The sequence below is a fragment of the Musca domestica genome, unplaced genomic scaffold (genome assembly GCF_030504385.1).
Source record: "Musca domestica strain aabys unplaced genomic scaffold, Musca_domestica.polishedcontigs.V.1.1 13, whole genome shotgun sequence".
In the NCBI taxonomy this organism is placed as follows: Eukaryota; Metazoa; Arthropoda; class Insecta; order Diptera; family Muscidae; genus Musca; species Musca domestica.
In genome coordinates, this window is record NW_026712172.1 from 6,653,279 (window position 1) to 6,721,518 (window position 68,240).

Below are 68,240 nucleotides of genomic sequence, written 5' to 3' on the forward strand. Positions count from 1 at the left end.
GCTACCCCCATACATGGAATGTATGGGGGTAGCACTAGAGACTAGCTCAAGCGAGATAGGTCTGTACTGAACAGAATGGTGTAACAGGAACGCTAATCCCCCACCTCCACTTCTGGTGCGATCCTTCCTTAGTACGTTGTAACCATAACAACGTTGTAGGCTGCAATTTTCATTCAGATTGGTTTACTGCACCGCTGCGATCTTAATATTCCTCCGACTCATAAATTCCACTATCTCATCTATTTTGCCTCGAAGTCCGTTGCAATTGAATTGCAAGAATGATGCACAATCCGGAGTTGGAACAGCAACATGTGGCGTTAGGTGCTGCGGTGTTGGTTGCTGTTCTGGAGACTGCGGTGGAGTGCCATACTCCGACGACGTCTCTGATGCGGACGACGAAGAAGTGGACTCGCTGGGGACTACGTTACTGCAGCAAGTCGCAACATAATCCCTTTCGCTGTAGTCTCGCAAACGCCTTAGTCCGGAACAATTCTTGAAGTGCACCAATTCTCTGCATCCATTACATCGCACCGAAACAGATCTGTGGTGGATCACGTTCTGACAAACCGCGCAGAACCAAGGTCCGGGATTTTCCTGAATCCCGGCACGGACCAATTAAATCCGGAGCAAGCATTCCGGGATATGCTGCTCCCAATGCAGAAAAATAAACAAACACAAACATGTACAAACTGGGTTGGCAGCCGCTGGCCGAAACTGGGATCTTGTTGTTTCGGGTCAATCCGGTATCGTAGAACCCGCTGCCGTGGGATTGTACGTTTGCGGTGATCTCAGTCGTTGATGAGACTTCAACCATAGACAAATGAAAATATAGACAACGAAAAGTTAGTTTTGTCTTTTTATCCAGATGGCGCTCATCATGTTTTGCATAGTCAACATGCTTATTTGCGCGTTCAAGCCACTCGACTTCGAAAACACATTTTATCGGTTTTCAAGAATTTTACTTGATTATTCCTGAATTTTTCGATGTCATCACGTACTTTTCACATTTCTTTTATTATGAGACAATTATCAACTGACAAATATCCTACAGTTTTTGTTATTTTTAACATTTTACAATTGAGTGACTTCAAAATTCCCACTCAAACCCCTGAAACGACATATACGACATCTGCTGACCCGATTTTTTTCGAAGATGAACGGTGAGAGCATTTCGTTGTCTATATTTTCATTTGTCTATGCTTCAACGAATATACGTGTGGGATGCACGCATTGTTACTCCGCTAACATTTATAAAAAAATAATAGGTAGCTTTTGTTGAAAAAATATAAATATATTAAGCTAATATTTAATGTTTTTTAATAATTTTGCTAACATAAAGTATGTTTCTTGTAAGAAAACGACCACAAGAAAGAAGAGAGATATTTTTTACGTGCTTTTTAGTTTCTCTCACACACACAAGCGCAATTTACATTTTGTGCATTTATAAAACAAACCAACACGAACCATAGACAAATGAAAATATAGACAACGAAATGCTCTCACCGTTCATCTTCGAAAAAAATCGGGTTCTTTTGTCTATGCACGAACCATAGACAAATGAAAATATAGACAACGAAATGCTCTCACCGTTCATCTTCGAAAAAAATCGGGTCAGCAGATGTCGTATATGTCGTTTCAGGGGTTTGAGTGGGAATTTTGAAGTCACTCAATTGTAAAATGTTAAAAATAACAAAAACTGTAGGATATTTGTCAGTTGATAATTGTCTCATAATAAAAGAAATGTGAAAAGTACGTGATGACATCGAAAAATTCAGGAATAATCAAGTAAAATTCTTGAAAACCGATAAAATGTGTTTTCGAAGTCGAGTGGCTTGAACGCGCAAATAAGCATGTTGACTATGCAAAACATGATGAGCGCCATCTGGATAAAAAGACAAAACTAACTTTTCGTTGTCTATATTTTCATTTGTCTATGCACGAACTCGCAATGAGAATAAAAATCAGTCGTCGATGAGACACCGACGAATGAATACGCGTTTGGCTCTATATAGTATAAACTTTAAACTGTGTATAAACTTTAAACTCTATATCTAGTATAAACTTTATACTTTTTCGTGCGAGGCTGCCCATAGCTGCTCTAGAGTCTAGAATTGCATTTTTGTTTGTGTTTTCATTTCTGATTTTTACTCTCTGTTTTCTTATTCAATTTTAACATAAGGCGCATTAATTCTTGAATATTAATAAAAGCATTATTTGTTTGTTGAGTTTAAAACAAAAGCAAAAATAATATTAAAGGCACCAAAGACAACTTGTATCACTTTAAAGGGTCGAAATGAGTTCAAGCTTGGTTCGCAAGCGGCGGATTTCCGGCGGTGGTGTAAATGATTCCCAAACAGCACCTACCAAACGACGATTAACGCAAAACAATTCTGTGAGATGAACAAATCTATTCATAAAAGAACAAGATTAAAGAAATTTATCCAAAATATTCTAGACACAATCTCAAGGAGCCAACACTAGTATAATCCAGGATAAGCGATGTGGAAAGATATTGTTGATGCATCTAACAAACTTTATGTGTCACTCTAATCTAACCGTTGAATTTCATTCTCGAGTAAATTTTTTGGTGGGAAGCAATGGAAGTGGCAAAAGTGCTATACTTGCTGCTTTGGTGTTGGGATTGGGTGGAAGTGCCAGAACGACCAACAGGTCTCGAAGTGCAAAAGGTTTGTTTAAAAAAGATAATCCACCAGTTATTACTTACCACCTCTTCAATCACCAGCTTTTATAAAGAATGGGGAAACCAGCGCAAAAATTGAAATAGTTTTGGCGAATGATGGTGCCCAGCCGTATGAGCCCGACGTATATGGTGACAAAATTATCATAGTAAGAACTATTTCATTATCCTCCGGCTCGTATGTAATAAAGAGTGAATCTGGACAAGTTGTCAGTAAGAAAGTCGATGATTTGCACAGAATTCTTATGTATCATAATGTGCAAGTGGATAATCCGGTGTTTTTACTAAACCAGGACAGCGCTAGAGAATTTTTAAAGGAGTATGTTTCAAATTGATTTCATTTAAAAGTAATTTAATTGGGGTATCGTATATTTCAGATTGGAACCTTCAAAAAATTATCAGCTTTTTCTAAAAGCGACACAAATTGATGTCGTTCATAAAAAACTAACCGATTCCCTTCATTTACACAAAGATCACATGGAAGAATTAAAAAATTATGAAATTGTAAGTACATTCCCCATTGACTACTATAATTTATTAAACAAATATAAACTAGGCAAAAATTAGATATCATGTTTGGGGGTAAAATCCAAACTCAACTCGAAATCTACTACTTAAAGTTTTATTCGAATAGAATAGGTGTGTCTGGTTACTTTTCCTGCAGGAATTGTCCAGCAACTTCTTTCTGAGAGAGTAAGGAAGTTTTATTCTCTTTTGCAAGAAAACTGTGAAAAGTAAACAGACGAAATCCCTGCAAAAACTTGCAAGCAATCAGCTGATTTGTCAAAACAAACCAATTTGTCCCCCATCAAAAGAATTGAAAGAAAGAAAGCACCACCAATTTTATAAGTTTTAGAAATAAAAAAGGAAATTAGCAATAAAATAATAACATGAGCAATAAAAGAAAGATAGATTTGAAGGGTTCCCCGGAAACTTTAAACGTGTTGCTAATGGCGTTTGTCTAAAAATGTTGGAAATAGTCTTTTATTTTCTTATTACATACTAATACTTAAGTTTTTCTCATTTTGTAAAGTTGTTCTCCAAAAATAAATTAGTCTTGCTAATTCCAAAAAAATATTTTCAAATTGAAAGCACAAAAAATGTAAACAAACATTAGAAAACATCTGATTGAATTCCGTTGCAAGTGATTGTAAGAAGAAATTTGTCCAGCAAGAATTTGCAAACTCTCACTGAAAGAACTGTCAAAATTTCTCTCTCCGACCGCTCTCTTTTGCAGAACTTTCGGGTTAACAGACGACTTCCAGTAACAATTTGTTAGAATTGTTACAAATTTTAGGGTAACCAGACACACCTAATATTACATTATTTTAAAGGGATTTTCGTGAATTTTCATTGATTTTAAGTATGCTTTAAATTTAACACATTACAATATGGTTACCGATTTTCTTATTAAGGTAGTTTAACAAAGAGTCCTATTTATATATTCTATCCTTTCAGAGATTAAAAAAAGAAAAGGAAGATATAGCCGAACATGAAAATAAACTGAAGGTATTTAAAGAAATAGGGCATTTTTGTGTTCAATAAGTAGAAAAAAATTTCTATTTAAGGATGTTCTTAAACGCTTGGAAATCGAGCTTGCATGGCGAAAAGTTCAGCAATTTGAGAATCAACTTCAAGAAATAAGCGATAAACTTGCAAAATACGACGAAAAGGAGCGTGAACTTAAAAATCTAATACAGAACAAAGATGAAGTTTACCAAATATTAAGTCAAGAAATCAGGTAAATAATAACTTGCAATTAATTGACGATAATAAATACTTGATTGGAGACTTAATTGATATTATAGAAAAGATGAAGAAGGAATGACATTGAAAAACAGTAATTATGATAAAGTCAACAGGGAGTACAGGGAGTTAAAGAATAAATATGATGAGATAAACAAGCTAACATCCGAATTTAAAAACTCCCTAGACATACTAAAAAAGAAAAAATCTCGGTTGGAGCATCAGATTGAAGAAATTAAGAAATATATCGATGAAAAATCTCAAGGGTAAGTTACATAACATAACCGCTGAAGCGAGTTCATATAAAAGATATGTCTCATAATTTTTTAGCAATCAAGATGATGTAGAAACTTTACGTGCTCAAAACCAAAATGAAACTTTAAAACTTCGTCAGCAATGTGAAAGTCAAGTAATTCCAATGATTGAAAATATTAAGCGCGAACTTAAACGCCATATTGATAGCAAGGCACAAAAAGAACAAATAGTAAATGAAATTAAACGCCGACAAAGGAAGTACTTAGACGAAATACGTAAGTCGCCAAAAAAAATTTGAAACTACGATTTGCCTTAACCTTTGTTCCCATTTCAGGTCTTCGAAGTGGACAGATAGCCAATGTAAAAGCCAGTGCCAAAAACAAGATATTAATATACGGAAAGCATATGCCTGAGCTTTTGACAGATATTCGAAAAGCACATTCACAAGGCCTTTTGTCTAAGTTACCAAGGGGACCTATTGGCAGTTATGTAGATGTGGCCAACAGCCAATACCGAGATGTTATTGAAAACTCCATCGGCCGTGGATTGCTGGGAGCATTTCTAGTAAACAATGCAAAAGATAGGCAAATCTTGGAAAACATTTTTACTAAATATGAAAATTGTCGTCCTATTATAATAACTGTAGCATTTTCCGACAAGGTAAGAAACTTTGGTATTGCAATTTTTCCATCAAAGTTTACCGGCTTGTTTCTTGAAAGGTCTATGATGTTAGTGGTGGGTGTGTAAACCCACCGAAAGACACGCATTTGCTTCTTCACGAAATCAGATGTTCTGATGCAACTGTAATGAACTGCCTTATTGACCGTCTTGGCATTGAATCTATTTTGCTTACAAATAGTAAAGAAATTGCCGAAACAATTACTTCGCATATTGAAAATGTTCCCAAAAATCTATCGAGGGTCTTGGTTCTCAAAGAAGGCAACAGTTGTATGGAATATTATCCTATGCCGAAGTATCGAATGTATTCAAATAAAGTTAGACCAGCCAATTACATACAAATTAATATCGAAGAACGTATTAGGTAAGTCGTTTTTTTTATTTAATTGAAAAATACAAATAATGTTGGTTATAGGCACTTGGAAAATGAAAAACAATCACTAGAGCTAAAGAATAAATCATATGAAACCGATCTGAGTCAAATGATCAATCAAATATCTCAAGTTATTAAGCTTATACAAGAGCAACGGGAACTTTTAATAAAACAACAAAATGCCAGCCAAGAGATTATGGAAAAAATAGCGGAACTGGACAATATAGAATATGCTGATTATAGTAACGAAATTCAGTTGTTGGTAAGAATAAAAAGGATTAGCATAAATAAACTTTTTAATGGCATGTTTGTTTAAAAAAAAGGAAAAAGAAATGGGTGATTATAAAACTCGCCTAGCAGAAATTGAACAAAAAATAAGTGAAACGAGAGGTCAATTATCGGATGTTGACAATGAAAAAATTCAAATTGGAGGGGAGCTGCAATTCAAAGAAATTGAACTTCAGGAAATAAAAAATGACATAGAGGCTTTCAAGGTTTGTTAACTTTCTAACAACATTAACTACATTTATTTTGAAAACATATTAATATAAGAAGCAATCGTTAGTTATAAACAAATGTTCAGTCTACTGTAGATCGAAAGAAAATGAAACTCCGTAGTGTTAACAACAACGATTCTTCATATCGCGTCAAATTGTCGGAGGTGCAAGACGTCATAAATAAATTGAAAGCTGAGCATATGGAAATGTCAAGAAAAGTTGATGCTTGTACAAAATCTGCTGCAGAAAAAGGTGAACGAATTGAAAGCGATCTAAGTGGAAATCAACTCCAAGACGAGATATCAAAAAAGGCAAAAAATAAACATGGTAAGCCAGTGAGTTTTGACCCACAGTCCATGCGACAGCTAATTATGACAAAGAAAGAGGCATTACTGGCCAATGAAGGCAAATATGAGGACATAAAGCACTCCATTTATACGGTAAGTGACTAATAACCGTTTAATTTACACTGGGTTTAAAATATCTACTCTTCACACAGCTAAGACAATCTTTAAGATTCAGTTTCGAATTTTTGAAGAAACTGAGGGAACACATGTCATTGCTTTTACAAATATCGTTTAACGTAATTATCATCCAAATTAGAGCAATGACTTGGAAATTTTAATACGTTTTCTCTTATTATTAGATGATTCTGCGATTGCGCAACTTTGAAGGTTCATTGGATGTTAATCACCAGCAGAAAACATTGAAGCTTTCGGTTAAACCACGCTGTCATAATAAAAATGCAGTTTCCGATACGAAATCTTTGTCTGGAGGAGAACGGTCTTTTACCACTGCAGCTTTTCTCTTATCTTTATGGTCATGTGTTGATCATCCTTTTTATTTTTTGGATGACAACGATGTTTTTACGGTGAGCATAAAGGCATCCGATCTCATATTTTTGTTTCTAAATACAATCGTTTATATTAGGATGAAGTGAACCGAGAGTACATGACACGTCTGCTCATCGATGAAGGACGTAGACGTCCACTTCGACAGTATTCTTTCTTAACGCCTCAAGATATGGCATTGATGTCCGAAGACTTTATAAAGATATTACGGTAAGTATTTTTTTGCATTTGTAAATAAAAACTGCAAGTAATTGAGATTTTCATCTTAACAGATTGGAAGAACCAGAACGCGTTTAATGTATTATTTAAATTTGTTGGTTATTTTATAACAGCAACTGGAATTGCAAACATTTTATTACACTAAATATAATATGCATATGTACCTTTTTATTACTTTTTATACCAAATATTTTGTATTGGTATAATTTTGAATATGTTTTTATGTGTCATTGAAAAGACACGAAGTCCAATAAAATGCTTTTTCATAAATGCCGGGTGTAAATGGGTCAAATTACAATAAATAGTTGCTGTAGCAACTAAAATATGTCAAAGACATGTAATTCGTGGCCTATAACGATAATTCAACAAATACAACAAAGTCAAACGCCATAATTTTTACATTCTTTTTTAAATTTAATTTAATGAAAGCAAAAAATGTCGGAAATAGCATCAAAAGTTAGAATAAGTTTAGATTTGTTCGAATTGGTCACCTTTGGCACGAACTATGGCCTTCAAACGCCAATGGTGCTCTGCGGTATTTTGACCAATTCGCGACAAAGCACTTACTTGAGGTGATCGACACTTTGGTATTTTTAGTGCCAACCTTGCTTTCCAAAATACTCTAGACACAATAGTCCAACGGATTGGTATCGGGATATTTTAATGGCCATTGTGCTCTGGAAATGAAGCGGGGAACCTCATTTTGTAACCATTCTTGGGTGGCGCGTGCTGAGTGCGATTGTGCTTAGTCCTGTTGGAATGTCCAAGATCTGCGGCCAAAATGTTTGCGTGCCCAAGATTTTAATACACCCTCCAAAATATTTTCGCGATAATATTCGGCATTTATTCTGATGCCGACCCATTAGATTAATACGAGCGAAGAGCGACCTTCGGCTGTTATGGCGGCCCACACCATCACCCGGCGATTGATACGCTTGTAAACAATATATATATATATATATATATATATATATATATATATATATATATATATATATAAAGCCGATAATGTTCGGCATTTATTCTGATGCCACCCATTAGATTAATACGAGCGAATATATAAACAATAGTTTGCGGCAAGAAGAATGTCTTTGACGTCAACATCAGGTCCGCATTTGGGACATTATTATCCGTATTCTTATTAATTAGGTGTTGGTAGTATTGTATGCCCGTATTATTATGTTTTCAAAATTTAATCATAATTTCCATGAAAAGATTATTTTATGATCATTCAAATTCATGATGGTGATTGATTTATGCCAAAACGAGTCGACATTGTTTCATCAAAATTCCGTTAAAACGAACAATTTTTCATTAGGATTGTAGCAATCTATTGTCAAAAGAACGTAGAAGCCAAGAATATAATATAAAATTTTCCACGTTGGTGAAAATAAAGAAAAAAATAAATCATTTTGATGTTTCATCTACTATGTGGCACATTGTAAAATTGAAATCTCTTTAGCCTTAAATGTGAACATAGTCAACCTGCCGAGTATGTAATAAAAGCAGACCGGCCGAGCTCTTTCACATTTAAAGAAATAAAAATATTAGTTTTTCTATATTATATGGACAAATAACACAATAACAATGCCGAATCAGTTTGCTTAATTAAAAAAGTAAAAGGAGGCTTTAGTATTAAGTATGAATTAAATAAATAAATATATCGATGTTCCTTTACCAAAACAAAAACGATCTGCCGACCACAGCACCATGACATACCGACATTTGGAAAGCAGTGGCAAAAATCATTATTTTACACAATTTTAAGTTTTCACCAAATTTGAATAAAATCACAACTCTAATTTCGTTACTATCAAATTCTTTTAATGCACAAAAATATCGACTATTTAATAACACCATCATGTACATTATAATGACACCGCCGCCAAGGGATCTGGTTTTGTGCGCTTCGGTAGCGTTGCCGCTCTTAAATACGGATTGTCAATATTGGGATTTTCTAAAATGGCTTTATTTGTTGTTGAGTTGGGCTTTATATCATTTTCTGGCTTTACTTCCTTTTCCGGTTTTTCTGATTTTTTCTCCGGTTCGTCAGTAACGCCACCACTACCGCTACCGCCTCCATTATCATTGCTTCCGCCTTCTTCATCATTTCCGCTTTCATTTTCATCATCGTCTAAGAAATTAAAGAATATGCAAAAAACCGATATTGCTGCAAATCTCATTTAAAATACCTTTGCAATCTTCTGTTCTATTGGCCACCAAATAGTGATATTCCAATTCCTCAAAATCAAACACTTGGTCTGTGGGATTTAAAGCGGCTAGATAAGTTGGAAACGCTGGCTTGCAAGCAATCACTATAAAATAAAAAAGGCCTTAAATTGCGTGTTCTTTTAAAAATTATATTAATATTGCTTACGAGGAAACATATTATCTTCAGTGTCAAAGAGACTGTGAGTCTCCGATGTTTTTGCCAAAAATTTTGTTAGAGCCTTTTCGATGTCTCTTTTTTGAGTAGCTGCTTTTTCTCTAATTGCTTCGTATTCTGTTACGGGTTGTTTGTGGGTCTACAACATGACATGTGAAATTATTTGCAAATCAAATTTTAACAGACCAACACATCTTACCGGTGTTCGGACATAGGCATGAGGATCTGGGAAGAGTGGCAGATACGGTAAAATATGTGGAGGATGCTGGGATTTTGTACCAGCTTGTAATAACGGTAATTGTTTGTTAGATTGCTGTTGTGGCGGCATTGATATGATTTGTCGACCTTCTCGCTTGGCAAATGCCTCAATGCCCTGCAAAGAAACTCCCATATTTACCAGAGCAACAACCACATCACCAACTACTGGGATAGTACGTCCTGATAGTTCACAGTAGCTTCTGGCAGATTGTCCTACTTCAACGAGTACTAAAGGAATAAGGAAAAAGCATAATGTATATTTTTTTAATTATTATTTCAGTAAAGATTTCCCACTCACAACTTTGTAACATCTCCGTCAGTGTTTCCAGGCATTCCTTGTCAGCGCTGTCGAATCCCTTTTCCATAAGAATTTGCGAAACAGCTAGACTTAATATTTTACGTCTAGCATTACCGGTGATCTGAGTACTTTCAGTTTTTTCCATTTTTAAACAAACTTACAAAGTTTATGTTTATAAACAATCTGCAATGGAACTCACAAAAGTAGGTCTCTCCAGATCGAAAACGGGTGGAATTAACGAAGAAAATGAAACACATGCTCTGTTCCAGTATCTGCAGTTTTGCAATTTTCTGCGATATCATAAAGGGAAAATCAGTTATCGTAGTAAAAACTAAAGCTGGCCATAGACGAATGATAAATTCGAGCAATTTGTTGGGTTTGTGGTCGCGTTTTTACGTCTGTGGAGTAGTTTGCGAACAAATTGCAAGTTTTTGAAAATTTTCAAAAACTTGCAATTTGTTGGCAAACAAATCATGCGTGTGTGGGCTGCTGCGCAAATTTTAAGCCATTTTGCCATTTCAGTTGCTCTTCAACCATTGTAACGAAAGGTCGTGTAGTGCACACAAAAAATGGCAAGCAAAGACTTTATGATAGAATTTTTTGATGTGTTAAAAAATGAAAATGCCATTTGGCAAACAAAAAGTGAAAAATATAAAGACAAATTAGAAAAACAAAAATCATGGGAAAAACTCGTAACAAAATGGAAAGAGGTTGACAAAAATACTTCGGTGGACGTAGTAAAAAAAAAATATAATTGCCTACGAACAACGTACAGAAGGGAGCTGCAGAAGATGCGCAAAAGCGAAAGGTCAGGTGCAGGTGCTGAGGATATATCGCTGTGGTATTTTGACCATCTTAATTTTTTGCTCGACCAAGAGACACAGTTGGAAGGCATTTCTACGTTAAATTGTGCTTGTGTAATAGAATATTTATTTCTGTATGTAATTTATTATTTTCAGTCTCTAAATGCATAATATTTTCCATGTCGAAAGATGTATATATAATTAAAAGCGCAGCTGCATCAGCCGCTGCATCGTCGCACATGTTTTTTTAAGTTTCCTATCAACAGAAAAAACCAATTGTTAAATAAAAAATTTTCAGCCACAAAATTCAAACAGAAGCACAAACCGAAGTTCAAACACAAAATGAACATCATCCGCTTCGTAGCATATGCTTACTCTTCAACGTCGGCCGAATTATGATTTGTTCGAGCGTGTGTGGAGAAACGATATGCAATAAATCGCAGCAATAAATTTGCAAATCACACCAACAAATCGTTCGTCTATGGCCAGCTTAAGGCTGAAAATACATAAAGCGCATATTTGGCTGGCTTAAGTCATCGGCTGGCTTCTTCGTAGATGAACAAAGGAGTTTTAGGTTGACCTAGTTCGATTTTGGCCCTAGGCTCCTTTGTTCATTTCCGAAGAAGCCAGCCGATGACTTAAGCCAGCCAAATAAGCGCTTTATGTATTCCCAGCTTAACATTCTTGCAGCTCTGGAACAGACCAATATTTAATCCTTTTTCCTTGTTGCTGTTAATCCCTTTTTGTAGACTAGAAGAAGTGGAAATATATATTTCCTTCCCCTTTCTACACAAAGAATTGTTGTTGGGAATGACAATGAAGGAGTGAAAAATATATATCCTCCTCCTTCCTTGGGTTTTGGTCGTTTGAAAATTTCACTGAACCGTCTTCTTAGTTCTAGGCTTACAAAAATAGCCATTTTGAGTTATTATATGAAGCTGAGAAAGATATAATTTAAAAATCAACCCAATAAACATGGAAGAATTATGTTTGCCTTAGTGGACGTGGCAGAGGAAAATCTTTTGGCTTAATTCATGGCTCAATAAGAAAGGTTGCTCAACTTATAATAAACTAGAAAAATGTAACTCTGTAATGCTAGGAACACAATTGGAGCGAACGACGTATTTTTTCGCGGCGTATGTTCGTCGTCAAAAATAAAACACATATGTGTATATGGAAGTGCACACAATCACGGCACCGGCGAAAATTTCGTCGGTCGCCGCGAACTCAATTAGCTTTATTTCTATTTCATACGCCGGCGACCGGCGAACAAAACAGTACAAGGTGGCCATACTTGTACGAATTTTATGTGTTTTAGTAAATAAAGTTACTTTTTACTTTAAAATTTGTTATGGTCACTCTACTATCTGTTACTCGTATAAAAAACACATAATTAATTTGTTTATTTATTTGTGTACTTGCGCATGAGTGAAGATGGATATCAGTGAATTTATAATAGAGAAGATGGACATAAGTGAAATTATAATAGAGAACGGAAAGAATTATGTGTTCTTGTATAATTCATTGTAGTCAACAAATGAGCAAAAAGTAAACAACTTCATCAGCTGTTTTATAATTTCGTCGGTATTGTGTTCCATACGACGAATTTTCGCGGCTCATTTTGTCGCCGCGTAGGGCGAAATTCGTCGTTCGCTCCAATTGTGTTCCTAGCATAATGGAGTCTTATGCAAGCCACACACTTTACAACTGGTTGTACAACTGGAAGAGGTTGTATTCAAGATTGTATCGTTTGTGGCCCGGTTGTACGAAGTTGTTTCTCGGTTGTATGAAAAATCAAATTTTTTTGATATTTTGCATGTTGTACCAACCGATTGTAATGTTTGTGGGCATGTCGCATACAATTTCATTTTGTTTTTATTTTTGAAGAGGCAACACCATTGTTTCGCACATCGAAACAATACGAAATCCAATCAAATGTGTGATTTTAATGTATATATAAAAAGGAATTTCAATTTATAAAATTGAATTTCAAAAATTAATTATAAATAAAAGCTATTGAGTCAATTATAGAACATGAATTTTTTTCCGGTGTCATCTTAACTCAAATAAGCTCTGCGAAAAGTGAAGTTGTACACTAAGTTGTACCGTTTGTGACAAAAACACATAATTTGAGTACTCTCCAAGTTGTACAACCAGTTGTATCGTTTGTGGCTTGCATTATAGTGTCAAATAGACTTTTTAATATGCAACAGTAGGCTTTGTTTAATTTTAATTTTTTTTTTTACAAAATTCTTATATTAAGGAAAACCCGCCAAACAAGAATGGAATTTTGGGGTTATTGTACAGAGTTGAATCTAAATTGTAGGATAATACAGTTTTATCACCAAAAGAAAAAAATTATATTTAGGGGGTAGCTTTTTTCTACATTCAGTTATTTTGCCATGGCTTAACTCTAGTAAAAATTCTTCAAGATTTTTGCATCCTTTCTTTTTTTATTTCGCGTAGCCGGCGTTGGACTTACTAAAGTATCATATTTAGAAAACTTTGGTTCGTGTTAACCATTGTGGACATACCCAGAGGAGAACATCTCAAGCCTACTTGCAAAAAATATCAAATTTAGAAAACTTTGGCTCGCGTTAGCCGGTATCAAATTTGATATGACGTTTTGTGAATTAATTCCATTTCTCGATATACAATAGGTACACACTTTTTCTACCATCCACCTTGAAAAGGAGGTTATATTCATGGTACAATGATATCAAGGTAGGGCAATGATACCATATGATTTCAATTTTTTTATTTTCTTGGCTTAATATGTCATCTTTATTTGTTTATGTATGTGTTTTCTTTTCAATAACAAAAAAATTGTTCAGAAAACATTCAAATTCGGATGTTTTCAAAATGTTTATTTCATCGTATGCATCGACAAAATCTAGAGTTTTTGTAGCGAAATAATCCTTTAGAGATATATAGAACCTGGTTTTGAAAAGAAGTGTTGATCTTTCATTCAGTTATCGCGGTTTTCATTTATTTATTCAAAATAAATGCAACAAGTTGTTTGATTTTTTATTGTTTTGATACTAATTCTGACATTACAAGCCAAACAGGTAGACCTCTATACTTGCAATTTTTTCAAAGTTGACCTACCTTCTCTTCATTGTACCATGGTTATATTAACCTCGTCATTCCATTTGTAACATACCTAAATGTTCCTCGTAGACCCCATATAGTAAATCCGTCTGTCTGTCTGTTGAAATCATTATACAGGCCACATTATTTGACGTAGAGCGTAACGTAGTATATTTAGGTCCACGTTTTGGTATAGCTCCTCCTGATATTCAGTATTTTGATAATTTTTGCCACATTTTTTCACGGATTTGTATAAAAATTGGTATTTGCCATAATGGGTTCTAGCTCCGGTGGTGAAACATTGTATGCATAGTTGCACGTTTATATATAGGTCCCAAATAACGGTACCTCCCGATATTCAGTATTTTAATTATTTTTGCCACATTTTTTACGAATTTGTCTAAAAAATGGCGCATTGTATGAATAGGTACACGTTTATGTACCTTCCAATATTCAGTATTTTGATAATTTTTGCCACACATTTCCACAGATTCTAGCTCCAGTGGCGGAACAAAGTAAGTATAATTCCACTTTTTCGAATAGCCACCACATAATAGTACCTCCGAATATTCAGAATTTTGCCACACATTTCCACGGATTTGTCTAAAAATTGGTATTTGTAGTCTATGGCTCTGGCAGCAGAACATTGGATATTTAGGTCCACGTTTTCCTATACCGCACATAAAACGATACCGATATTCCCGTTTTGGTATGGTCCCTTCATGGTTTTTAGAAAGTTTAACAGCATTCTCCAAACGATCTTGCTGGTATTTGTAGATTGAAGTGGGACACGTTAGAATCCAGATACTATATCCAAAAGTGGAGGGTATTAAAAGTTCGGCCCGGCGAACTTAATGTTATGAGATAAAATTTCACTGCAGGGCAATGTGAACGTATTTTTTGTCTAATAACAGAAAAATTCGAAACGCCAATGGCGATGGTGCGGAAACTTTTTTCGTGACACTATATTAGATAAATTGCGCAATCTAGAGTACTTTATGTATGCAGTTTGCTCCAATTTGAGAGGGATCTTGCTTTTTCCACGATTTTCCAGCGATTGCTTGAAGTGTTGAGAGATTTAGACATACAGCATTTTTAATTTAAAAATCTAAATTCCAAAAATGTACAATTTTAAAATAAATTTAATTTATTGAAAATTACTTGTTCTTTTTACTTGTATTACATACAAAAACAAATTTGTATGTGGTTGATATTTAAAACGATTCGGGAGTTACCTCTAAATTATCGATTTTTTGGACTAAACTAGAGTTAAACCCTAAAGGATCTGTTAGGACGCGTAAGAGACTGAAATGGTCGAACATTTTCTCTGTTCAACTCTCTCCGATAACCCAAAAGCGCGAGTAAAGAGAGCAATTTTTGACACTTGCGTTACCTAGAGTTTGAAAAAACTTATTGGAAAGAACGCTAAAAGTTGGAGGGAGAGACAGCTTGTTTGACCATGATATTCACACTAAACCAGTTTTCTCACAAGGGAAGTTAGGCGAATACATCTTTTCATATTCCTCGCATGGAGGAATAAGCCAAGTCCTGGCAGAGCAATAATCCACATAAGTAACGTCTGGAGGATATAGAACCCCGAAAATATGAAGATTAAACAGTGCCACTCTTCGGGGTTTGGATTTCTCGTTAATTATCCAACGTCTCAAACTTAGACGGAGGGTAGTTCTCTTAACTTTCTTAAACTGTGTGAAGTGTTTGTACTGTTATAGATATAACACACCGTAGTACTTTTCGTTTCAACCAGGGCCTTCGGTCACTGTTACGTCGTTAAAGGTGACTGAGTTTCTATCACCACTCTCTAGGACCCAATAGCGACTTACGCGCTACCCACAACTTATACGTTCGTTTTAAATTTATATGCAATTACAGCAATTTTTACCCTTTGCTGTACACGAAATATTTTATATCGAAAGACGTTTTGACCAAAGACCCATATCACGATAACATACGTTTTGGAAGTGATCACTACATTTTCCATACGAAATGTTTGTAATTTGATATTCTATCCTGTAATGTGATATTCTAGGTGTATAGCACATTCTCGCTAAACCAACAAACTTACATGGTAGAACGAAAGCATAAAAGGTGGAGAAAGATGTAAATGTTTATAAGTGCGGTTGTAAGATTTAGAAGATTTTTCAAAAGAATTTTAGTTTTATTTAATTCTTTGGTTCCTCCTCACTTGGATAAAAAACGTTTTTGTCATAGAAGTTATATAACTTCTGGGGGAGAATATACCAGACGAAAAGAACAAGGGAACTGATGAGGATTGGAGGCTCTTTCCAAAACCTAGGTATTCCCTGCTTTACCCCCTGGTAAACATTGCCATCTTTCTCCACTAATAAACAAACGTTGTTTTTATAAAAACAACAATAAAGGTATAAAGCCTAACCATTTTGCAACAACAAAATACTATGATATCCCGAATAAACAAAGCCAACACTGTTCTGAAGACGGAAAATTTAAAAGACAACTGGATTTATATTCAACGAAACGGTAAATTCTAAATTGAATGTATTTAAAAAATTGGTAATTGGCTCTATATCATATTACGTTTCCAAAAAGTAAAGATTTCAATTTAAAAAATAACCTAAGATAAAGCATATTTACACAATTTTATTATTACATACATTTACGAAGCATTCAATGTTTCGTCTTTCAACCTTTTAAATATTTTGTCAGAATTCAATTGAGTACTTTGGAATTCAGAAAATAATTTCGACCACTGTTCAAAATTTCCCTCAGTTCGTTCCTCCTTAAAGAGTTCTATCAGTAGTTTGAGTTCCTCCCTCAAAGCGTTTTCAAATTCTACAACATTTTGGGCAGCAGGCAAATACTGTTTAACATTCCGAATTGTTATGATGTTACACTTAAGCGTAGCTAAATCACTTAAAAATATTTTCATAAAAACTACAGCATTTTCCACAGTGGGGATGTAAAATTTCCAACAAGTTATTGAGTAATCATTTTCATCTTCTTCTATTTCCTTGTAGCGCAAACACACACATCCATACCACTGCGAGCTTCGAAAATGATTGTAGTATATAGTATGATGTAAGGTATCTTCTGTAAAGGATGGTAATTTTACAAACTGAAATTTTTCTTGCAAACAACTTTCAAAAACATCCAAATCATTTTGAAGTTGGAAGGTAATTTCTAAATTCAGTTCAAACGAAGACATAGCTGTAGCTAAGAAGTCTTGATGTAGAGCGCTTTCTTTAAATGATATTTCGTAATCGGTACGATGTCCATAAAGTATGTCGTTGAAGTCCAAAATTCCCAAATATATTTGTAAAGATGTATTGGAGATTGACGATCCATAGTTTTTTGATACGTCATATTGAAGCAGAATTGGACATTGATTAAGGTCAACAATGTCGTACACTTTAAATTTCATAACAAGAATTCCAAACGACTCGGGGGGTAGCTGACAATCTACACTTGAAATCCATGTTTTCTTTTGAAAATCCTCATCCTCAGATTGTAGAAATGTTTCAATGCTATCCAAGTCATAGAATGACAATTTAAGTTGATACAAACGATATTTGATTGACGTTGACGATTCTTCATTACCGGAACCGACATCCAAAAGAGGATATATATTGTGGATTATTGTAAGATTCTGTGCAGAACATTGATTTATTAATGGTACTCCAACTACTAGATCATTCTGCGAAGTAAGTCTTTTCCATATATCGCCACAACGTGCCAATATCTGCTTCTCTTCCAACTTCAAACTTCTCACATGTGGAAGACCATAGGTTAATTTATCTTGTAGTCGATCGAAAGATTGTGCGGTTAAGCTTTCATGTAGCTTCAACTCTGACTTAGCGCTACGAATGCGATCCAACAGCTGCTTCAATTCCGACCGTTGATTCTCAAAATCATTTATTTCTATTTCCTCTTTTTCAAAATCACATTTTAATACAGATCCGCCAACAAACTCCAGCTCCAATACTGTTGAGTACTTCACGGATCCATGCACAATTCGAAAGCCATAAAGATTTTCATGTTCACCAATTATTGTAAATCCACCCTTATTGGGCAAACGCTGCAATATAACACATTTATCCCAACACTTTACTATTACATAGACTTTCAGCACATTCAGAGTGTGGAAAACGTATTTTCCAACGCAAATATTAAACGAGCTTGGCACAGTATTCTCATCATAAGATGAATATTTCGGGCCTTCATACGCCATTATTTGATCCTTTACATTTTGTAGACATGTGTTCGAAAGATTTACGCTGGCCACAAGTGTTTTGCGATAAAATTCAAAGAACTTTAAATTTTTTGTAAATACCCACCAAGTTTTCTGCCTTTGAAGGTCAACGAAACTATCCACAAATGCTAAGTAGTGGCAAACAAATTCAGGTATTTCTCGTTTAATATTAGCGGGAATCATATTCCTTCACCTTTATCGCATCATTCGAATATCCTGTTAAAAATCTAAAATGAAATTATAAAATGTACGGAATAAATCAAATTACGAAATAATTAAATTATTTGTTCTTGAACTGGAAAAGAATAGACAAATGTTTAAAAATTTCGCGCCCCATATGACACCAAAATTGTAATTGTAGAAATAAAATACATTCAAACACTGGGCATTTGGCAGGAATCATAATACTCTGGCGTTTAGATTCTGAAGCCCTACATACTTGTCTAAGCGCTCACAGGTATTTAATAATGGACTCCAGCATGTTCTGAACTTTCAGAACAAAAAGAAACGTGAAGTGTGATGAAATTAAACCGAAATAAAACTGTAGTGTCTTTAACTATTTATTAGCTTTTCGTGGACGTTTTTAATACTTACTTGCTACGAAGTGCCCACGTTAAAATAAGGGATGAGGATGCTGCTTTGTTACTAGTTGCCGGTGTTTTGTTTTGTTACGAATGTCTGGTGAAACCAAAATAAAAAAAACGTCCACGAAGAAACAAAAAGAAGAAAATTAGAGGTTCTCTTGTTTACGAATGAGTGTAATGTATAACTTCGAAGGCAATGCATTCAGTAGTAAAATTCATTAAAACAACCCACTGAACTAGTGTACTAACCAAGTCAGCATTTTTGGAAATTTTTAATCATATTCGAGTCTTTTTTGATCCGGTTGCGCGATTAAAAAGCTGGAATATGAGCGCATTTTCAGATCATAAAAGACTCAGATGTCGGGAGAAAAAAGTGACCTCCCGCGATTCTTCTAAATAAATCACATATGAGTCTTCCTCTAGATTAGTTAAGAGTCTTTTTCGACCATTTCTGATCGTTCTACGAGTCTTTTTCGAGTCGTTTTCTATTCATTTATTGCGCTAAAACGCTTAATTTGTGAATCTTTTTCGAGTCTTTTTTAAGTCATTTTTTGATCATTTATCTACGAATCACGTACGTGATTTCTAAATATTCGGATGTACCGTAAAAAAGAATATGTTTATATAAATATTTATTTAAAATAATAATTCAGCTTTTATGATTATAATTTGTACATTTATTGATAAATGCGATTGTAAAAAATATAGGAAAAAAATATAAAATCAAAAAATAAAAAATCAGGAACTGCAATCGGGCCGTTTTCTATTTGTAACGCGGTCTCTAGCGTGAACAAAATGTTTTTGTGGAATTGTGTTCATATCCTAGTCGTTGCTTGAGTATTTGAGATGACACATATCTGAAATAAAAAATGTGCAAGTCTGTCCATTTTACTACTTCTTTATATACGTGTTAAAAAGACAAACTTACTTTTGATTACTGTAACTTAATAACACTTTTCTGCACTCAGATTTACACTCTCCCCTTCCAGCTGTATTGGCAGGCTAATTTATCTGAAAAAACCTTTCGGTTTTTGCAATAAACTCTTTCTGGAAATAGATTATCAAAAGATTAAGTATTAATAGTTTATCAAGTGGTGAATTAATCAATCTAATATCCAATTTTTTATACTTACAAATCAAGTTCTGTCTCATTTTTCTTCACCAATTCACGTTTCTGGACATTTTCTTAATTTTTCTCATATTCAGTTTTACTTCTTTTTTGCAAAATTCAATTTTCTGCATCTTTTGCCATCGTTTTTATTTTAGCCTTTTCTATTTTTGTAATTTAACTTGCTGACATTTTCTTTATAATATTTATAAATAAACAAAGAGATAAACGAACACTTTTTCATATTTTTTCCCTTTTCAATATTATACATTTTTGCTGTTGACGCCTCCGTGCACTTTTTATAAATGAACAGTAATTCAACTTTTTGATAGTCAGCCCAGAAACAAAATGACCCTTGCATAACAAAATAAGCAGCATTTATGCACTTATCTGTGCAAAATATGATCAAAAAATACATAATTTAGATCACTTTTCAAACAGCTGCAAGATATTTTTAAGACTAATCATATTTCAATCTGTAGATGATCGCAGTACGATAATAAATAATACGATTGCGATTCCCCTACATTTAGTGGTTGTATATTAAATTGATCTCTTTTCACTCATTAGAGAGAGTCATTTTCGAATCGCTTTTCGATCATACAATTCAGTTAATCATTTTTTGGTCACCAAAAGGACTCGAAGAAGACTCACCAAAGTAATTTTTTCAAAAACAATCTTCCAAATGCTAGCTGGGAATGAAATTAGAGGAGAAATACTACTTTGAATCTGCATCATTCCTGGCTTCTGTCTTCTAATTCGTCTTCTTGTCATCTTCGCGGTAGAAAACGATAAAGTACAGACAATTTCTTGCCCTTAAAGGAGAATTGATATGTTATATATTACAGTTAATGACGGAATCATCTGCCAATTTTGTGTATGTATTTGTTGTTTTGAAAAATAAAAACAAAATATTTTCAAAATCAATGATTGGAAGAAACTTAAAATGCGAGGAGCGCATTGAACACTTAGGATCATATTTTTGAGAGAACATCCAGGCATTTCATTCATCTTTCGCGTTATTTGACTCACTCTAGAAATGAACAAAAATATCAAATAAATGAAAACAACTTGTTGCCTATAATTTTGAATAATTCTGACAGGAAGCGGGCATAGCCTCAGGGCTGTATTTCTGCAGTTTTACGAAGCTGTTCTACCTCCTTATTGTACCATGCTTTCTGCCAAGAGTATGGGGACCAAATGTTCTCTTATATTCACGCCTTTTAGCGGGTATAAAAGCCAAGGAAGAATATAATCTAAAACTGACAACGACAATATTAGTCTGAGAAGTCAGTAAGACTTAATTATGGAATGGTTGATATCATGGTATAATTATTACAGGTAACAGCAAGTCCAAACTGATTTGATTCTATAGTAATACTAGTGTCATGCTCGATGTGACGTTTTTTAATTTAATTACATTTCTTGATATACAATAGGTATAACCTTTTTTGATATAAATGTTCACTGCAGGGCAATGTGAACAAAGTGTTTGCCTAATGCCATGTTTACGTTAGAACTTTTAGTAGGGTTAACCTTCTTTGAGAGGATTTACTTGAAGTAAAAGTAATGGATATGACAATTTAAATCCAAATCCAGTGGGTTAACCCTCATATATATAAACGTACTATAAGAATAGAAAAAATTGTCGTTGTACTTAACCAAACGCCAAAAGCGGTTAAGGAACAGCGACACCACGTTCGATAAAATATTCGTATATTTCATGTTTCCTAAAATTGCAAAATGTAGAATACTTTAAGTGTGTATGTAGTGTGGTTTCAATTTGAAAGCAATGATGTTTTTTCTACGATTTACTACCGATTGCTTGAAGTGTTGGAAGACTAGGATCTACTGCACATTCAGGGGAATGATAATAGGGCATTCAAATTAGATAATTGAGGAACTATTCTTCTGCATTTTAAATTTTATAATCTAAATTCCAAAAAAGTATATTTTTGAAATTAAAATAATTTATAGAAAATTAATTTTGTTGTTGCGAAATAGTTAGGTTTAATCCCATTATTGTTGTTTTTATAAAAGTAACGTACGTTTATTAGTGGAGAAATATGATAATGTTTAAAATGGTTAGTATTTGTTTTTGTAAAAAGTCGAGTTCTTCAGAAAATGGTTGTCATATTCAATTTAGCAAATGAGTTTATGTGCCCAGCAACATCATTTTATTATCTATCGAAAAGATGTAATAACCGACCTATCTCTATAGTTTTGTCATGTGTGAACTTATTGCGCATTCATGCTACTGAGGATGAATTCTAAATTAAATTTTAATATCAATGTAATAACAATGGTAAATAAAGCAATTGGTGTTCTAGGTTTTGTTAAATGGTGGGCCAAATAATTTTCTCATCCATATATAACAAAAAAATTATTTAAGTCTCTTGTTAGACCAATATTAGACTACGGTTCTGTTGTATAGGATCCTCAATATGAAATATACTCAGATTAAATAGAATACGTGCAGAAACAATTTCTGCTATTTGCCTTACGAGGTTTAAATTGCAATAGTAATTGTGTTTTGCCTTTTTATACTAAAATTAATTAGATTACCTTGATTCTACCATGACTAGATCTAAACAGAACATTAACTCTAATTGATGTGATTAGGAAATCTGAAATGAGGAAATCAGATTTCCTAATCACATCTATTAGAGTTAATGTTCTGTTTAGATCTAGTCATGGTAGAATCAAGGAGGTAATAAAAAAATTTCCGAAAATGCAGAGATGGGCATGGTACAATAAGGAGGTAGAACAGCTTCGTAAACTGCAGAAATACAGCCCTGAGGCTAAGCCCGCTTCCTGTCACAATTATTCAAAATTATAGGCAACAAGTTGTTTTCATTTATTTGATATTTTTTGTTCATTACTAAAGTGAGTCAAATAACGCGAAAGATGAATGAAATGCCTGGATGTTCTCTCAAAAATATGATCCTAAGTGTTCAATGCGCTCCTCGCATTTTAAGTTTCTTCCAATCATTGATTTTGAAAATATTTTGTTTTTATTTTTCAAAACAACAAATATAACAAATAATTTTACCATGGATTTAGTAGATACTATAAATTATTGTGGACCGATTTTCACCGCACGAATTACTCAATGGGCGAACCTCTTAGTAAAATGTGCGTTGACTTTAATTTTGTGTACTGTAATGTAGAATTTGGTATGAGTTTAGAAGTTATTAAATCTAGAATAATTTTACTTTTGAACAATTAATCATGGTAAAATTAAGGATGTAAAGTCATTTCAAATAAGCATATCCATCTCTGCATTTTCTGTAATTTACCTTGTCGAATTTCACTGCATAAAAAACAGGTTTCCATCTCTGTTTTCTTTTTTACAATAAATATAAATTTTGACATTGAGATGCTGTTAAGTGAATAATTTCGAAAAAAAATGTGAACATATGACTGCATGACTATACCCAATGAATTAGCTTCTGTAGGCGTGGGAACGTTCGAAAAAGAAAAGATTAACCCCTGGATTTAATAGATCCAGTGGGTTAAACATGGGTGTTTAGATACACCCATGGTAGAAGAATACAGGAAGATCCATGGCTCAATAAGAAGAAAGGTTGCTGAACTTCAAAGAAACTAGAAAAATGCAGCTATATGCTTGAGTCTTATAGTGTCAAATAGACTTTTAAATATGCAACAGTTGGTTTTGTTTATTTTTGATGTTTCATCAAAATTATTCTATTGGAAAACCCCGCTAAACAAGAATGGAATTTTTGGGTTATTCCTCAAGATTGATCTAAAATAGTAAGACAATACAGTTTTGTCCCAATATATTACAATGTGTTGCTCATAAACAACGAAAGCATGCATTTATTTTGCAACCGAATTTGAAATAATTTCAAAACATTGTTTTTTTATTCAAAACAATGTTTTGACATAATAAAGACACTAAAAGAAAAAATTTTATTTAGGGGGTAGCTTTGTTCTACTTCTGTAATTGCGCCATGGGTAGATCCATCAACGTTTGGGAACATTGATATGTCAAAATTTTTCAAATGTTTTGTCAAAAATGAGTAGATTTTCTTATGTTTTCTTATACGACGCAAATCGGATGTTATTATGATATGCATTTTTCAAAAATTTTTAAAAATTTCAATAATTTTTCAATCAACATTTTCAATCCAAAATCAGTTTGACATTTCACTGTCCCAGCAGCTGTGTTGTTGCGATTATTCTTCTAGCCACTGGGCTAATTATGCTATGTTCTTATTACACTTTCAATCACGTTGTTCGCTCTCAGAGTTATGTACACGAATTAACCCGTTCATACGGCACGATTCGTAGTTCATAGTAAAATAATTCCTTTTTTCAATAAAATTGTCTCTTGATTTTAATGGGAATTTATAGGAAAATACATCAAATTCTCACTAATATGAATAGAAGAAATTATATTTTTTGTCCCAAAGATTTATAATATCATTAATTTTACAATTTTTATTCACGTTTTCAGCTTTTTGTGTAAATATTGACATTTTGAGAATATTTTTGTATTTTTAAATTCAGCTGGAGAGACATTGTCAAAAATTGTTTCTGCCGATACAAACATTTTGAAAATATCGCCTTTTTTGTTTGCAGTTTTCTGTGGAAATTTCAACTCGTGGACAAAATGCGTACCTCAAATGAGAGAAAACAAAATGTATTTTCGTTTGAATGTACATACGCCATTCAACATTGTAGTTTGCATACATAATTTTCAGTCTTCCCAAAATAATTTAAAATGCGATTAAATATTTCTATTTTTAATTTTTAAATGTCATAATTTATTTTTTAGGTAAATGTTCTCATTTGTTAGGATTGTTTAATGTTTTATCAAAAATAAGTAGATAGGTAGATAAGTTTTTTTTTTTTCAATAATAAGTTAATTTCTTTATAATTATATTTGACATTAATATACCTAGCCATGACTTCAAGCTTCTTATGTACTTACAGCTTAAATCCTGATAATGTGGGTTAATCCGGATACAATATTGTATCTATAAAATTTTACATCGCGTAAATGTGTAAATAGTTTATGTAAAGTACAATAAAAAGGTGTTTCATGGCTACACGTTGATTTATTTTTTTTCCTGAATATGCCCGAATTCAGTTTCTCCTGTTTCTGTATTTGTTATTTGAATAAAAAACAATATTTTCAAAGTTAGTGGTTAAAAAAGTATTTATTTTGTCTGGTACAATAAATTCCAAGGTATTCTTTTTGCGCCTGAACACATTATTTTTATTTTAGCAGTCCTGTAATGTCAAAATACATAAACAGTTTCTGTATGTGTACGTATAATTTTAAATAGTATAATAAATTATTTTGAAAGTGTTTAAATTCTGTCGAAATTTAAATTCACATATATTTTCATTTTTGGGTATATGCAAAAGCATATTAGGAACTCGATATAGTGAGCAAATCGCGGCGTTCCAGGAGAAAAGTGGCAAATAAACAATAGTAAATATGAAATTACCTGATTCTAGCTTCAGGGTTGTGTTTTTCAAAATCAATAAACCTGCTCTTCCTTGTAATGATTGTATTACGTTCCCATTATCTGAGTTAATGGGGCTGCCTGTATTGTTGCACCATGATAGCAACACAGCTATTGTGATTGACGAACAGTGCGGGTAACATTGCGTGACAGAAATGTAAACAATATTCAAAATTGACTTTGACACTTCTTTTAACGAATTAAGCGGGCACTCAATGAATAAAAAGAATTAAAAAGTGATTAAAACGCGATAAAACCATAAAAGTGTGTTGAAGGCAATACCTCATAGAATTAACATTAGGAATCTTTAGTCTTCCCTGGTCAGCCCTTAAGTGAAGAAACATGGAGGAAACAGGTTTGAGAATCTATTTCATTTCCAACTCATAACTAACACTTGCTTTCCGTGATCCTAACAGGTGGTTTTCATTTTCCTACATTAACCAATATCCTAAATGAACTTCAGGCTGAATTTGAGGGATACAAATTTACAGTATACAGATGTGCGGCAAAATTTGTTAAACTGCAGAAAATTGTTTTCAGTGAGTTATATTTTTGATTCCAACTTAAAAATTATTTATTAGTTTTTTTTTTATATTATTTATTCCTCTTAGCCAATAATATTCCGTATAAGTTGGTGCTCGCTGTTATGGATCGTCATGGAATGCATGATGATGTTAATTTAATGGTACCGCCATTTCAATTGACGTCTTTAATACATGATATTTTCTTTGCCTGCGAGAAATTAGGACATTTTACAAAAGTGTCCACATATTCCTTGGAGTCTGCAACTGCAATTCTTTCGAATCTTTTTTGGAATATATTTGACCCGTAAGTATGAACCAGGGTCATAATGATGAAATATCTAATGCATACTCATATTTATTACATACTCTACATTGTGACAGACATAGACGACATTCCATTTCTTTACTTGAAATAAAGATGACATTCCTCTTACTCTGCAAGCTCTATGCCTCCGATCAGATGGTAATGGAGTTTTATAGTCTTTTAAAAAATTATAAAACGAAATGTGTTCCCAAACTTAATTTTGAATATATGTTAAGCATTCTGGCCAAAATATTTGCATATCTTGGAGAAGGAGCTGCGTATGGTGCACAGAATATTGCTTTGATTTTGGATCAGTGTTATTCCAGGGTAAGACACTTTTATCTTTTTTCCGTATCGTTAGTTGTTTCGGATAAAATATTGCTCTAGGAACTCCACTGTTTTTAGTTCTGTTGGACTTTATAATAACATTTTTTTTATTATCAGTGCCACAACCTGTCTGGACTGACGGACTATCAATTCCTTTGTTTGTGGACCACAACACAAACCCGATTCCTTATATATGCTAATCTGATTGCATTAATCAAGCGAATTGAAGATACGGAAAGACTAATTCATCTCAACACCTGTGCATCGTGCTGTTTGGATAAAATTACAGGAATTCGTTTCAAATGCCAGACGTGTAAGGACTTATCACTGTGTCTAAAATGCTTTGCAACTGGTTATACAAATAATAAGCACGGAATCGGTCACCGCATGTATGAAGTTTTTACAGAAGTAAGCGTTTTAATAAAAAATAAAAACTTTAATACTTTAATATTTAAATACTATAATCAAACAGGATATTCCACCAAAAAAATTTTCATACTATTTGTCAAAATTATGTAGCGGAGTATTTTGTGCAGCTAAAAAATCGAGCGAGGAAAGCAAAGGGTTTGCGAATGAAACAATAACACAAAATGACACTGAACTTGTTACGATAGCCACAAACAGATCATCGAATGCATCTACAATTAGCGTTAAGACATCTCATGCTAAACCGATTTCCATTGAGAAACCAGTTATAGCAGCGAAGGACAAGGCAAATATTCAGATAAAACAAAGTCCCAAGTCAGACGTCGATGGTACGAATAATTAAATTTTCAATGATTCATATATTTCTTATATTTTTAATTTGCATTATTTATAGCTTCTATAGCTTGTCTAACAACAACAGCATCGACCGCTGTAAATGTCTCTGAAAAGTTACAAAACATAATTGACAAACTTTTGCATCAGAATGAGTAAGTTTAACCCATAAGCTATTAAAGCTATCTTATCAATCTAAACTTTGAGTAAAAGATAATGATCTTAATTTAATTGCAGAAAACTCGAAGATCAACTTAAATGTATAGATACATCAACAGCAGATGAAATCTCTGTGTTCTTAAGAAAACATCAGCAATTTTTGAATGACATTATAATGGAAATGCGAAATTTTTCGGTGAGAATAACAATAATAACATTAGGAAGAAGTAAATAATGATCCATGTAATTCTTATGTATAGCAGAATTCATCGGCAAGCATTAAAACATTTCCCCCCTCCAGTACACCAAATCGTTGGGGCCATCTTACCACATCTCCTAATATCGACAATGTAAGCGCTGTTGTGAATGTAAAATCGATATGCGGAACGAATCTCCCTATAAGCTACACTACTAAAGATAATTTAACTCATTCAAGTAAGTGATTTCAAATTCTAAAAAAATAATTCATGTTCTTAGACCAAATTCCCTAGTTAATGGAGCCGACCTAAATCGCACTTACTTAGATGCAAACAAATCCGATTACTCAATCAATGATTTGAGTTCTTGGTTTAACCAGAGGCGCTTCTCATCACTTCCACCAATTTCACTGAACTCGAATCAGCAACCTCTATCCGTACTAGCCGAAGTGCCGTCACATCACGAACTCACTTATTACGGTGTTAATCCACGTGAAACAGAAATGGCGAACTTTAAGCTTTTATTAAATAAAGTTAAGGAAATTGTTGATGACTCCCACAGCGACAATACGGATTTATCCGAAGCAACCCAAAACTTAGAGAACGTATTGGACTCAATTATAAACACTGCTGAATGTCGGAGAAAAAGTCTGAATTGAGATGTAATTTGAACAGTATTATTAGGGCAAGAAAATTTACAATGTATTTAATACTCCAAGTTGTATGAAATTAAACGTGCCTTTTAAATTTGTTTTACCTACATGATTGAGAGTATAGCGAACTTCCAGATTTCCAATAGCGATGTTTAGCATAGAAATATTAAAGCTAAAATAATTAGTTAAATAAGGATTGTCTACATATTTTCTAAATAACAGTGTAATGAGTAAAATAAAATCACACGAAGTAGTTAAATGGAAATGTATTTATTTACAGTAAAAACAGTCTTGATCTTTACCAACAAAATCGAAGGAATCGTACCTAATGCAACCAAAAAATCATAATAAAAAACACGGTTCTGGTCAAAATTGGAAATATTCCAAACATTTGGATCTTCTCCCTTTATTAGTTTTTTAGGTCTTTAAAAATCGTTACGATTCTTTGTCTTATATTTCTAGAACTTAGACCGAAAAATAGAGCAATTATAAAATGATCAAATAGTTTCTTAACTAGATTTACCGCAAGTCTATTGTGACCGTTATCATTAAACTGCGAATCTTGTCTGGCCATTTATAAAACTTTATATCTGCCTTTATTGAAGACATGATGTGCTGAGCTCAGTTTCAACAACTCCTCTTTGATAAGGCGGGTTATTTCTCGCTTGGCTTTCTGGACAGCTAATTCGCTGCAGCTTTCTATTGCCAAATACAATTTACGTTCGCCTTCGGGTGGATTCTTGCCTGGCGGAACATACGTTCCACGCACTGTGAGACCAGCTTCGGAATATTCTGATATTTGGGCCAATGCCTCTTTCGACGTTACCTTCCAACGTGCCTGCTGTGGGAAATCGTTGATCTCCAGCTCTTCCTCATACTTTGTGAAGGAGTTAGCTTGATTTGGCAAAAGGCCCGATGCAGCACCTTCCTCGTCATCTTTAGGCTGATAGTTGAGTTTGTTATTGAGTTTGGCAGCCAACTGTTCTACTACGGAACGGGCAGTAATCATTGGCTGTGTAGCACTGGAACCCTTAAGTATGGCTTCGGCTGCAACTTGTGTACATGCCTTACCATCGGCACCCAAATTCTTGTTGGTACTAATTTTGGAAGCCAACCGTTTGGCTAACTCAAGCTTGTCAGAACCAACAGGATTGGCACCTGCTGCAGTATTTCCACCAGCAATGACAGTACTGCCAGACGCAGGAGCAGTGGCTACCATAGTAACGGCTGGCGTTGGCACTGATGTATCTTTCACAGTGCGCTTAGCTGCAAATAGTTGCTCGATTTGTTGATCAATATCATTCTCTATGTCTTCTTCGTCATCGGAATCCGCCAGGCCCAATGCAGCCTTTTGCAGTTTTTTGCTCTCCTTAGCCGCATTGGCTTCTTGCTCGTCAAATTTAAACCCTTTACCGCTAAAACCACCTCCTGTGTGTACTTTCTTTCCTTCGGCCTCCTGGCCAGCTTTGTACTCATTCCAAAGTTTCTGCAGGTCTTCAGGAACCGGAGTTTCTGATAATTCCAAAGCTCTTATGATATCACCAGCATAGCGCCCTTGGTCATATGTCAAAAATGTCCATGCGCTTCCTTTCTTACCCGCTCTACCTGTTCGACCACATCTAAATAATGATAATAATAAAAATCAATATATTTGGTTTCGTTTTAACACGGAATCCTAATGAATATCATATCAATGCCAACATACCTGTGAACATAGTCCTCATAATGATTGGGAACATCATAATTTACAACTAAAATCAAATCCTTGACATCTAAGCCACGCGCTGCTACAGATGTAGCTATTAAAAGACGCACCTTACCAGATTTAAAATCTAATATCGTTGAGTCTCTATCGAATTGATCTATTCCGCCATGTAAACTCATACACGGGTAGGAAGCCTTCATTAGGTCTCTCAAAAGAATATCGGCGTTCTCTTGCTTATCGACAAACACAATAATGCTACCCTTTTCTTGGTAAATGCCCAACAATTCCAACAGCTTGAAGAATTTGGCATCGTCTTCCATTATGGCTACATGTTGTTCCACATCTTTGCAAACGACGGATCGTCCGCCAACAATTACTTCAATTGGCTTCTTGAGAATACGTCTGGCTAAAGCCTCCATTTGTCTTGGAAAGGTTGCACTAAACATAACCGTTTGACGGTCTGGCCTTACATTATCAATGATACGCATTACCTGAGGTTCGAAACCCATGTCGAACATACGATCAGCTTCGTCCAAAACAATGTAGGTGACACGACGTAAATTAGTCACCCGGCCCGAATTGGCTGCCAACATATCTATCATGCGCCCTGGTGTACAGACAATTATTTCGGCTCCACGTTTCAGCTCGGCGATCTGTTCAAACATGCCCGTACCACCATAGACGCAAACGACGCGCAAATTCAAACTTTTGGAGAATTTTCGAATATCCTTGCCGATTTGCATACACAATTCACGGGTCGGAGCCATTATTATCGAAATAGGTCCATCACCATCTTCCAGTTCTGGCTGATCGAGAATGTGCCTAAACATGGGTAAAATGAATGCTAGCGTTTTGCCACTGCCAGTTTTTGCAATACCTATTAAATCTCGCCCAGACATAATTGCCGGAATCGCTTGGCACTGGATGGGTGTGGGCTTGTCGAAGCCTAATTTACGTAAAATGTCCATTTCCTTTTTACTGACGCCACAGTGTGCCCAAGTCTGCATGAAAAAAAAAAAAAAAAAAAAAAAAAAAACAAATAAAAGAATCAATTGAGAAGGCAAATCTCAAAGGAGAAAGTAACAACCATGGATTAACAAAATAAACTACATTCCAAATAGAGCAACTATATTAATCATATTTTTTAAGACTAAAAACAATGTCAAAAACATATTGTTTTAAGTCTACCCTTTAGGTATTAGCATTTAAGGCAATTTCAAGGCAAGATAGTAATAAAATGATTTTAAATGAAATTTAGGCACACAAAAAAAAAAAAAAAAACATTTTGAAAAAAAATCGAAAATTTACGGGCGTATTGACAACAACCTAAAATATACTAATTAGGTAAATTGCGTATAAAAGAAAAACATTACCTTAATGGGTTTGGGACAACCTTTGCCCTTGACCTGTACGCCTTCCAAATCAGCTCGATATTTTTCCACTTCTTGTTGTGTCATACGTGCCAATTCGGGTACCTCAACGTAAAAGTTTTTACGAAATGATGCATATTCAACGCCGGAATGATCTATTTTGGGCAAGTCCTTGCGATGTTTATTTGCCAAGCTAGCAGCAGTATCTTTAATATCTTCCAGTTCTTCTTCACTCGAATACTCCAAGCTGTCCATATTTTGCTCTATTAATTCTCCTTTGTTTTTATTTACCGTGGACTTCTTTTTGGCCATGCCGGTCAAAATAACAACACCCTGCTGTTTTTTGGGTTGCGTAATGATATGATTGACTTGTCTCACTTCTTTGGCCACCTCCTGCATATAAGCATCCAAGGGATCAATCTCGTCGTTTTCTTCGGCCTCAGCCGACAATTTTGCGGCTGCCGCTTCTTTTTTGGAATATTCCTCTTCTTCTCTGACCTTTTTCAACTGCTCAACTTTGAGTTCTTCTTCTTCTCGCAAAGCTTCAATTTTTGCTTTCGCGGCAATAACAATGCTCTTCGATGATTTTAGTCTATCAACTTTTTCATCCTCATCGTCATCCCTAGGTTTCTTTATGCGATGAAATTTTGAAGGTGGTGAGTCGGGCTCTTTACTGAGATCAACTGTGGCAATTGTGTTGTCTTCTTCTTCGGATTCATCTTCAAGACTCCATTTTTTGGAAACAATATTTGTAGTGGGCGGGGGCAACAACGATTTTAGGTCTTTTTTATTGGCTTCCAGTTCTTTAAGCTTTCTCTCAGCACGCCAACGTTCAATGCGTTCACGGCGTTTTATCATTTCCAGCTCCAGTCGTCGTTGTTCTTCTTCTTTATCAATTTCTTCCTCCTCCGGCGATGAGCTGCTTGAATCTTCATTGATGACAATTGTTGCGGGAGGAGCTGGTTTTGTCTGGTTTTCCTCAACAATCTTTTCACGAATAAGTTCCCGTTGACGTTCCCGTTCTTTGTCCCGTTCTCTTTCGCGATCCCTTTCACGTTCTTTCTCTCTTTCCCGATCACGTTCTCTTTCCATTTGACGCCTAAAAGCGAATAATTTCATAAAAATGATTCTGGGTTATTTCTGAAACAATTTGTTGCTTACATCTTTTCCCGTTCGTATTCCTTCAACTTTGATTGGGATGGTGACTCCCTTCTTCGTTTTTCCTCCCGTCTGCGGTCAAAATCGCGATGATCACGCTCGTTTCTATCCCTCTTTCGTTCATCGCGGTTGCGACTGCTGCTACTCGCACCGTTTCCATTGCGGGAAGATCGCTCCTTTGGAGACCTAGACCTACTCCTTGAATAACGGCGTTTTCTCTCGCGTTCTCGCTCACGTTCCCTCTCATAATCTCGGTCCCGGTCACGTTCTCTTTCGCGGTCACGATCCCTTCTACAAGAAATATAGGCATTAAAAATGGAATATAACAACGCTTGTCTCTAAAAATTGCCCCGTGAAACGAAAAACACAGATTTGCGATACCCAATTTGGGCCATAGGTGTCCACAAAAGTAAAGACCCTTATTTCGATAGAATATGAGCAAGATTTAAAATTTATCTTCTTCTCCTTAATTCTAAGGATTCGCACACCACGCTAATTGTTCCTCGGTCACTATTGCAAATGACTTGAACACTTACCCAGAACTTTTCGACATTTTTAAAATCCCGCGTTGCAAGATAACGTATGGAATAGGATACTGCAAAGGAATTAAACAAAATATTATAATATTTCTTAAAATTAAAATAATGCAATGCACAAACTTGGGAAACAACAGGAAAATGCCGGACCAATAATCGCACAAAGCTTTCACTCACGGCACTCACGGTATTTGTTCGCTTTGTATTTAAAAATCGTGTATTCTTAAGATTGACTCACAACTGTTGATATTTTTTATGAAAATTTATTTAATTTTCTTAATTTTACCAATTATTTTTTTATTTTGACAGCAGCACTAACCACACAAGAATGTTGTTCGATTTTTTCTCCGGTGCAAATGGTTCCCGTAGCCGCTGTCTAAACAATTACGCCGTTTAGACACGGGAGAATAAGGAAATAACCGATAAAGGCCAATAATCAAAACAAAAGAAACAATGTAGCTAGGCTTTCACAGATCGACATATCGATGTAGGGCATTCGTGCGCAGAACAGTGCGTTTGCGTTATTTCTCTTATGTGGTGTTTCCACGGCACTTGATTCGCTCTCTATTCGTTGTTTGGCCCTAAACTACGGAAAAACTACTTAATTCTCCACACAAAATTTCCAGAGCGAACACTCATATTTTTACATTGTTCAAATCAAATCACTCTCAGAACAACGAAAAAATATGTCCCATCACTAAAAAATGAGAGCATTTATCGAAAATGTGTCATATTTGTCAACCGCTTGTCAAAAAATAAACAAATTATTGTGTCCGTTGCGAAAGTAATTGAAGAATTTTTAATTAATAAAAATGTGTGTGAATTCAATGGAAACGATAAATTAAATGTGAGAGAACAAAAACGCGTTTTTCATATAACCTATATTAGTTATTTTTTCATAGGAGTGTACAATGGAGAAGAAAAAGAAATTTGTGAAAAAACTAATTATAAGTCGAAGAAGGCTCGCGTCTTTCACCTTGTTTGAAAAAGACAGTTGCGATGTAAGGAAGCTGCTAACTCTGGTGAATGCCTTGGAATTCCACACATTGTATGAATCGGAACGATTGTGTTGGCAAAGGGTAATGTGTGTCTGTCCGATACAACGGAACAAGATTAATCCGTATTTCTTGAGAGAACTGCGAATTGTAAATATTTGACCATTGAGTTTTTGCAATCATTTCAGTTTCGATCTCAATACTTTTGGGAAATAGATTGCCAAAAAGCAGATGAGAAATGCTTCAAAAATAACTTTCGGGTCAGCAGAGAGGTTTTCAATAAATTGTGTGAATTGCTAAATGGGCTACAAAAATCTAATACAAATATGCGAGAGGCAATACCATTGGAAAAAAGAGTTGCAATAGGTTTATATACCTTGGGATCTTCTGCCGAGTACCGCACAATAGCAAACATGTTTGGAGTTGGAAAAAGTACAGTGTGTAAAATACTCTTGCAGTTTTGTAATGAGGTCTGGAGAATTCTTGCTCCAATTTATTTAAAAAATTTCCCCTTAACAAGAGAAAAGATAGAAGTACTCTGTCAAGAATTTGAAATACTAGGGTTTCCGCAATGTATAGGTGCTCTGGGTGAGTTTTGAAAAGTTGTATTTAAATTATTATTATTATGTTAACGTTTGCAGACGGTTGCCACATTGAGGTTCATCCATCCAAGGAAGACGCTACAGATTACTACAACTACAAGGGATGGTACTCAGTCGTACTCCTTGCATTGGTAGATGCGAGGTAAGTACTAACTTTTACATTTTCTTTACTTTTTATATCCTACGCCCCACTATGGTGCAGGGTATTGTGTCGTGAGATAGACGCCTACTTCTCATGGGTCTTCATCAGACTTCAGGTTTAGTGTGCATCAAATGGGATGAAATTGGACACAAGTGGCCGAATTAAGCCAAAAATAAACCTATTATATTTGGTGCACATAACAACAGTATTGTAACGTATCATAAAGTCTGCCGGTCCGACTTTTATCCTTTTATAACTGCTTTCTACATGCTTTTTTTTTATTTTAGATGTCGTTTCATTTATGTTAGTTGTGGGAGTCCAGGACGTTGCAACGATTCTCAGATCTTTGAAGGTTCTTCCCTCAAACAGCAGCTTAACGAATGCAGTCATTTAAAGGAAGTAAAGCGAAATATTTTGGGCGTTGAGGTTCCTGCCCTTATAATCGGCGATTCGGCATTCAAATTAAGCGACAAGTTGATGAAACCTTATCCATTTCAATTATCACAAAATCTCGAGCAAAAATGCTTTAATTACGCATTGTCAAAATCACGCAGAGTAGTTGAAAATGCCTTTGGCCACCTTAAGGCACGTTTCCGACGAATCGGAAAAGGCATAGATAATGCTCTAAAGTATGCCAATGCAGTCATATTATCTTGTTGTGCTCTTCATAATTTTCTCAGCGAGCACAATGATGTTGTTAACGACAAGTGGTTGAAAGCATTACAATCAGTTGAGGCAAATAGATCCTATCCTGAAGAAATAATAATTCTTGCAGATCAAAGCAGCGGCCATAATGGCGAAGAAATACGAAATGCTATTTCAATATATTTATGTACGTATTATTGTTCTTAGTAAAATGCTATTGTCAAACAAGAGTTGACATAAGCACATTAAATATATGTAGGCATTCATTTTTTAAATATATATTCTTTACTATTTTTTAAGCGCAAAAAAATTGTTGTAACGATGAGGATAACTTGTACAATATTGATGAAGCTAATTCATTTTTAAATGTGGAGGAAGAATATACGTTCCCTTCTGGAGAAACTGTCTGTAATTTGCAAGATATAAATTAGTATATTAGTATTATTCATTTTCATTTATTTCGTCAGAATTCATTATGTTTCATTAATATAGTTTATGTTATTTTTAGATAACTATGTACATATTTAAGCTGCATTTTGAAGAATTTGTTTAATTGTTTTTGAAAATAAAAAAAAGGTGTATAAATATATATATATATATATATATATATATATATATATATATATATATATATATATATATATATATATATATTTTTTTTTTTTTTTTTTCATATCTACTACCATTCCGCCCATACATACTCAAAATAATTTTTGTATATATTTTTAATTTTAGAAAAAAACAAATGTTACATTGAATGATAAATAAAATGTATAACATTGAAACGATAAAAATTAAAACTAATCAAAGTATTTAATTAATATAGTAAGAGCAAACTATAATTAAAGGAAATATAAGCAGTTTAAAAGAAAAGTCGTTACATATCATAAATATATATTCAATTTTAAGCATTTCTTAAAAAATCTACCAAAGCCTTTTGTACTTCCGCTTCCCTTTCCACAAAGCTTCTTAACAAAGCCTCTTTCTTCTCTTCTATAGCCTCCTTTCTTTGTTCTATCTCTATTAACATATCAATTTTTCTTTCCACCTTTTCAGCATGCTCTTTTTCCCTTTTTCTCTTTTTCGATGATGATGTGAATGGTAATTCCGACGATAGGTCAATAGGTAATTGTGAAGAGGAACTAGGAATGATTGGTGAAGAGGGTGGGGAGTTGGACATTTCGCATGTCAATATGGCATCAATATCTGTGCAATATACAACGTGAGAATAACAAATATATATTTTTTATTAATTTTATTCTTACCATTGACACTGTCCAAAACAAGGAACTCAGTATTGTAGGTCTTGCAAGGTGCTAACAACATTTCCATTTCTTTATATAGCTCCCAATCTGATGGTGAACCTCCGGTTGTACCAACTAGGCGCTTTTCCTTCCTATAAAAAAACATGGTTTTTATAAAGTAAATAAAAACATACTTTACAGATTGTAAATATTCAAAAGTAAAGAAGCTATCATCTTGCAATATGTATCTACAACAAGAGTGTTGGAAGACAAACTTTCTGTCATTCTTAACTTAAAATGACAAGTTCCGAGAATATTGTACCTATCCTTGGATAATATCGAACGAATTTTGATGCAAACAAACACATCCGCATAAGCTCCTCCCACCATGATCGAAGTCGGAGGCAATGAAACTTCATGCAAATTGAAATGTTCAAAAACATACCTAAATCTCGCAGCCATGTTGTGCATCTTGGTTTTTATTTCGTGGGATGTATACAAAAACCCATGTTTCCCGAGTTCGGATGCCATTTCTTGAAGAATGTGGCTATTTTTTCGACATCCACGTAGCTGGCTCATAAATAATCCCCACACTTCCAACAAAGCCCGTTCACTTATTATACTCCATTTGTTGGGAGTTTTTCGGATACCTAAAACAATAAAACATTATTCTTCGTTATGTTAGTATTTTTACTCACATTTTTTTTCGAACTGAGCCATTTTTAATAATTTTTCTTTAAATTAAAAAAAAAACGAAAAATTGTGTATAACTATAAATGAAGTTGTCAGATGTAACTACGAACGTATCGTGGGAACAGGTTAGTTCGTGTACGTGATTCTGAGAGCAAACAACGTCATTCAATTTACCGTGTGAACATGCTATTAAGTGGGTTCTTAGCGATCGTTGTTGAAATTTAGGATGGTACAATAATGACGTTACAGAAATTCAGCGCCTAGGCTATGCCCGCTTCCTGTGAGAATTATTCAAAATTATAACCAACAAGTTCTCCTCATTTATTTGATATTTTCCTCATCATTTTCTTTCAAAAATATGATTTCCCAATATAAAAAGAGTTGTAATTTGGCAAATGAAACTACGTTTTTTATTCCGCATAGAACTTGTTATTATCTGTAATGCTTATGCCGCAATGTTGGGCCATGGTTATCCTTATTTTATATGTCATTTTTTGTTAAAAATATAATTTTTCTTTGTGCATAGTTGACAACATGATAAAATTATATAATTTTATAATTATATAGATTAATCATGGTATTTAAAATAAATGACTTTACCTCCTTAATTTTTTCTAATCATTTCATTTCATTTTCATTTATTTCATACAATTCAATATAAATAAGCCAACATGGCCAAAATCTTATATTAACATACAACAGTATAAAAACAGTCTATAACCAAATTAATCTAAAAAACTAAATAAATAACAAAAATTATCAACGAATAGTAAAATATATAAAAAAAAAGTAATAATAATAATAATCATCGTAAAATGAGTGAGGTAAACTAATTTTAAATAAATGCACCCACCTCTGCATTTTTTATAATTTGCTTTGTTTAATTTCACTGCATAGAAAACAGGCTCCCATCTCTGATTTGATATGCAATGATTTTAAATATGCATTTTGACAATCAGATGTTGTCAAATGAATAATTTTGAAAAAATTGTGAACATATGATTGCATGACTTTACCTTCTTAATTTTACCATGATTCTAATATCGAATGCAGAGCTGCTTGTCCTTTGATTCAAGTTGTCTTACATATTTACTGAGCGCATCGATATCTGTATGTGTGGGTCATAATCATTACTATCTCACACATTATTTTATGTGGCAGCGCATAAGGTCATTTATTTTTAAATGTTAGATTTTCCCTGCGTCTCACCCGATCTCAAAAGAATGTACAAAATACTTTGTACATATGGTAACATACATGGTGCAATAAGGAGGTAGAACAGCTTCGTAAAACTACAGAAATACAGTCTTGAGGCTATGCCCGCTTCCTGTCAGAATTATTCAAAATTATAGGCAACAAGTTGTTTTCATTTATTGATATGTTTTGTTCATTTTTGAAATGAGTCGAATAGCGCGAAAGATGAATTAAATGCTATATGACCCTAAGTTTTCAATTTCTTTCAATTCCATGGCAAATCTGGTTAATATCATTAATGCGTGCCCCGCAATTTAAGTTTCTTCCCATCATTGATTTTGAAAATATTCTGTTTTTATTTTTCAAAACAACAAATACATACACAAAATTGGCAGAAGTCAGGCACACTTAAAAAAAAAATTGTAATAAAAAAATTGCTAGCTCTACCTTACCTTTTTATTGTACCATGGTAACGTATGATTTACAATGTTTTTCGTAGCATTCAAAATTAAAAAAGTAAAAAAAGCGTGATGTTCAACCGGCAGATCTTTATGAAAATAAGATTTAATTTTGCGAAAGACCACAAAGTAAGCGTTACCATTATATGGGGCTATACCCACTAAGAAAATCTATGGCGAGTTTCACATAGCAAATTTGAAACAAATTCGTTAAAAAATGTGGCTAAAATCATAAAAATTCCGAATATCGAGAGGTACCGTTATGTGGTGGCTACCCGTTATCGTGAACCCATATGACATATATTCGAACTTGACCTACCTGCAGACTAATTAAATCTCTGTGTAAATATAAGCTTCTTATCGCAAGTTTCAATGCAGTATAAGGTGGAGAATTATTTTTTCCTAAAAATAGAACAAAGTTTGTAGAATTTGCAGAATTCCGCTAAAGGCCTCTCCTCTTTCGTACTCGTGCTAATATGATCTTCCTCTGCCAAATTTGGTAAGCTTCCTTCGCAATGTTCTGACCTTCAAGAAATGCGGTGGTTTTTCGACAATGTGGTTCAACAACTATTCACACGGCAAAGAAAACATTCTGAATTCAATTTATATCTCTAAAACGTTTTAATATATTTAGCATATCAATATTAACAAGTCCTAATGCATATACCTGTTTTCCTCTGCCCTACTCATGGTAAAATTAAGAAGGTAAGGTCATTTCAAATAACCATATATAAATATATGGTTATTTGATAAATACATATCTTGACAATGAGATGTCAAATAATTCATTTTGAAAAAATTGTAACAATATGTTTTCATGACTTTCATGACATGTTACGATGCGTAAAAATAAATACGGTTGCATTCATGGTACAATGAAGAGAAGGTAGGTCAACTTTGAAAAAATTGCAAGTATAGAGATCTACCTGTTTGGCTTGTAATGTCAGAAATAGTATCAAAACAATAGCAAAATCAAACAACTTGTTGCATTTATTTTGAATAAATAATTGGAAACCGCGAAAACTGAATGAAAGGTCAAAACTTCTTTTCAAAACCAGGTTCTATATATCTCTAAAGGATTATTTCGCTACAACAACTCTAGATTTTGTCGATGCATACGATGAAATAAACATTTTCAAAACATCCGAAATTGAATGTTTTCTGAGCAATTTTTTTGTTATTGAAAAGAAAACACATACATAAACAAATAAAGATGACATATTAAGTCAAGAAAATAAAAAAATTAAAATCATATGGTATCATAGCCCTACCTTGATATCATTGTACCATGGTTGTATTCTTCTTTACAGAAAAAAAGTTTCTTAGCAAATATCTTGTTTTATTGGCAACCCTTGTTGCTCTTCAACCAAAGTCGACTTCTGCTTCCCTATTTAACAAACCTAAACACAAAGAGGAGTTGTATGTGTATGTGTGTGTATTTTTTTATTTTTTGCTTGTAATCAACGTCGTTTGCCTTAAAAAAATAAAAATACGCGTTAAGTTGTTAACAATCAGCATTAGTTTCTTTTCATTTGTTTAAAAACGGCTTCAAAATTGGAAAAATAAGGAAAAACAAGAAAATGAGTTACAACGACAAGAACGATGGGATTACTAAAGAGGAATGGATGATGCGTTTGGAACAATTCCCGTTTAAACAAGCAGACATGAATCGATTGATCATGAATTACTTGGTAACTGGTAAGTTAGCTAGAGCTTAAAACCTCTTTGATGCATTTTTTCCATCTGCAATTTGATGTCTCCTAGAGGGTTTCAAAGAGGCGGCGGAGAAATTTCAAGTTGAGGCTGGTCTGTTGGAGCCTTCGGTGGAGTTGAATTCATTAGATGATCGTATACTGATACGCGAAGCCATACAAAATGGACGGATTCAGGAAGCGACCCAATTGGTAAATCAACTGCATCCCGAGTTGCTTGATAGCGACCGATATCTATACTTTCATTTGCAACAATTACAATTAATTGAACTTATAAGGTATTATAAATATTTGCCAGTAATATGCGTTTGACGATTTTAATAAGATTACTGTTTTAGGGCTGGAAAAATCGAAGAAGCTTTATCTTTTGCTCAAACTCGCCTCTCGGAAGCCGGGGAAGACATACCAGAGGTGCTGTGCGAACTCGAACGTACCTTGGCTTTATTGGCATTCGAAAAACCGCAGGAAAGCCCATTTTCATATCTTCTTGAGCAGTCGCATAGACAAAAAGTGAGATGCAGTTGCATTGTATTATTTGAAAATTAATAATAATGTGTTTGTTTCAGATTGCCAGTGAACTGAATGCAGCTATCTTAAAGAGTGAGCATAGTGCTGATTCTACACCCAAAATAATGTTTCTGTTAAAGTTAATTATGTGGGCACAGTCGAAATTGGATGCCCGCGAGGTCAATTATCCGAAGATGAAAGATCTTGAGAATGCAATCATTGAGCCTAAATAAATGTTTAGTTTACGATTAGACTACACGTACATGTTTTGCAATACGAAACGATTTGATGGCTTGAAGTGGCGAGGAAAGTAAATCTTTAGAAAATCACATATAATTTTAATGTACCTATCATTATATAAATCATTTGTTTACATAACATATTTTAAACCCGTAGACTTAAAATATATAATATAAACCCTAATACAATATCAAGGTGTTTTTAGAAATCTTGTTTAAATTTGACATTTCTTTTGTGTCCGAATAGATCTTTTAAACCTACATTTGACATGAAAAGATGTTGGCTTTCAAACTGGTGTAATGTCCATGTCCAAAAGAACATTTTTAACAGTCGATACAACTTCAAGTCAATCTACTAAACCATTATTTTTACAAGGTCATGGTACCTGAATTGAGTACTATTTTTTGGCCTTTAAAACTCGACTAATAAGCAGAAAAGGGGATCTGCTTAGTTTTTATATTGAAATCGCAAACTAATTATTTGTACTTAAATACACCACACACGTTGCCACAGTTGTGCAATAGTGTTGTTTAAAATCTAATATCTACTCACAACCTACGGTTTTTGTAGTAGGGCGTTGGTACTTGGTATTCAAATAAATCTATAATAATGTATGTACGGAGCATACAGATTCAAAATTTTTGCTGGGTAATGATTTGAACACATAATATCAGGATGGTATTGGTGTCGTTATAAACAATATATATTTTTCGAAACAATTTAAAAGAGATACACAATTTTTTGACAAACTATTTAGTATGAATTTTGAATAAATGCTAAAATTGCTATATTATTTCAACTACCAGCCAAAAAATAGATCCATAGCTTTGTTCATTATGCCAGAGCTTTTTTGCGGTGCATTAGCATTTGCCACAACAGATGTATCGTTTTGAGCACTTTTGTATGCTGTTTGGGCCAATGGACGAACTTTTTGTACAGTGGGTCTATAAATAAATATTAATTAAGTTAAAATGTTATCGCATAAAATGTCCTTTTGGAAAAGATTACTTACTGAGTGTTTGTTTCACAAATATTCTCTTTATCGATTATTGCTTTATCTTTGCACTGGGTAACACCTATCATTATATTATTGGCTAAGATTTTTTCATTGTAATTTAAGGCTTTGTCACATTCAAGTCTGGACGAATATTTTAGATGTACCCAATTTCCATTTTGGGAGGGAAAAACTTTATCCACAATAGTTCCACATTGAGCGAAGTGTTGCAAAATAACTGGAGTCGCACTAGAAGGAAAGCCAAAGACTGTTATCCAAAATTCAGTGTAGCGTGGAGGTTGTGGACACTGCAGTTGTGCTGCATTAATACCAGTTGTAACGTTGCCTGGCGTTCCTGGAAGTAACGGCGACATTACACCGGCTCTTGACATATTAAAGGAGTTGTTGTTGTAGGATTCATTGTATTGTGACTGGATGCTTTGATTCAAACCATAAGTAGCTGCTAAACTATTATTTGGATGTCCCATGATTGGAGTCCCAAGCTGTGATTGAGTCTGCAAAGTTCTCGTTGGTGTTTGTATTTGGTTGCGCTCGCTTCGCAGGGAATCGAAAAGACCCTGGGTTGGTGGTCCGGATATGCTTGAATTGTGATTTTGAATTGGGGTGCCCGGAAAATTCGTGTTTTGACCAACCGAGGGCGTTTGATAGCCACCAAATAATGTCTTTTGTCCCACAGCTGATCTGTTATAATCTTGCTGTGGTGAAGCTGCACCGGGCGAAGTAGCGAAACCAAACGAAAGATTCCTTGAGCCGGCTTTGTTTGGAGAAAGAGTGTTGTTTCTTGGAGTTGTTGGAGTCTGTTGCTCGCCCAATAGAAATGATGGCAAGTATGGATTGGTTGCAGGGCTACCGCTTGGACTACCTAGTGCCATCGGTTCCATTTTAAACAATAATTTAACAAGAAGTAAAGGTAATCAACAAAATGCGGGATATGTATAATTCTTCCTCTTCTTCTCTTGAAGGAAAGATTCAGGAATGAATGACACGCTGAGTCAATAATGTTACCCAACTCTAATGTGTTTCAAAAGAGATGCCATATCGTTTTATAATTTGCTCATATTTAAGTAAATTTGAATTGTCAAGGATAGGAACACAAGGAAATTGCCTTGAATATAGGTGAGAATCATGGTACAAGAATACAAGTAGATGCATCAATGCTTGGGAACATTGACATGTCGATTTATTTGTAAATGTTTCTTCAAAAATAAGTATATTTGTATATGTTTTCCTATACGACGCCAATCGGAGGTTATTATTATATGCAAATTTGAATACTTTCTCATTTGTTTGGACAGTTCATTGTCCCAGCAAATGTGTCGAAGCGACTACCTGTATTCTTCTACCATGGCTGAGAATACACAAAACGCTTGTTTGCACCACGGCTGGCTTCTTTGTAAAAGAACAAAGGAGCGTGGGTTGAACTGAAATTGAACTAATAGTCTGTTTACAGAACTTTTGTTCAAGACAGACAAGCAATTGCAGATAACCAGATAACATGGAAAAATAATATAGGTAGACGCATCGACACAGCTGCTGGGACAATGAACTGTCAAAGCAATTTTGGAATTGAAAATGTTGAATGAAAAATTATTTAAATTTTGTAGAAGTTGTTGAAAAACGCTTATTATAATAACTTCCGAATGGCGTCGTAGATGAAAAAAAAATAAAAATTCACTTATATTTGAAAAGACATGGTACAATGATATCAAGGTAGGGCTATGATACCATACATGGTACAATGAAGAGAAGGTAGGCCAACTTTAAAAAAATTGCAAGTATGGAGGTCTACCTGTTTGGCTTGTACTGTCAGAATTAGTATCAAAACAATAAAAAATCAAACAACTTATTGCATTTATTTTGAATAAATAATTGAAAACCGCGATAAGTGAATGAAAGATCAGCACTTCTTTTCAAAATCATGTACTATATATCTCTAAAGGGTTATTTCGGTACAAAAACTCTAGATTTTGTCGATGCATACGTTGAAATAAACATTTTGAAAACACCCGAATTTGAATATTTTACGGGAAAATCCACAATTTAATATCAAAACAGCTGAGTTCCCTGAGCTAAACAAGAGGAATGAAACCACCGCTCCTAATTACAATCTCCCCTCACAGAATATGCAATACTTATATTCTGATACTTTGAAAAATGACTCACCCAACTATAAAAATTCAAATATAGAATCATCTATCGAAAAACTAATCGTCACCATGAATTCTTTTATGACAAGTATGCAAAGCATGATGCAAGATATTGTGAGAAATCAATCTGTGATTATGCAAATAGTTTTAAAACAAAAATAGATAAAATTCGAATCTGTTTTTGGAACGCAAACGGCTTAAGCCAACATAAACACGAGGTCGAAAACTTTATTCACTCACTCAACATACACATTTTACTGGTATCTGAAACTCATTTCACTTCTAGAAACTGTTTTAGAATAAACGGTTACAGTACATACGACACTAAACACCCTAGTGGGAGAGCTTGCGGTGGCACCGCGGTGATAATTTCTAATAAAATTCAGCATTACCCCATGCCAGAATATAAGTTTGACCACCTACAAGCTACAACAGTTGCACTTCAACGAATACAGCTATATCTGCAATATATCTTCCTCCGAGACATAGTATAAGCAAAGATGAATTTGCACACTTTTTCTCATCTCTTGGTAGTAGATTCATTGCAGCTGGAGATTATAATGCCAAACACACCTTCTGGGGATCTAGACTTATTACACCCAGAGGTAGACAGCTTTTAAACTCCATTTCGTCCGCTAAACTGGACGTGTTATCTACTCGCCAGCCTACTTACTGGCCTTCAGACCTGCAAAAACGTCCTGACTTAATTGACTTTGCGGTAACAAAGAATATTAAGAGGGAACAAATGTCCGTGGTACCCTCGTTTGACTTGTCGTCAGACCATTCCCCAAATATAATAACATTAAATGATGTTCAACTCGCAACTTCCCCGGATTATCTACCAAATAAATATACAAACTGGATGAAGTACAAAAAATATGTCAGTACACATGTGAATTCTAACACTCCTCTAAAGTCCGGAGAAGAAATTGACAATGCAGTTAAAATATTTACTTCGATAGTCAACGCCGCTGTCAATGTTGCCACTCCCACTAAATTTTCAAAACTAGAAAATAATTCCTATAATCCATCGACCATTCGAAAACTCGTGTCTGATAAAAAGAAGGCCAGAAGAGAATGGCAGAAGCACCGATCACCTAGGTTTCGGGAAAAACTAAAAGAATGTGAAAAACTCTTACAACAAGCACTCAGATTAAATTATTGTTATTTATATTTAACAGCATTCTTCGAGTAGGGGACTTCCCGTCTGTATGGAAAGAATCTGAAATAGTAATGATTCCGAAACCTGGAAAAGATCCAACGCAGGTAAAATCGTATAGACCCATCAGTCTTCTATCTATACTCTCAAAGCTGTTCGAAACAACTTTACTAAAGAAGTTAACTCCCCATATTACAAATAGCAGTATTATCCCCGACCACCAATTCGGCTTCCGTAAGAACCACAGTACTATTGAGCAAGTGCACCGCATAGTCACAAACATTAGAATGGCATTCGAAAGGAAGGAGTACTGCTCGGCGCTATTTATAGACATTTCTCAAGCGTTTGACAGAGTCTGGCATCTTGGAATTCTATACAAAATTTGTGAAACTCTACCTAAAAACACTCATAAACTTTTTTGTAGTAATTTGTCAAATCGTACGTTTGTTGTTAAATCGAAAGACATACTTTCAAATTCGAGAAAAATATTGGCTGGCGTCCCACAGGGTAGTATCTTAGGACCAATTCTGTACGTGTTATTTACTGCCGATATGCCCACAACCAATGAAACTCTAACCTCAACGTTTGCTGATGATACTGCTTTCATTAGCATACACAAGGATCCTCTGATTGCGTCGGAAAAACTACAATACCATGTATATCTTCTCGAAAATTGGCTGACAAAATGGAGAATATCGGTAAATGCTAGCAAGTGCATACATGTTACTTTTGCTCTAAGACGTGAACTTTGCCCCACGATAAAAATCTTTAATACCCAAGTTCTACAGAAAGATACCGTAAAATATCTCGGAATGCACCTGGACCGAAGACTTACATGGAAGCAACACATCGATGCAAAAATCACACAAATTAAACTAAAAAAGGCCAATCTTGAGTGGTTAATTGGTATACGTTCTTCTATTAAATTGGAATATAAAGTCCTATTATATAAGACTATAATAAAGCCAATTTGGACGTATGGCATACAGCTAGATCGAACATAGATCGAAGAATATTCGACTGTCTTCTTTGTAGTTTACTTACGTTAGAGGCACTAGCTGTGCCCCAGTGCCTCTAACGTAAGTAAACTACAAAGAAGACAGTCGAATATTCTTCGATCTAATACAGGTGCACCATGGTACATAAGGAACGCAAACATCCACAAGGACCTAAATATACTTACTGTTGAAGAAGAAATAAAGAACGACGCCCACTTTTATACTTCTACAGGTAGTAGTATGCTAAATTGGAAGCTGCTTCTGTGAAGAAATCGAAAAGACTATTACTGCAGTCCGCGGGAAGATTAGTGAAGAAATCGATAAGACTATTACTGTAGTCCGCGGGATGATTAGATATAACTGTATCTAAACAAAGCAACATTATATCCGTAAGACTATTTCTGTAGTCCGCGATTCACTTAGATATATCTGTATCTAAACTAATCTTAACTACCTACTCAATCAATTCACGGATATAACTGTATCCACAAGCCCACAAAATAACACACATCTATATCATAAAAAAAACAATAATAATTAAAGCATGAAAAAAAATATGGGGTGATTGTATTGACAACCTCCCTATAAAAATATTAGTATATAAGATATGAAACCTTATTGTTATTTTCATTAAATATATGAAATATTCAATAAATTAAACAATAAAAAAAAAAGTTGCAGTACCCAGTTAGAACTTTGAATACAAAATTTCAAACTATTCAGGTGAAAAATGTCGCTAAAATCCTATACTTTGTTGGGTGCGACATAAATATTTCGAGGAGTTACAAACGAAATGACAAAGCTAATATAGAATAGAATGGTGGAGGGTATAATAAAAGTGACGGAAATATCAACCTAATCCGCAAATGGTGATGCCACAAACTATTTGGAACTTCCAGAACATTGGTCAGTGCATTAATGCAAAATGTTTTATACCCAACCAGGAATATCTCGAAATATGAGTTCAAGACTCACGATTTTACATATGGATCTACCTAGAAGCTTTTGGGGATTGAAATGGACCAAAAAGACATTTTTCCAGATTCGGCAGTCTCTCTACAGGTCATAATTATGGGAAATCGCTCTTTTTTCTACCAGTTGACTTGCAAATATTAGAAAAATACTATTGCTGAACAGACTATAAAGGTGTAAGTACATAAGTAGCTTGAAGTCATGGCTAGGCATATTTTTTTGACATTTTATAAAGGGATTACAGAGACGCACTGAAATCCTACTGTCGTTTTCCATTATAATTTGACATTAATATGCCTAGCCATGACTTCAAGCTTTTTATGTACTTGCACCTTAAGAAAAACTACAACTCATGGTAGAAGACAATGAACGGTCAAACCAATTTTGAAATTGACATTTTTGAATGAAAATTGTTCAGCTTCGTAAAAATTCTTAAAAATGTATATCATAACAAACACTGATCGGTGTCGTGTAGGAAAATATATTAGCGTTGATGCAGCTACTTGCATTCTTCCATGCTAAAACTTCTTTATTCATTTACGAAAAATCCAGCCGATGACTCACGCCTGTCAAAAAACATTTTATGTATTCTTAATTTAAGAGTTGTATTTTTTCTAGTATATACTGTATATTCTAGTATATACATTGTTTAATTCTGTCTAGTCGACAGCAAGTGGTAACAATTTTTGACTTTGCAAGCCAATTATGAAAAAAAAAAATAGTAAAGAAAGTCCTAAAGTCGGGCGGGGCCGACTTTATGATACCCTACACCACTTTGCTAATTTAGTTGAGCACCACATAACAATTAAAAGTTTTTATGGGAGAATTCAATCATGCACGCTATGATTATAATTATAATTTTAAGTTCAAAAGACTAAATATGCCGAAGCATTTGTATCTTTCAAATTCGGACTTGTATTGCCCATTTGATATATATGGGAGCTATATCCAAATCTGAACCGATCTTGATACAATTTGCCAAAGATATTTCTGAGCAGTATTTCATATATTTCCCTGAATATCGTTGTTACGGAGTGCATATTACGGCTGTGGGTAACAAATATAACAAATCGGATGAACAATATATATGGGAGCTATAGCTATATCTGAACCGATCTTCGCCAAATTTCAAATATTCGTCTCAATTCGTATTGGGCACGAATTGATGAAGATGTGCGTGACGCCTGCCCGGCGTGCGATACAGGCCCGCACAATACGCTACACCTTTTTAATTGCTCAGCCAAACCTACCCAATTCTCTCCAGAAGATCTCTGGCTACAGCCCGTTAAAGTAGCCGAATTTCTAAACCTGGAGCTGGAACCAGATTAGCAGAACGCAAACACATACATGTACTACTGCTACATCAACAACAACAGAGATACCGCCCTGAGGCTGTCCGCTTCTTGTCAGAATTCTTTCAAATTATACGCAACAAGTAGTTGCCATTAATATGATATTTTCCCTCATTTTTAAAATGATTTAAATAGCGTGAAAAATTAATTATATTCCTGGATTTTCTTTCAAAAATATTATACAAACGGTTTGTTTCAAATCTTTGGTAAAACTGATTACTATCTTTAACACGCAATGTACGTTTCTTCCAATCATTGATTTTGAAAATATTTTGTTTTTTTTATTCAAAGCAATAAATACATACACAAAATTGGCAGAAAATGGGCTCCCTTAGAAAAAAAATGTAATCAGATTTTAGTTCTACCATAACTTTTCATTGAACCGTGAGTCATGCTATCCACACAAGGTGGGGCAGAATCATGGTAGTAGAATATAGGTAGATGCATCGACGCGGCTGCTGGGACAATGAACTGTAAAACCAATTTTGGAATGGAAAATGTTGAATGAAAAATTATATAAATTTGTAAAAATTGTTGAAAAGCGGGAATTATAATAACCTCCGAGTGACGTCGTATAAGAAAACATATAAAAATCTACTTATATTTAAAAAAACTTTAAAATTTTGCATCTACCTGTATTTTCTACCATAGGCAGAATGATTAGTATTGAAAAACACAACCCTTAAGCTGGAGTCTTGTAACTTCAAACTATTTATTATATATGACACTTTTCTTCCTATATTTTAATATAAAAAATTAGCGATAACCGAATGGAACGCTGTGGACTTTTCACAACATCAATTCTTTTTCAAAATTGCAACGCTTTTTCATCCCAAAAAGTTTTAATATGTAAAGTAATTTGAAAAAAAATTAGATTATTTCGTTTGTTATTCAAAACAGTACATAAACTGTATACATGTTATAACATTACAGGACTACCAAATGGAAAAATTATATTCAGGGGATTGCTATTTCAGATTGTAGGATTTCTGCAATGTGTCACTTAAGGGTTAAAGATATTTCTTTTTCGACATGACATTGCCATATTCATTTTGAAAATACACTAATTGTGTGGCAGCTCCATGCAATTGTCACGTCAACAAAACGTCAACAACTGCTTGTGGAAGATTGAAACTAGACCAATTGAATCTACAGAATAGGAGTAAATATTTACGTTCGATTTAAATCCACAAATTAGTTAGGAACTCGTCTCACAAATGCAACAAAAATGCTTGGGCAATATTAGAATAAGTCTAGTTTAGTTAGTGCACATAAATGATCTAAGTGACAAGTTGAGGCCTCAACGTTAAACATTATTTAATTACGAATAGCTCTTGAATAATACAAGAAGAAACTAATTATGAGTGGAGTTGCGAAACGTACGGGTTCCAGACATGTCTTGGTGGTATTGACCCTCTGCATTGTTTGGTACATTATTTCATCCAGCAACAATGTGATTGGAAAAATGGTGCTGAACGAATTTCCATTTCCGATGACAGTGACAATGGTCCAGCTTTGCAGCATCACGCTGTATAGTGGACCATTCTTCAATTTGTGGAAAATACGAAAGTATCAAGACTTGCCTAGAGGTTACTATCTTAAGTTGATTATACCGCTTGCCTTTGGTAAATTTCTGGCCTCGGTGACGTCCCACATTTCGTTGTGGAAAGTTCCTGTTTCATATGCTCATACAGGTAGGTAGGTAGAAGACAGCATAAATGTCTTCCTATTGACGTGTTCAACTTCGTCTCACACATGTTTTCCAAAATATGTAAATAATTGTTGTTTTTGCATTCCTAGTTAAAGCCACAATGCCGCTATTCACGGTGATACTTTCTCGGTTACTGTTTAAAGAAAAACAGTCCACCATGATTTACCTTAGCCTTATACCAATTATAACAGGAGTTGGAATTGCCACTTTAACTGAAATCTCTTTTGATATGTTGGGCTTAATATCGGCATTGGTATCCACAATGGGATTCTCATTGCAAAATATATTTTCAAAAAAGGTAAGAATTGTTTCACTTAAATACGAAATGGATTTTCCGGACTGCGCATGTGAACGCGAATTGTACCCCAGGTTCAAAACAAAGGACGTTTACATTGGTGACACAGAACATACATTTAGCCCTTAGTTTTCGCTACTAAAGCTTCCAAAATAAAAGAAGTATTTTTTAGGTTCTTAAAGATACCGGAATACATCATTTGCGTTTGCTGCATTTGCTTGGTAAATTGGCATTAGTTATGTTCCTACCCATTTGGCTGTATATGGACAGTTTTAAAGTTATTCAACATCCCGCAATTGTAAGTATAGATTTCCTGTACATGACAGAGGGCTTATTAATATGTATATAATTCATTTCAGACAAATTTGGATTACCGAGTTATAGCACTGCTCTTTGCCGATGGAGTTTTGAACTGGCTACAAAACATCATAGCATTCTCGGTATTGTCACTGGTGACGCCTTTAACATATGCAGTGGCCAGTGCATCGAAACGTATATTTGTGATAGCCGTATCACTGCTGATTTTAGGAAATCCTGTGACATGGGTGAATTGCTTTGGCATGGGTCTGGCCATTGTGGGTGTATTGTGTTATAATAGGGTGAGACTATTATCAATTATTTCCTCCTACTATATGAGAAGATATTAATTTTATGTCTTCAATTTCAGGCCAAGCAAATTACGAAAGAGAAACCTATAATACCAACCACTACAAAAACCAGTATCAATTATTCCCCCTTATCAAATTCAGTGGATCCTTATTATCGGGGTTCAGTTTTAACAAATTACAAGACAACGAATGGTTACAATTCTAGCACAACAAACAGTCTTTTGGCGAATGGAAGCGGGATGCCCAATGGAAGTACAACACGACTTTTATTTGTTTAGTTTAATAAAATTTCAATAACGATGTTACAAAATGATTTTTAGGCAATTTTTGTAAATATGAGTATACAGGTATAAGCGAGCCATTTTTAACTACAATTGATGTAATGTTTTTCTTAACTCATAAAAAATTCAGTTTATTTTTGTTTTAACTCAGTATTTATATATTTATATATGTATTTTGTGTAAATAGACGTGGCATCAGTGTGTGAAGTTTAAGAAAATAAAAACCGACTTTCTTACGCATTGTATATAGACGAAAGTTAATGTAAACTTAACTAAGCAATTTTTCAATGAGTAGGAACAAAATATGCCTCAGTGCTAATGATTTTTACATTGAAAAGGAGGAATGAAGGAGCTTTACATGATAAACAAATTGATCACACATCCGCGCACGTCTAGTAGAATATATATTGTTAACGAAGAATATACAAGACGACGAAACAGCACTTTGAAAAAATGGTTTGAAACCCAAAACACGACCATGTCACTATATTCAAAATTGAAACAGCGAGTAATAATAAAAGTAATAATTGTTACAGTATATATGGAATGGAAAACACCAATCTGTCTCGAATTACAATGTTTTGCATTACATACAATGCCATTCGATTGTCACTTCAAAAATGTGCCAAGATGACTTTTCACATCACATAGGCGATGTATAGCCAAGAAGACTTCGTTGCAATCGCGATGGTGTAAGGAATAACAAAAAATAAAAGGTGTTGCGCTTTTTCTGAAAAAAAAAACCATTTCCCATGATGTTTTATTCTAAATTTCCGTCACAAAATACTCTCAAATATGTCATAATTTATTAGCTACATTTTCCAGTTGTATCCATTCATAAACAACGGCTCTCTCAAATCCAACTTTTTGCAGCAATGTTTCAGATTTTACATTTCCAACTACAACCCATGCCGTTACGGGTATTCTTTCAGTTTCAGCAATAATTGCAGTTAATGCTTCAACTAAGATCCTTCCAAAACCTTTTCTTTGGTGAGTTGGCAGAACTTGAAGTATGCTAAAAAGAAATTACATATGTATATTTTTAAGCCAATGACCAATTTTTCGGTTGGATATAAGATGTGACAAAAATGAGAAAAAGTCTTCTTCAATGGTTGGAAAATTAATGATAATATAATTTATATTGATTTTTTTTATCATTTAAAAGTTTTCAAAATATACATACGCTATACCACTGAATTCGTTTTGAAAAATCCAGCCAACTAATTCATTACTCGATGCTTCATACAGCCCAACAGATTTATTAATCTTTATATGACCTCTGATATAATCCAAGGAACCTTCTTTGTTATTAGCCCATAAGGAATGTATTAAATCGGCGTGTTTTTCCTGCACCTTTCCCAATTCATAGCCATCGGGAATGCTAGGGTCAAATACGAATATGAGCTATGTTACTGTGTTAGTATCTAATGCTGTTCCAACATACCTGGTTTTATTAAAATTCAAAGAATTTGTGCGCTTAAAAATCAAACCTTGACAAGATCTGGCTCTCCGTATGGCACCTCCTTTCCTTTGGACAAGATTTTTCACAATTTCTGAACACTCCGGTGCCACATTTATAAGTAATGCTTCATTTTTCCATTGAATTAAATTGGTGTTTTCCAAACACTCCAATAACTCATTGCAATTCGGTTGCCAGGTGTGAAAAGTGACACTTTGTATCTGAATTATGGGCACAAACATTTTGGGATTTATTAAAAGAGGAAGGAGATTTGGAAGACGAATATGCTTACTAGGTCTTGATGTAGACACACGTATGTACCATATTTGCGAAAGTCACCATTAACATGGGTATAAAATTTCTTTCTGAATGAAATCCACTTTTCATCCTGTTCATCGATGTGTTTTTCACGTAATTTCTTATTCCATTGAAGCTGAGTGTAAATAAACAAATATTGAAAACTGTCAATGCCACTTTTAAGTGCATACAATTGCAATAGTTCCTCAAGTTCTGGGTCTGACAATAGTCTCAAAACATCATTGCTGCCTTGTTGGTACATTATTTTCTGCTAATGTTCTGAAATAGTTTTTATTGAAATGATTATTTTATGGTGTGGTTAGTTAAGTACAACTGATTACTTTCCGTCTCGAATCGTAAATTTTTACTATTGTCCGGCGATTGATAACTCAAAAGAACACTAGCATTAGATTTTCTTTCATTATCATGATTTGACTTCTAAGGAGATAAAGGGCGAACATGAGAGACACCAATGAAAAGAGACTAGCGATCGGCTCTCACACTTAATTGATTTTAATCGAGTACAATTGACGGTTGTGGATACTGTTAACGTAAATACTTGAAAGATCGGGTGGTTGATAGATTACAGGGGAGCGTTTGAAAATGTGTACATATGCAATATTACGATATTATAAAAAAAGGAAATAGAGATTTCGCCAAAGCAACATAAAACATTAATTAATCAAATGAAACTTTGTGTATTTATGAACACTTGATTAAACAATTGATATTGACTTCACAATATTATTCATATATTTTAGGCCATCTGAAAAGTATCCATGAATAAGACTCAATTCATATGCACTCAACTGTTATCATGTCTAGTGTATTTCAAGCTGAAATACTTTTGATACTAAAACACGATGTGTCACATCGGAAAAGCGGGTTTACACCATATTGCTCATTTACTCAAAGTGTGTTACATATCAAAAATTTAGGGCCAAAGTCTTGCATTCGATATCGAAAATTTTTCGATCAGAATGAATTTCTGTAGAAATTTTTTTTAACTCAAGCAATCAAGATTTAGTAGTTTCTACAGAAATATTCAACTAAATAAAGCTAAAAATTACATATTAAATTTCATTTTGATCGAAATGTTGTCGATATCGAATGAATAATTTGGCCCCAGTTGAAATGTGGCTTTAAGAATTAAAAAGATTTTTACACAAAAAATAATGTAAGTGCATAGACAATTAGTCCGAATTTATATTACAGGTAGCAGTAAGCCCCAACGACGTTTTGCGATTAATTCCATTTCTTGATATACAATATATACACTTTTTATACCCTCCACCGTAGTATGGAGGGTATATTATGTTTGTCATTCCGTGTGTAAGACCTCGAAATATAGATTTTAGACCCCACAAAGTATATATATATGTTCTTGATTAGCATAAAATTGTGGAAATCACTTTAACTTCCGAACGAAATAAAGAATGCCAATAAAATTTTACTCAGATTTGTGTTTGTTCGGCAGGACTTTTGATACTGAAAATGGTCTATATAGGTCCACATTTTGGGATAGCCCCCATAAAACAGTACCTCCTTTTATTTGATATTTTGATGATTTTAGCGACTTTATTCACCGGAATTGCTTCAAATTTCGTATTAGAAGTTCCTAATGAGTAGTACAGTCTATGACGGAAAATTTTCTATGCAGACACAGGTCTTCGTATAGCCTCCATATATCGGTACCTCCTTATATTCGGTATTTTGATGATTTTAGCTACATAATTAACCGGAATTGTTTTAAATTTCGTATTTGCACCTCGAAATTGCCACTGCAGCCTGTGACAGACAGTATATCCCTATATTCGGAATTTTGATGATTTTAGCTACATTATTCGCCGGAATTATTTTAAATTTCATATTTGAATATTGTCCGGCCGAACTTACTCCTTTTAGATATAAAAGTTCACTGCAGGGTACTGAGAACATATTATTTACCTAATAAGAGAAAAATTCGCAGCTATATTTAACAAAACGTCAACGGTGCGGAACTTTTTTACACCACATTAGGTAATGTAGTCGTATATTTTATGCTTCTAAAATTTAAAAATGAAGAATACTTTTTGTATATATGTCGTTTGGTTTCAATTTTAAATGGATGTTGCTTTTTCCACGATTTTCTAGCGATTGCTTGAAGTGTTGAGAGATTTGGACATAAAGCTAACAACTTATAACTCGGTAACTTTCAAACGCAACATTTTGATATAAAAAGAAGTAAAAGTTGGCAACATTGCTATCTATCAGTGGACCTTAGCGACTACTTTGATGTCGTCGCTAACTTACCGGCAAATTTCATGATTAGAAACATTTGAATTGTAAATTATAAGCATTTGAATTGTACCGATTTCTGTCGGTGTCTCAAAAGTTGAGTTAGAGACTCCCCTACAGGAAGGTTGCTCAAGATTTTCGCTTCAACCACCGAAGAGTGAACAAGTCAAGCAAAGAAAAAAAAAACTGTTGCGTGCTTGCGGATGATTCTGGTACCGTCTTTTAAATTCCTTCTGGTAGGAGGAAAAGTGCCTTGTTTTTTGAATATTTTGGATTTATATCAACAAATCTCGCAAACATTCGGAAACGGGTGCAGGGACTGACACTGGCATATTGAAAGATGCCGAAGGTTGTGATGTGGATAATACCAACGGACTACCAAACCAAACTTTTTGACCATTTTATTTCTAGGTTGGGATTAATTTATTCGGTTGAGAAGACCGTTACTGAGCATGAAATGAGACAATACTTTCAAAGTGAAGTGCCTATACTTAATACAAAAAGTCCAGAAAAGGGAGAAGAATGAACCAATTACAGATGCTATAACAAAGCTTATTTGTAACAGTTGTTACAAATTGTAGGGTAACAAAGACACATCTATTATCGATGTTGCATTAATTACAAAGACATGGTTGAAAGACAATTCAACCTCCAACTTAACTAATTTTAACTTTGCCTTTAAAGGAAGGGATATATCATTCTCTCCCAACGATTGGTGATTTAATGACAATTAAACTTTTTTCTTGAAAGAGATGGATAAAATATACGTAGGTAGCTCCATTCAGGAATTCAACAATAGTGTTTGTGAGATCATCAACAGGAACATTATTATGTTGGACCCAAAGAATAAATATGTGGTGAAATGATGAGGAGCAGAAATTGTTTAGAAAAAGGCGACAAGAGCCAAATATTTAAAAAGCAGAACCCTTCAAAACGTTGGGACTGACGTTTTTGAACAAGGGACTTCGGAGGGTCATATCAAACACTGATTTACCAAAATTACCCTTCTATACATTTAAAAATTTTATTAAATCAAGAACCAATGCTTCGGCTCCAGGGCTAGTCCTGGCGCTCCTAGCCTTTTTCAATATTTTATGTGATATTTGGAAAATCGGTAAAATCCCACAGGAATGGAGGGCTATTAACATTTCACCAATCCCGAAACAAGATAAGGACCCCTCTTAAATATAAAGACTATAGGCCGATAGCGCTCCTCCCAGTACCTCCCAAATGCCTAGAATCAATGATTGCACAATTTTATCGAATCCAATCATCTGTTCCCAACACGTCCTTTATTAATAACACAATTAACATGCTATAAAACCTAAAATCATAGGGATATCACGCACTAGGATTCTGTGTAGATGTCGAGAAAGCATACGATTGCGTTTATGTTGACATTTTGATATGGCAATTTTGGGGGTGAAGGGCGGGATCATGTCATGGATTGTAGACTTCCTCTACAAGGAGAATCTCGTCCTGGGTACTCTCGTCGTAACCGTCAATGGTGGTCTGGCACGAGGAAGTGCATTAAGTCCACTCCTCTTGAATGCATACACAATCCCTTTATTTAGTATTCAGTCGGAGAATTGTATTTTATTCCACCACGCGAATGATTTATTATACCCTCCACCATACTATGGAGGGTATATTAACTTTGTCATTCCGTTTGTAACTCCTCGAAATACTCATGTCAGACCCAACAAAGTATATGTATTCTTGATCAGCGTAAAATTCTAAGTCGCACACATGTTTATTTTTCCAGTAGGCAGGTTAAGTTCGTAAATGGGCCATGTTGGTCCACGTCTTCATATAGCTTCCATATAACGGTAACCCCCCTATATTCGGTATTTTGATGATTTTAGCGACGTTATTCACCATAATTGTTCCAAATTTGGTATTTGAAGTTCCAAATGGATACTACACCCTAAGATAGAAAATTGTCTATGCAAGTCTATGTCTTCGTATAGCCCTCATATAACGGTACCTCCCGATATTCTGTATTTTGATGATTTTAGCGACATTATTCACGGGAATTGTTTCAAATCTAGTATTTGAAGTTCTAAATGGATACTACACCCTAAGACAGAAAATTGTCTTTGCAGGTCCACGTCTTCGTATAGCCCCAATATAACGGTACCTCCCTATATTCGGTATTTTGATGATTTTAGCGACGTTATTCACCGGAATTGTTTCAAATTTGGTATTTGAAGTTCCAAATGGATACTACACCCTAAGACTGAAAATTGTCTGTGCAGGTCCTCGTCTTCGTATAGCCCCCATATAACGGCACCTCGCTATGTTCGGTATTTTGATGATTTTAGCGACATTATTAACCGGAATTGTTTAAAATTTGATATTTGAAGTTCGTTATGGGAACTACAGTCTGTGACAGAAATTTGTCGGTGCGGGTCCAGTTTCGAATTTGAATATGGTAATGGCTTATGACAAACAATGCATATGTATGTCCACGTCGTATAGACCACAATATAACGGCTATATTCGGTATTTTTAAAATTTTAACAGAATTTTTTAAGAATTTTATTTTTTGAAAATATCCAAGTTCGTTGCAAATGGTGGAGGGTATTAAAAGTTCGGCCCGGCCGAACTTACTGCTTTTTAACTTGTTTTTGTTTGAATTTCATCGGGCGTTGAGGCCGTTAGAGTCCATCTATATGTCAAAAATTCGGAACTCTCATCGTGCTGTAATGAAATTTACCTTCCTTTCAGCGGCAAATTTCAGCAGCAAAATGTCAGTTATCCACTTAAATAGACGAATCCGTCAGCTAAATCTTAAACAGAAAGGCACTGAGATTGAACAGGTCAGAAAAATTAAATATCTGGGATATTATCATGGTAAATAATATTTGCATCAATGCTAGGCCAGGTGCGAAAATGGACAATATCGATCCACTCTATCAAGTACCTCCCCACAAAAGGTCAAAATTTTGAATAATTACAACTCTTTCATTTCACACATCCCAATATTTTTATCAACCCAAGGTCTAGTGTTAAGATGGAATATATTGGCCCACTCCTTCTGGTACCTCCCCCACAAAAGATCGAAATTGTCAAAAATATTTTTTTTTGCACAGAAAGAGAAAGGGCAATCCGATTTTGCTCCAACTTTGCAAGTCCTAATATTTGCATCAGTGATAGGTCAGGCGCGAAAAGGGACAATATCGGTCCACTCCATCAAGTACCTCCACACAAAAGGTCAACATTTTGAATAATTACAACTCTTATAAATTTTGTGTAAGAGTCCGATTGTCTTCAAATTTGACACATCCCAATATTTTTATTAACACAAGGTCTGGTACCAAGATGGAATACATCGATCCACTCCTTCTGGTACCTCCCTTGATGGAGTGAACCGATATTATCCGATTTCGCAGCTGACTTAGCACTGATGCAAATATTATGATGTCGGAGCAAAATCGGATTATTTTTTTTAACATTTCGATCGTATTTGGTGGATTTACCAGAAGGAGTAGACCGATATTGCCCATCGTCGAACTGGATCTAAGTTTAACAATAATATTACGATGTACCAAGTTTGGACCAAATTGGATAATTCCTTCGAGAGTTATTGTGCGCACCAGCCAGACAGACTGGCGGACAGACAGAGGTACGGCCATCGTTAGATCGTCTCCAAATTACCTGAAATGGATTTGGTCCAACGAGACATAGGATCTAAAATCGTTATTTCGATGAGGCACGTTTTGGCCGTGCCAAATGATATATACCCTCTGTAGCCATGTGGCTGAGGGTGTAATGAATCCAAGATAGTAGGACAAGATTGTTTTATCCCAAAATTATATATTTTGTTGCTCATTTCTGTTGTCTCTAAATTTGAAATAATTGCAAATTATTTTCTATTTTTATTCAAAACAATAGACACACACATATACAAACTATGCATATGTTTTGACAGAATTGGAGCACCTAAAGCAAAAATGTATTTATGAGGTGGATTTGTTCTACCTTCTGTAATTGTGCTATGCATAGGAGGTAGATTTGTGGATGAACCCATTGCACAATTACAGAAGGGAGATTAAATATTGCGGAGTAACCCCAACATTCCATTCATGTTTTTATACCCTCCACCATACTATGGAGGGTATATTAACTTTGTCATTCCGTTTGTAACTCCTCGAAATACTCATGTCAGACCCAACAAAGTATATATATTCTTGATCAGCGTAAAATTCTAAGCCGATTTAGCGACGTCCGTCGGTCTGTCTGTTGTAATCGCGCTATCTTGGGAACAAATTGAGATAGAAGGCGAAAATTTTGCACACATGTTGATTTTTCCAGTAGGCAAGTTCGTAAATGGACCATGTCGGTCCACGTTTTCATATAGCCCCCATATATCGGTACCTCCCGATATTCGGTATGTTGATGATTTTAGCGACATTATTCACCGGAATTGTTGGTATTGGTATTTGAAGTTCAAAATAAATACTAAAGCCTAAGGGTGGAAATGCATAAAGGGCATATTTGGCTGGCTTAAGTCATCGTCTGGCTTCTTTGGAAATGAACGAAGGAGCCTAGGGTCAAAATCGAACTAAGTCAACCTAAAAGTCCTTTGTTCCTCTACGAAGAAGCCAGCCGATGACTTAAGCCAGCAAAATAAGCGCTTTATGTATTCCCAGCTTAAGACAGAAAATTGTCTGTGCAGGTCCACGTCTTCGTATAGCCCCCATATAAAGGTTCCCCCGATATTCGGTATTTTGATGATTTTAGCCACATTTTGCGATCGAATTGTCTGAAAATCCACAAAAGGAGTTTCTTGTGAGTACTTTTCCCCCTGAAAGAGAATTGTCTATATAGATCCACTATATCGTATATCCCCCATATATCGGCACCTTCCGATATTAGGTATTTTTAAGATTTTAACAGAATTTTAATAGATTTATTTTTTTTTTTGAAAATTTCCCAATTCGTCCCAAATGTTGGAGGGTATTTAAAGTTCAGCCCGGACGAACTTACTGCTTTTTATACCCTCAGCCATATGGCTAGCGAGGGTATCATTTGATACGGCCAAAACGTGCCTAGTCGAAATAACGGTTTTGGACCCCAGGTTTCTTTGAACCAAATCCGTTACAGGACATTTGGAGTCGATAGTGCGCACGATAACTCTCGAAGGGAGTATCCGATTTGGCCAAACTTGGTACATCAGACTTGGTACATCTCAATATTTCCATCAACACAAGATCTGTCATAAAGATGGTAGCGATTGGATCATTCCTTCTGGTACCTCCCCCACAACGGTTCAAAGTTTCGAATTATTATAACTTTTATAAAAAATGTCTTCAAATTACACAAATCACAATATTTTTAATAACCCAAGGCCTGGGGTAAAAATGGAATATAACGGCCAACTCCTTCTTATACCTCCCCCACAAAGGGTCAAAATTTTGAACATCCATGAAGGTCATATAATGCTAAATTAACTTTCTATTCAATTGGAACATTTCAACATTTAAATCAACAAAAAGTCTGTTAAAAAGATGGTAGAGATAGGAACATTTCTTTTGCTATATGATCCACATAGGGTTCAAGATTTAGAAAAACAAAACGCTCACAGAAAGCGAAAAAAGCATTCAAATTTCATACATACAAACATTTTGCTAACACAAGATCTGTTGTGAAGATGATATATATCTACTGATGCCTCACCTACAAAGGGTCACAATTTACAATTCTTTTATCTGTCATAATTTGCGAGTCAGCGATTCTTTACTACTTGCTATATCCAAATATATATGTTCGATTTTCTTGTAATATAGCCCATACCATGGTACAATGAAGACAAGGTAACCTAACTTTGAAAAAATTGCAAGTATAGAGGTCTACCTGTTTGGCCTGTAATGTCAGAATTACTATCAAAACAAATAAAAAGCCAAACAACTTGTTGCATTGATTATGGATAAATAATTCAAAACCTCGAAAACTGAATGAAAGGTAAAAATTTATTTTCAAAATCATGTTCTCTCTATCTCTCTAAAGGTTTATTTTGCTACAAAAACTATAGATTTTGTAGATGCATACGTTGCCATAAACATTTTGAAAATACTCGAATTTGAATATTTTCTGCAAATTTTTTTATTATTGAAAATAATAATAACCACACACATAAACAAATAAAGTTGACATATTAAGCAAGAAAATAAAAAAAACAAGTAAGCAAAGGCTACAGTCGAGCGGGGCCGACCGTTGAATACCCTACAACACTATAATAAACGATACAGTTTATATAGGCGAGATACTCGAAAGAATTCCACAAGATATTGTGATAAATAATAAAAGAAAACCATCAGGTTTCGTTCTCTAATTTTCGAATAATAGCAACTTAAACTAATTTGCTCATTTCCAATTTATTGGTAGATGTTGCACTAAATGATCTTCCTAGATCTGGAACCAATATTTCCCAAAGACCTATAATCTCTCAGAAGTGGCAAAAGATTAAAATTTATTATTGGTTTTTGACTGAAACGCATCTATATGAGATACAGACATTTGACTATAGTCTTCAACGAAATCAGCGTTAACGAAATAGTCAGAAGTGCGTCTTTCCTGTATTTGTGAATTCTCCAAAAAAGTGACTGGAATGGACATTTTCGTATTTTGTCTATAAAAGTTGGCAAACTCCTTCACACATTGAATATTTTTGGATGGCCATCTAAAACTGCTTGGCTTTTGCAATGTCCGGTAACCCCCATAATTACGACCTGCTGACAATTTTGCAGTTTTTTGGTCCATTTCAACCCCTAAATATGTGGCGATCATCTCCAAAAAGAATAGGCTTTTATTCTGACCCTCATCTTATCTCCATGCAAAATTTCGTAATGATCGGGCCATAAATGCGATCTGTATATGATATCCTAACTACTTAGTTTTGTTAGCTTTAGAAATATTACCAAATGTTTAATTCAAAATGAAAATATGCCAAAAATATGACAAAATTGAAAAAATATGAGAAAATTTTACAAAATCAATATTTTCATCTTTAGAGAGATATTTTTATGCGATTTTTTTAGACGTTTTTTCTTTCCTGCCAAGAGACCATTCTGAATTAATGAGAACTGTCGAAATCAGTTCAGCCGTTCTCGACATATAAGAGATCTTTCAAGCGTATCTTCTTTGATAGACATATATATCGCACATATTTTGCTATATATCCGATTTGTTGGATGTTAACATCAATGTAAAGATCAGAAATAACCTTGTCATGGCTTTGTGATTTCGCCGGGATTTAAAATATTCGCGGTTTAATGAAAATTTTTGAATTTTTTCAACATAAAAGATATGGTCTATTTTACCCGCTAAATATTATCCGATGACCACCCAAATTGGTAGGCTTCTTCCCCGCACTTAACTCTAGCTACATGCGAAATGGTCTATAATTGTGACCTGTAGAGCAACTGCAAAATCAACAAATTTTTCAGTTTTTGGTCCATTTCAACCCCTAAATATTATGCAATCCTCTCCAAAAGAAATAGGGTTCTATTCTGACCTTAACCCCACCTACATTTTAAATTTCGTGAAGATCGGGCCATAATTGCGACCTGTAGAGTGATTACAAATTAACATGGACAGACGGACAGACGGACGGACGGACATACATAGCTAGATCGACTCAGCTCGGCGAGCTAGGAAGATCCATATATACTTTCCTATGTGGGAAATTAATATTTCGTGGTGTTACATAATTTTTGGCCCAATCAAACTTATAATACCCCCAACACATAGTGTTGTAGGGTATAAAAAATGAAATCATATGGTATCATAGCCCTACCTTGATTTTATTGATTTTTTAGGAATTTATGAGAATCATTAAATCAGCTATAATTTAAAGTCGAAATGAACTAGTATTTGGCAGGCTTCTATCGTATTCTACTAAATTTGACGAAGGCATTCATGTCTGAACCGATATTCATCAAAATTTATCCTATTTAATCTGATATTACCATTTTTAGGCACAATAAACGTGATATCGGTTGAAGATATAAATGGGGCAAATATCCAAATCTGAAGCGATCTCTATAAAACTTAGCAGAGGTATTTCTATTCTGTATCTGATAGTTGGCACCGAATATCTTTGTTGTCGGAGAGTATTTTACGGGTGTGAGGAAGTAAAATACAAAATCGGATGAAACATATATATGGGACCTATAGTTATATCTTAACCGAGTTTCACCTTTGATACACTTTCTTCCAGGCTAACATGGTTCGTGTGTGTCAAAATCCATTCAATTCGGGCTTATATTAACTATTTGGTGCACAATAAACTTGAAATAGAGCGAAGATATATATGAGAGCTATATCCAAATCTGAACCGATCTCGATAAATTTTGGCAAAGTATTTCTGATCCATTATCTCTAATCTCAATACGGTTCTTCCTTGGACCAAACAAATGTTTTGTGCAAATTTTTATCTCGATCGGACAATAAATTTGACCTGTACTTTATTTACAAAAATACATGGACAGACGGACGGACATGCATAAATCGACTCGAAATGTGATTCTATGCAGATTATTAAAAGGAACTATGGGTCTAACTCGCTTCCTTCTCTATGTTACAAAGACATAATACCCTAACTACAGTGTGATGCAGAGTATAAGAAGAAGGTCCCAGTTATGCAGCTCACTCTATCAAAGGATGTTTCTCCTATTTAATAAAGAAAAAGTTAAAAAACAGTAAGTTCGGCCGGGCCGAAGTTTGAATACCCTCCACCATTTGAAGGAATTTTTTAATTTTCAAAAAATAAAATCCGTTAAAAATTCTGTTAAAATCTTAAAAAACCGAATATAGGTGTTATATTGAGGTCTACACGACGTGGACCTACATATGCATTGTTGTCATAAGCCATTACCATATTCAAATTCGAAACTTGAAATAAACGGTAAATAATGTAGCTAAAATCATCAAATACCGTACATAGGTAGATACCGTTTCATCCGAGCTATACGAAGACCTGGATCTGCCTACAAAATTGCCTGTCACAGGCTGTAGCTTCCATTACGAACTTCAAATACGACATCTCAAACAATCTCGGTGAGTATTGTACCTAAAATTGCCAAAATACCGAATATAGGGAGGTACTGATATATTGGGCCTATACGAAGACCTGGACCTGCATAGACTTTTTTCTGTCACAGACTGTACTTCCCATTACGAACTCTAAATACGTAAGTTGAAACTACTCCGGTGAGTAATGTCACTAAAATCATAAAAATACCGAATACCGGGAGGTACTGTTACATAGGGGCTATATGAAAAGGTGGACCTACATGACCCATTTACGAACTTAACCTGCCTACTGGCAAAACAAACGTGTCTGCAAAATTTTAGCCTTTTATCTTGATTCGTTCGAAGGATAGCGTGATTACAACAGACAGACGGACAGACAGACAGACGGACATCGCTAAATCGACATAGAATTTTACGCTGATCAAGAATATATGTACTTTGTTGGGTCTTACATGAGCATTTTGGAATGAATAACAAACGGAATGACAAAGTTAATATACCCTCCAAGTATGGTGGAGGGCATAAAAATGGCAACTCTAGTATGTCGTCATGGAAACCGAATAAATTTGTTATTTCTTGTATTTTGATTTGAAAAAAAAAAAAAAAACAATTAAAGACCGACATGGTTCGAAGTAAGTAAATTAAGCCACTATTTTAAATTCTAAAACATATTAAATATTAAAATTTAGTTACAGAAGAATTGGTGCGAAAGAAATCGGAACATAATGAAATGCTTATTGGTACCTTGGAAGAACTGTCCCTGCATCAGGAGGACATCGAACGCATTGAACATCTTCAGAATTGGTGTCGAGACTTGAAGATACTGCTGCTGCAATCAAATCTGATTGCAAAAATCGAAAATCTTCACAAACTGAAACGTTTGGAATATCTGAATTTGGCTTTGAACAATATTGAACGTGTGGAAAATCTGCAGCCATTGGAATCACTCAATAAATTGGATTTAACTTTGAATTTCATTGGTGAATTGACTTCGATTGAGTGTCTGACAGAGAATTACAATTTGAAAACTCTCATTCTGACGGGTAATCCATGTTGTGATTATCCCAATTATCGGGAGTATGTTATCGGGACTCTCACCCAGCTGGAAAGTTTGGATTGTCAAGATGTAACGTCCACGCAGAAGTTGCAAGCCAAGCCACATCTTAGGGAATATCGTGCGATTATTGTTCAGCGACAGGCCGTCTATGCTATGCAACGAGATGAGCAGAAGATACGTTTTCTGCAACAGAAGCAGCAGTTGGAAGCAAAAATGTCTACTATTGAAGATGAAAGTGAACGTATTAAAACATTTTGGGATTCCACGAGCGAAAATTGCCCCGAGATACGCATCGAAATGGCGCGTTATCAAAAGCAGTGTCGTAACAAGAAAAATACCGGTGAAACGGAAAAACCAATTAAAAAGGAACCAACGCTCTTTGCGCCATGTGGTCGTCCATACAATCTCAATAAACCGGAACTCACATTCAAATTGAAAGATGAAGCTAATGAATATATTCTGGAATTGGATGTTTATAAGTATGTATGGGCATATGTTTTTTTGACGACTTACCATGTACCTCCAACTTATTTTCATGTTTCGGTATTGCCTGCATGTAAGAGTACCTGTCATTGTTAGTATATTCAATGTTTTTAAGTTGATTTTCAACCGATTCGGCTATAATTTGACATTTGGATTGTTGGGATCTTGCCTTGATAGAAAGTATAGTAATAATAGTATAAATTGAATTGGAAAAAGAAAATACCACTTTCCCGACCTATTTAATTTTTGAAAACGTGAAAAAGTGACACAGAGTTCCAGATAGTATCACATGAAGTTTCGAATTTATATTGGGCAAGTCTCTGTTTGTAGGAAGATTGGTAATAGGGATGGAAATTGATATGAAATTGAATGGAAAAAGCAAGAAAAAAGTGAAATTCCCACTGCTGACAGTTTTCCTTATGGAACTTTCTCCCATCCCGAAAACTCTGCCTAGTAAACTTGCTATCATAAAGATAGAATTTTCTAGACATTATAAAACAAGTCATAAAAGTATCAGTCGGTTTTGCCGACAGATGTATACCCAACGAACTTCAATTGATTTATATATATTTATATATATATATATATATATATATATATATATATATATATATATATATATAAATCATCAAAATATCATATATAAGGAGGTGCCGTTAAATTCAAATACCACATCTCAAACAATTTCGGTGGGTATTGTACCTAAAATCGTCAAAATATCGAATATAGGTAATTTTCCATCTTAGGGTGTAGTATCCATTTGGAACTTCAAATACCAAATTTGAAACAATTCCGGTGAAAAATGTCCCTAAAATCATCAAAATACCGAATATCGGGGGGTACCGTTGTATGGGGGCTATACGATATCGTGGACCTATATAAACACTTATTTTCCAGTGGATAAAACACTCAGAAAGAACTCCTTGTGTGGATTTTCGGACAATTTCATTGAAAAAGGTGGCTAAAATGATCAAAATATCGAATATCGGGGGGTACGGTTGCATGGGGGCTATACGATGTTGTGGGCCTATATAAACAATTCTTTTCCAGAGGGTAAAACACTCAGAAAGAACTACTTGTGTGGATTTTCGAACATTTTATATGACACATGTGATCATTTTTAGAAAATGTTAAAATTAATCCCAAGAAAATGAAACACTTATATCCAATTTTATGCGAAATCATAATTTCCATATTCATCTCAGGTTTCTGGTTGAGAGAAATATTTAGATCTTGTATTGATTGAAATATTGAGATTGCCAAGTCTGAATGGAATCGGATGTTAATTTCGCGTAGTATGAGCTTCATGGATATTCAAAATGTTGAACTCTGTGGGGGGGGGGGTGTTGGTACCAGAAGGAGTGGACCGATATATTCG

At 34.6% G+C, this 68,240-nt stretch overlaps 12 protein-coding genes and 1 long non-coding RNA gene across 20 annotated transcripts in view; 6 read left to right on the forward strand and 7 right to left on the reverse strand.

Moving 5' to 3' along the window:
* Positions 1–1,979: 1,979 nt before the first annotated feature.
* On the forward strand, positions 1,980–7,498 carry LOC131800828 (structural maintenance of chromosomes protein 6-like). Of its 3 annotated transcripts, XM_059118577.1 has the most exons (17): positions 1,980–2,392; positions 2,456–2,687; positions 2,744–3,017; positions 3,076–3,202; positions 4,157–4,207; positions 4,267–4,439; positions 4,507–4,710; positions 4,775–4,974; positions 5,034–5,359; positions 5,419–5,741; positions 5,793–6,012; positions 6,074–6,244; positions 6,334–6,687; positions 6,747–6,830; positions 6,894–7,118; positions 7,178–7,308; positions 7,371–7,498. In XM_059118577.1, the coding sequence occupies exons 1-17, from the start codon at positions 2,294–2,296 to the stop codon at positions 7,393–7,395; spliced, it is 3,219 nt and encodes a 1,072-aa protein (XP_058974560.1). In that variant the 5' UTR covers positions 1,980–2,293; the 3' UTR covers positions 7,396–7,498. The 3 variants fall into 3 exon arrangements, with proteins under 3 accessions (XP_058974560.1, XP_058974561.1, XP_058974562.1); XM_059118578.1 differs by lacking the exon at positions 6,747–6,830; XM_059118579.1 differs by lacking the exon at positions 4,507–4,710.
* A 1,621-nt stretch (positions 7,499–9,119) lies between these two features.
* On the reverse strand, positions 9,120–10,455 carry LOC131800829 (transcription initiation factor TFIID subunit 8-like). Its single transcript, XM_059118580.1, has 5 exons — positions 10,260–10,455; positions 9,903–10,189; positions 9,695–9,842; positions 9,510–9,632; positions 9,120–9,451 (listed from the first exon to the last, which is right to left on the reverse strand). Exons 1-5 carry the CDS (start codon positions 10,402–10,404, stop codon positions 9,186–9,188), a joined length of 969 nt encoding a protein of 322 aa, XP_058974563.1. The 5' UTR covers positions 10,405–10,455; the 3' UTR covers positions 9,120–9,185.
* A 6,196-nt stretch (positions 10,456–16,651) lies between these two features.
* LOC101899182 (uncharacterized) lies at positions 16,652–19,099 on the reverse strand. 2 transcript variants are annotated; one of them, XM_005183280.4, is made up of 2 exons: positions 18,993–19,099; positions 16,652–18,625 (listed from the first exon to the last, which is right to left on the reverse strand). In XM_005183280.4, the coding sequence occupies exon 2, from the start codon at positions 18,579–18,581 to the stop codon at positions 16,806–16,808; it is 1,776 nt and encodes a 591-aa protein (XP_005183337.1). In that variant the 5' UTR covers positions 18,582–18,625; positions 18,993–19,099; the 3' UTR covers positions 16,652–16,805. The 2 variants fall into 2 exon arrangements, with proteins under 2 accessions (XP_005183337.1, XP_058974564.1); XM_059118581.1 differs by lacking the exon at positions 18,993–19,099 and adding an exon at positions 18,838–18,964.
* Positions 19,100–19,697: 598 nt separating this feature from the next.
* Positions 19,698–20,560, reverse strand: LOC109612525 (uncharacterized). Its single transcript, XR_002194570.2, has 3 exons — positions 20,116–20,560; positions 19,911–20,029; positions 19,698–19,839 (listed from the first exon to the last, which is right to left on the reverse strand). It is a non-coding gene; the product is annotated as an uncharacterized LOC109612525 (long non-coding RNA).
* A 5,059-nt stretch (positions 20,561–25,619) lies between these two features.
* On the forward strand, positions 25,620–28,770 carry LOC101899360 (dystrophin-1). 2 transcript variants are annotated; one of them, XM_005183281.4, is made up of 10 exons: positions 25,620–25,943; positions 26,005–26,127; positions 26,200–26,416; positions 26,494–26,743; positions 26,861–27,151; positions 27,216–27,498; positions 27,564–27,657; positions 27,740–27,857; positions 27,925–28,096; positions 28,153–28,770. In XM_005183281.4, exons 1-10 carry the CDS (start codon positions 25,931–25,933, stop codon positions 28,515–28,517), a joined length of 1,926 nt encoding a protein of 641 aa, XP_005183338.1. In that variant the 5' UTR covers positions 25,620–25,930; the 3' UTR covers positions 28,518–28,770. The 2 variants fall into 2 exon arrangements, with proteins under 2 accessions (XP_005183338.1, XP_011292439.1); XM_011294137.3 differs by having other exon boundaries at positions 25,621–25,943; positions 27,922–28,096.
* A 101-nt stretch (positions 28,771–28,871) lies between these two features.
* Positions 28,872–33,674, reverse strand: LOC101897970 (probable ATP-dependent RNA helicase DDX46). Of its 2 annotated transcripts, XM_020036669.2 has the most exons (7): positions 33,600–33,674; positions 33,404–33,520; positions 33,281–33,339; positions 32,748–33,035; positions 31,590–32,685; positions 30,217–31,217; positions 28,872–30,130 (listed from the first exon to the last, which is right to left on the reverse strand). In XM_020036669.2, the coding sequence occupies exons 3-7, from the start codon at positions 33,295–33,297 to the stop codon at positions 29,086–29,088; spliced, it is 3,447 nt and encodes a 1,148-aa protein (XP_019892228.1). In that variant the 5' UTR covers positions 33,298–33,339; positions 33,404–33,520; positions 33,600–33,674; the 3' UTR covers positions 28,872–29,085. The 2 variants fall into 2 exon arrangements, with proteins under 2 accessions (XP_019892228.1, XP_005183330.1); XM_005183273.4 differs by having other exon boundaries at positions 33,404–33,647.
* Positions 33,675–33,921: 247 nt separating this feature from the next.
* LOC131800756 (putative nuclease HARBI1) lies at positions 33,922–36,237 on the forward strand. 2 transcript variants are annotated; one of them, XM_059118442.1, is made up of 6 exons: positions 33,922–34,127; positions 34,183–34,359; positions 34,464–34,863; positions 34,917–35,019; positions 35,307–35,851; positions 35,965–36,237. In XM_059118442.1, the coding sequence occupies exons 2-6, from the start codon at positions 34,192–34,194 to the stop codon at positions 36,093–36,095; spliced, it is 1,347 nt and encodes a 448-aa protein (XP_058974425.1). In that variant the 5' UTR covers positions 33,922–34,127; positions 34,183–34,191; the 3' UTR covers positions 36,096–36,237. The 2 variants fall into 2 exon arrangements, with proteins under 2 accessions (XP_058974425.1, XP_058974426.1); XM_059118443.1 differs by having other exon boundaries at positions 33,923–34,127; positions 34,544–34,863.
* A 122-nt stretch (positions 36,238–36,359) lies between these two features.
* Positions 36,360–37,720, reverse strand: LOC131800757 (uncharacterized). The gene is made up of 3 exons (XM_059118444.1): positions 37,354–37,720; positions 36,930–37,060; positions 36,360–36,870 (listed from the first exon to the last, which is right to left on the reverse strand). Exons 1-3 carry the CDS (start codon positions 37,485–37,487, stop codon positions 36,569–36,571), a joined length of 567 nt encoding a protein of 188 aa, XP_058974427.1. The 5' UTR covers positions 37,488–37,720; the 3' UTR covers positions 36,360–36,568.
* Positions 37,721–40,684: 2,964 nt separating this feature from the next.
* Positions 40,685–41,900, forward strand: LOC131800758 (glucose-induced degradation protein 8 homolog). The gene is made up of 4 exons (XM_059118445.1): positions 40,685–40,951; positions 41,018–41,243; positions 41,304–41,475; positions 41,532–41,900. The coding sequence occupies exons 1-4, from the start codon at positions 40,834–40,836 to the stop codon at positions 41,703–41,705; spliced, it is 690 nt and encodes a 229-aa protein (XP_058974428.1). The 5' UTR covers positions 40,685–40,833; the 3' UTR covers positions 41,706–41,900.
* A 482-nt stretch (positions 41,901–42,382) lies between these two features.
* LOC131800759 (nucleoporin Nup35-like) lies at positions 42,383–43,700 on the reverse strand. Its single transcript, XM_059118446.1, has 2 exons — positions 42,725–43,700; positions 42,383–42,656 (listed from the first exon to the last, which is right to left on the reverse strand). Exons 1-2 carry the CDS (start codon positions 43,606–43,608, stop codon positions 42,512–42,514), a joined length of 1,029 nt encoding a protein of 342 aa, XP_058974429.1. The 5' UTR covers positions 43,609–43,700; the 3' UTR covers positions 42,383–42,511.
* A 6,746-nt stretch (positions 43,701–50,446) lies between these two features.
* LOC101898493 (solute carrier family 35 member E1 homolog) lies at positions 50,447–52,522 on the forward strand. The gene is made up of 5 exons (XM_005183276.4): positions 50,447–51,049; positions 51,156–51,364; positions 51,534–51,659; positions 51,721–51,960; positions 52,029–52,522. The coding sequence occupies exons 1-5, from the start codon at positions 50,716–50,718 to the stop codon at positions 52,245–52,247; spliced, it is 1,128 nt and encodes a 375-aa protein (XP_005183333.1). The 5' UTR covers positions 50,447–50,715; the 3' UTR covers positions 52,248–52,522.
* Positions 52,523–52,956: 434 nt separating this feature from the next.
* Positions 52,957–54,510, reverse strand: LOC131800830 (uncharacterized). Of its 2 annotated transcripts, XR_009341603.1 has the most exons (6): positions 54,348–54,510; positions 54,198–54,285; positions 54,002–54,142; positions 53,695–53,930; positions 53,434–53,631; positions 53,068–53,265 (listed from the first exon to the last, which is right to left on the reverse strand). XR_009341603.1 is itself a non-coding variant. In XM_059118582.1 (5 exons), exons 2-5 carry the CDS (start codon positions 54,266–54,268, stop codon positions 53,049–53,051), a joined length of 918 nt encoding a protein of 305 aa, XP_058974565.1. In that variant the 5' UTR covers positions 54,269–54,285; positions 54,348–54,503; the 3' UTR covers positions 52,957–53,048. The 2 variants fall into 2 exon arrangements, 1 of the variants encoding a protein (XP_058974565.1); XM_059118582.1 differs by having other exon boundaries at positions 52,957–53,265; positions 54,002–54,285; positions 54,348–54,503.
* Positions 54,511–65,872: 11,362 nt separating this feature from the next.
* Positions 65,873–68,240, forward strand: part of LOC131800877 (protein tilB) — a 6,509-nt gene continuing 4,141 nt past the window's right edge. Inside the window, exons 1-2 of the mRNA XM_059118730.1 lie at positions 65,873–65,954; positions 66,012–66,858. Coding sequence (XP_058974713.1) covers positions 65,945–65,954; positions 66,012–66,858 — 857 coding nt within the window. The 5' untranslated portion in view covers positions 65,873–65,944. The remainder of the gene's footprint in view (positions 65,955–66,011; positions 66,859–68,240) is intronic.

Coding starts and splice junctions, on each gene's coding strand:
- LOC131800828 (XM_059118577.1), top strand. CDS start 2,294: ATGAGTTCAAGCTTGGTTCGCAAGCGGCGGATTTCCGGCGGTGGTGTA. Junction 4,711..4,774: donor ATCGATGAAAAATCTCAAGG/GTAAGTTACATA, acceptor ATAATTTTTTAG/CAATCAAGATGATGTAGAAA. Junction 7,309..7,370: donor GACTTTATAAAGATATTACG/GTAAGTATTTTT, acceptor TCATCTTAACAG/ATTGGAAGAACCAGAACGCG.
- LOC131800829 (XM_059118580.1), bottom strand. CDS start 10,404: ATGGAAAAAACTGAAAGTACTCAGATCACCGGTAATGCTAGACGTAAA. Junction 10,190..10,259: donor GACGGAGATGTTACAAAGTT/GTGAGTGGGAAA, acceptor TTATTCCTTTAG/TACTCGTTGAAGTAGGACAA. Junction 9,452..9,509: donor TAGAACAGAAGATTGCAAAG/GTATTTTAAATG, acceptor TTAATTTCTTAG/ACGATGATGAAAATGAAAGC.
- LOC101899182 (XM_005183280.4), bottom strand. CDS start 18,581: ATGATTCCCGCTAATATTAAACGAGAAATACCTGAATTTGTTTGCCAC.
- LOC101899360 (XM_011294137.3), top strand. Junction 26,417..26,493: donor TTTTGGAATATATTTGACCC/GTAAGTATGAAC, acceptor ACATTGTGACAG/ACATAGACGACATTCCATTT. Junction 27,858..27,921: donor TGGAAATGCGAAATTTTTCG/GTGAGAATAACA, acceptor TCTTATGTATAG/CAGAATTCATCGGCAAGCAT.
- LOC101897970 (XM_020036669.2), bottom strand. Junction 32,686..32,747: donor GAATACGAACGGGAAAAGAT/GTAAGCAACAAA, acceptor ATTCGCTTTTAG/GCGTCAAATGGAAAGAGAAC. Junction 31,218..31,589: donor GTTGTCCCAAACCCATTAAG/GTAATGTTTTTC, acceptor TTTTTCATGCAG/ACTTGGGCACACTGTGGCGT.
- LOC131800756 (XM_059118442.1), top strand. CDS start 34,192: ATGGAGAAGAAAAAGAAATTTGTGAAAAAACTAATTATAAGTCGAAGA. Junction 34,360..34,463: donor AACGATTGTGTTGGCAAAGG/GTAATGTGTGTC, acceptor CAATCATTTCAG/TTTCGATCTCAATACTTTTG. Junction 35,852..35,964: donor TGCTATTTCAATATATTTAT/GTACGTATTATT, acceptor CTATTTTTTAAG/CGCAAAAAAATTGTTGTAAC.
- LOC131800757 (XM_059118444.1), bottom strand. CDS start 37,487: ATGAGCCAGCTACGTGGATGTCGAAAAAATAGCCACATTCTTCAAGAA. Junction 37,061..37,353: donor AACATGGCTGCGAGATTTAG/GTATGTTTTTGA, acceptor GTTTTTTTATAG/GAAGGAAAAGCGCCTAGTTG. Junction 36,871..36,929: donor TGTTTTGGACAGTGTCAATG/GTAAGAATAAAA, acceptor TATATTGCACAG/ATATTGATGCCATATTGACA.
- LOC131800758 (XM_059118445.1), top strand. CDS start 40,834: ATGAGTTACAACGACAAGAACGATGGGATTACTAAAGAGGAATGGATG. Junction 40,952..41,017: donor CATGAATTACTTGGTAACTG/GTAAGTTAGCTA, acceptor GATGTCTCCTAG/AGGGTTTCAAAGAGGCGGCG. Junction 41,244..41,303: donor CAATTAATTGAACTTATAAG/GTATTATAAATA, acceptor TTACTGTTTTAG/GGCTGGAAAAATCGAAGAAG.
- LOC131800759 (XM_059118446.1), bottom strand. CDS start 43,608: ATGGAACCGATGGCACTAGGTAGTCCAAGCGGTAGCCCTGCAACCAAT. Junction 42,657..42,724: donor ATTTGTGAAACAAACACTCA/GTAAGTAATCTT, acceptor ATTTATTTATAG/ACCCACTGTACAAAAAGTTC.
- LOC101898493 (XM_005183276.4), top strand. CDS start 50,716: ATGAGTGGAGTTGCGAAACGTACGGGTTCCAGACATGTCTTGGTGGTA. Junction 51,365..51,533: donor AAAATATATTTTCAAAAAAG/GTAAGAATTGTT, acceptor AGTATTTTTTAG/GTTCTTAAAGATACCGGAAT. Junction 51,660..51,720: donor TTATTCAACATCCCGCAATT/GTAAGTATAGAT, acceptor AATTCATTTCAG/ACAAATTTGGATTACCGAGT.
- LOC131800830 (XM_059118582.1), bottom strand. CDS start 54,268: ATGTACCAACAAGGCAGCAATGATGTTTTGAGACTATTGTCAGACCCA. Junction 53,931..54,001: donor TGTGTCTACATCAAGACCTA/GTAAGCATATTC, acceptor CCCATAATTCAG/ATACAAAGTGTCACTTTTCA. Junction 53,632..53,694: donor TTGAATTTTAATAAAACCAG/GTATGTTGGAAC, acceptor ATTTGACCCTAG/CATTCCCGATGGCTATGAAT.